The sequence below is a fragment of the Alnus glutinosa genome, chromosome 1 (assembly GCF_958979055.1).
Source record: "Alnus glutinosa chromosome 1, dhAlnGlut1.1, whole genome shotgun sequence".
In the NCBI taxonomy this organism is placed as follows: domain Eukaryota; kingdom Viridiplantae; phylum Streptophyta; class Magnoliopsida; order Fagales; family Betulaceae; genus Alnus; species Alnus glutinosa.
The window spans coordinates 38,899,952-38,956,514 of record NC_084886.1 but is presented as its reverse complement, the minus strand read 5'-3'; the positions used below and the strand labels follow the sequence as shown (position 1 = coordinate 38,956,514).

Here is a 56,563-nt window from a genome sequence, read left to right as displayed (position 1 = left end):
ACGCGTTTTAAAGCCGTGATGATTATGAACTTACAAGAACTCCACAGTTAAGCGTGCTTCTGCGAGAGTAATTTCAGGATGGGTGACCTCCTGGGAAGTCTGGTTTGGGGAGTCAAAAGCGGACAATATTATATCATTGGGGGTGGGTCGTTACACCTACTATCACATGGGTCACACCCTATGTGAATGGGGTGTATAATAAATGTGTAATGTGAGTTTTTTTTTTTTTTTTTTTTTTTTTTTTTTTTATCATTACTCCTCTCTATATTGGGTTGGTAATCAACAAATGTCAAAGAGACAAAAGTGGACCAATATATTTAGAATTTGATGTTTTACTAAGATTTATTCCAAACAAATAGTATTGTTTCCATGTTTCTGTGAAAAGTTTTGTTTAGTTGTGGGCTGAGTTGGGCCCAGGAGGGAGGATAAGAGAAGAAAATTAATCATTTCTCAAGCATCAAGACATTCTTAATTCTACACATAGGCCCACATATCAAGGATCCGGATCCTCTCCAGTTGACGGCTTGGATCTCTTTCCAAGACCAAAAATAAGCCACGCGGCGTCACTTTATATATATATATATATATATATCTATTTCTTTCCTGAAATGGGCCGGCCGGCCGTCTCTCTCTCTCTCTCTCTCTCTCTCTCTCTCTCTCTTTTGCGCCGGTGTTTCAGATGGCCGGCCATCATTACCCTGGGTTTTTCTGGAGCTGCAGATCTCATGGGTGGTGGCCGAATACTAAAAGAGTTTTTCATTAAGATAAATTTATAACAAATATTATCGTATTTGTAGAGTTTGTCATGAAGATAAACTCTGGTATCATCGCTGTGTTGACAGGTTCGTAGATATGCTTGAGTTTGAAATTGCTGCATATGTGAATAGTCCTTTCGAATTGCTTCCAGATGCAAAGAATATTCCTACCAATTCTGGGTCTGTTTCTGAGTATTTGTGGATTATTGGGTGTGGTTGTGGTTTTGGAGAGATAGAGAGACGGCCGGCCATGGAGGCTACAGATATGGCCAGCAGGGAGGAGATAACGGAGTTGGGTCTCCACGAGTTCCGCCACCGGAGATGCAGGCCGACCGGAGGGCTGGAGGAAGTCCCCACCGTGACATTGAAGGGATCATCTCCAGTTAGAGAAACACCCCAATCGAAAAGGATCGTGTTCAATTGACTGTCGTCTTCTGGTGGTGGTTTTGGTGAGTCAGGTTGGCTGTCGGCGGCGGCAGAGGTTGCTGGTGGTGAAGGTTGAACTTGGGGGAGGGAGGAGGGTTTCGGTGGAATCCAGATCGAACGGGAGAGGAATTTTTTTTTTTAGATAAATCTTTGAGAGCCACGTGGCTTATTTTTGGCCTTCAATCTCTTTAAAGAGATTCAAGCCAGGATCCACATATCAAATGATAATTTAAAAAAGTAAAAAGATGAGAGAAAAATAGGAGAAAGAAACGAATCATTTATCAGGCATCAAAACATTTTTAATTTGAGGCCATTTTCAAGAAGAGCTAAAACAATATTAAGAGACATGTAACGTTGGTAAAAGAGTCGCTACTGTTGAGACTCGTGTACAAATTTAAAATAGAATTATAGCGAAAATAAGAGAGAGAATTTACATGGTTTAGTCTATAACCTACGTCCACAAAATAAAGTCCAAATGGCTACATTATGCTTATTGACTTGATTGTTTACAATATATAGACCCCCTATTTATCGTTGAATAAGTCAACTTATACAAGTCAACTTAAATTGACTTATACTAGGAAACACAAATCAACCTAAACTAAAAAATATAAATAAATAATATTATATTCAGAATATATTCTAACGGCGACCATGGATTAAAAAAAAAAAAAATTCAACAACAACAACAAAGCCAGTATATTTTGAAGTCTAGATTTAAAGCAATGAAAACTTGTTGGGTCATGTGATGTAATATTTTTGTTTTGTGGTTGCTGTTTGGATAATTTAATCAAGAGTTGTTTCAAACGTGTAAACTTTCTATACAAAGCTCAATGACTAGGGCACAAAGGATGAAGTCATTAAAATACTAGATAATGCTGCATACTAGCTGAAGACGTTTAAATAATAAGCTCATCGCTAGTATGCAACGATGCACATGTTCTAAGTGCGTCTATGCAACACGCACGCGTGCGACGGCTAGTGCTTTGCATTGGGTGACATAATTGGCACGTGTGTACTCAAAATTCAATATAGTATAAGAGTAAGATAAATACTTATAAAGCACACAAAATACTCATAACTTTTTAATGTGGAACAAATAGTAATTGAAAAAATATAGGGAAAGTTGAAATATTAAAATTAGAGGGAAACTTAAATTTTCATAAAATAATTTTCAACAATGATAAGGGAATGTATAATGGAATGCATTTAAATAGAGAATAAAAAAGTAGTTTAATTCCCTAAATTAAAAAAAAAAAAAAAAAAAAAAAAAAAAAAAAAAATTTTAAGGAAAGCTGCTCGTAGTGCTTTTAGTTCTCCCGTGGTTTTAATCTTTTAAAAACAAACAGTGTCAAGTGTTGAACACATAACGTTTTTCCTTAAATTGATGATGATGTCGTTTGCTACTTTTTAAACTAGTCCGTTCATTTAGGGATGGAGCCAGACATTTTAATGGGAGGGGGGGCCAAATAATTTTTTTTTCTTAAGTAGGGATTGAAGTATATGTATAAAGGCAAATTTTAAGTAAATTAAACATAACCTAGTTTTGATATTTTTATTATTCCATTCAAATTAAAAATCAATAAGCAAAAGTAAAAAGAGTTTTTAGAAAAAAAAAAAAAAAAAAAAAAAGAGTAAAGAAAACCACTGTCCAAAGATTCAGAAAATAAAAAATAAAAAATGTCTCAGTTATTTTTTCCACACATTCTTAGGAAATCGAGTTTGGTTAAGCTTGTGACTCCTCAAAACTACGCATGTCTTCTTCCAATGCACTACTTTACTAAACCATTTTCGTTTACTTTGAACACAGTCTTTACAACTTTGTAAAGATCTTTCCATTGTTAGATTCTTAGGCATGTCTCTTGCTACCCGTGAAATATTAAAGGAAAAAGTTTTGACAATAGTTGAAGAGATGATAAAAGGGAAGGGGGCAAGGAAAAAAAATAAATCTTGCTAGGGGCCAATAGGCAAAAAAAAACCTTAATTTGATTCATCTAAAAAAAAAAAAAAAACCCTTAATTTATTTTTTTTTGTTTTACCTTAATTTTTTTTAATTTTTTTTTTTAATTTTTTTTTATTATTTTTTTCTCTTAAGAGTTGATGGGGGGCCATGGCCCCCACCGGCCCCCCCTCTCTCCGTCATTGCGTTCATTTTTAATGATAGATCTGTTGTGATTTTTTTAAGAGCATACAAGCTAGATCCATCAAATGACACCACTAATCCATAATAATAACTTGCCCAAGAAAAAGGATAAAAAATAAAATAAAATAAAATCTAAAAAATAAAATACAAGTGTCAAAAAAAAAAAAAGAAAAAAAAGAAAAAAAAAGTAGATATGAAGACGAGTTTGTCAAGTTTCACTTGTTGCTCGGATCAGATATGGGGAAAGAGATGTATGAGTTGACTTTATCGATACCTTTAAACAGAGGAACCCACCCCATACGGATGAATCTAAGCTCTTAAATTATTTGTTGGAATCAGAATCTTTCTAAATTATTTGTCCAATCATTATTTAAGGAGAGAGGCTAGGGAGAGAACACAAGCATTGGGGAGATTGGCTAGGCATGCAGTGGAAACAGGTGGGTTGTCCGTTACCAAGTTGGACGAACTGATTGAGCAACTTGGAAAAAAAAAAAATATGTGATCAGCGTACAAGATTCTCATTATTTTCTTTTATGGGTGAGATTTAAAGTTTGTATATCTAACGGTATAGGTATAGGTGATGTTATCGTGGACACATATTTGAAAAAAATTTAAATAATGTAATATCATATACACTGTTAGATGCATTAATTTTAGATTATAATAATAATAAATGTGATATACTATTAATTCCATTTGAAATTGAGCGGATAGTTGTATATAGTACTATATGTATTAATTGCGATGTGTTTTTCTACAAATCTTTTTCATCTTGTTTCCTTTGATTAGATTGTAAGCCATGTTACGTTATTATATTTTGTTGATGAGACACCTATACAACTGCATGAGGTTAGGGTTTCAATTTGCATGCGATTTTATTTCACTTGATGAGACACCTGTACACAGGGGTGGAGCTTGGAATCAGTTGGTGGGTGGTCAAACCTAAATAAATAAATATGTATATATAACCCTTTTATTTGTGCGCCCGCTTGAAAAATAAAAGAAAACAAATCTTAAACAAGTTAAACTTAACTTCATACTAAATCCTTTTTTTGTGTATTTATTTTGTAAGTTTCTTAAGAATTCAATCTAGACTAAATACTGAAAAAACAAAATAAATAATAAAAACATATAAAAAATTTTATCAATTAAAGACAAATACTAACAAAGCAAATTTGATTAATTGGTTATTTCTCGTATTAATAAAAATAAAAAAGGACAGTGATTTATTCCCTCCCCAATGTACAATATTTACTCCTCAATTAATTCCCTCCCCACCCATGATTTATGGTCCCACAACAGCACCACTCATCCAATTGCTCCAACAAATACAATTTATCAATTTATTAAAAAGTAGTTTTTTGAATCCCAATAGCCCATTGATTCACATTCACTCATGACTCATTTACGGAAAATGATAAGTGGGGGACAAATAACTGTCCCCCATCATCTTCTTTTGATTTTTTAAATAAAAGAAATATAAATTTGTCACATCAAATGACAAATTTTAATTTTTTTTATTTAATTTTTTTTTTCTCGTTTCTTTTCATCTTTCCTCATATAGTTTCAGGTTATAAGTCATTGTGATTGATTTTATCGTTTTTGTGGGTTCTGTCCAGGTAGAAATTTAGGCTAGCTTGTTTGTTATTAATTACTTGTTCAAATTATAATTAGTGTTAGTACATGAGCTGCTAGGTAGTTGCAACACCTTGGAAATCTACTAGTTGCAACAACAAAAAGGGACAAGCTACTATTTCATATGAAAATCTACAAATTACAACATAAAAATATATTCATCTGTCTATACAACACAAAAAAAATGACAAAACAACAAAATACATTGTAACTTCATTCCTTCCATTCCACTAATTCCATTTACCCGTACAACAGTTCATGTGGCCATATATTCTGCAAGCAAGATTTTAGATAATACAAGTCATATATTCTGCACTCGTATACGTGAAGCAAAAACAGAAAGCCTTCACTGTGAAGCAATATGGATGTCTTGTTGGAATTATTGTAAATTTGAAACTTTTTGCAAGACTTGCAATTGTGTATACATAAAACTGCATGTTTATCCGCTCATCAAAATCTCAAAATTTACTAGATTTGCTTCTACCAGATAAATCCTATGCTTCAAACACCAAAGCCTTTGATGGTCATCCTCCCTAAAACTACAAGAAAATTGAAATTGATGAACCAAAAAGATAAAGTGCACAACTGATGCACCAAAAAGACGAAAAAAGAAGAAGAAGTGGAAATAAAATGATTCTTGTAGTTTCTTTAATTTCGTCCACAAGGAAATTGCTCAAAGAGCTTCAGAAATTGTCTTGATCTCAAAAATGCAGTAGTCTTTTAAATACAATGAGAATTACAAAAATATAGTTATAGAAACAACATATTTTCTTCATTGATTGCATTCTTCCCATCCTATCACAATATTCAACATCACAACAAAATACATGGGATCAACTTGTTCAAATTATAATTAGTGTTAGTACATGAGCTGCTAGGTAGTTGCAACACCTTGAAAATCTACTAGTTGCAACAACAAAAAGGGACAAGCTACTATTTCATATGAAAATCTACAAATTACAACATAAAAAGATATTCACTTGTCTATACAACACAAAAAAATGCCAAAACAACAAAATACATTGTAACTTTTATTCCTAACATCCCACTAATTCCATTTACCCGTCATGTAGCCATATATCCTACAAAATTATGAGCAAGATTTTAGATAATTCAAGCCAACTTTTAAATCTCATTAAGATTTTTTTTTATTTATTTAAATCTCATTAGAATACTTTAATCAACCCAAATGAAAAATAAAAAATCATGAAAAACAATAAATCTAAGGTAAAATGGCCGATTAGATACACAATTAGTTTATACAAAATAGAGAAAAAAATCAAACATATCTGATTCATTCAAATATGAATACAAAAAAGAAACAAATACAGAATCCAATTCTAGAAATTTAGTGGACGGAAAACAAATACAGAAAATAGCCCAACAAATACAGTTTCAATTTTTTTACTTCTAACTAAAGAAAAAATAATGCTACTACCGAACCCACAAAATGGATTTAGAGAGTACAAAAAAATTAATAATAATTACCCAAAACCCTAGATCACAAAATGCCTAACAATTAACCACATTCTGTTGCGACTATTTCCTAATGCCTTAACTAGACGCGCCAGTCCTCTTAATTTCATACTACAAAACATTAATTTAACAAGAAGCAAGGGAAAAAAGAAGGCATTCTCAGTTTATACCAGACAAGCTGCAATTCATGTAGCTGATAAAATTCAAGAATATAAACTTTCCTAAGAAACAAATAGAAAATCTCTGCAGGAAAATTTCGAAGGACCAAAACCAAAAGAACGACTAGGAAACTTCGGAGTAATGCTATGGAGTAGCATTCTCACTGTAAAAAAAAAAAAAAAAAAAAAATGAACCAAAAAGAAAAACAGATCTAAGAAACCAGAGGCTCTTACAGCAACACATAGCAGAAAGAAAGAAAGAGGAAAAAAAAAAAAAAAAACTAATAGATCTAAAAGACCAAACAGTGAGATTTTCCGGATGGTGGGCATCAGGTGGCCGTCAGCACTGCTTCGTGGTGGCCACAGTTGAACGGTAAACAAATATAAGAAACTAGAGGCTCTTACAAGGGGAAAATAACAAAAAAAAAAAAAAAAAAAACACCAAACAAATCTAAAAGACCAAACAAGGAGATTTACCAGATGGTGGGTGTCGGGTGGGCGTCAGCACTACTTTGTGGTGGCCGGAGCTAAATGGTGGTGGCCGGAGAAAGTGGAGGGAAAAAAAATAATAATAAATGAATAACGTATAAGCCAATTAAATTAGAACAAATTAGAAGCGTTTTCTAGTAGTGAAATCCAACAACATTACAAAAGACATAGTTTTAGTGATTGTTATTATTGCTGAGATATTGATCCTCTCCGGTCCAGTTGAACTGGACAACATCCAATTAGTTCAAAACTTGACCCAAGAGTTTAGCCCACCAAAGGATAAATTCTCTCTCTCTCTCTCTTCCTGCAACAACTAACAAGACATTCACATCAGACATAAGATTCAGAGAAACATCGACAGTATGTAGTCAGATAGCCGGACAAACACATGTGAAATCACGTACATGTCATCGATCGGCGATCCAAATTTATTTGGGCATTAGGTTTATAAGAACTCTCACATTATCTAAACAAATTGTTAGTAATTTAGGTAGGTAATGATTGTTTTTTAATACATAGATGTTGGAATGAAATTAGACTCAATAGTGATAATTTGATGTCCCTGGGAAGCTAAAATGGGGGTCCCAAATGCTTTATATAAAGTTCTGAAAGTATATCAATGTTATATGTTCTAGTCCAGCTTGGACGAATAAATAGCCTGACTTTCTTTCCACCTTTGCTGGTTATAATTTTGTGGTAAAGATCAAATACTCTAGGAACACTAGTGAGGCCTGCCTAGTAGGATATCTGGATGAAAGCTCTTCAGCCACATTTGTCGTTTCATGTGGTTATTCTAAAAACGGTTGTTAGTTCAGGCCTTGAAGGGCTTTTTTTTCTTTTTTTACATTTTTCCCTTTGAATTATCATTATAATCGAGATATAATGGAGATGAGTGAAATTAAAGTTGAATTCATTCCCTCCATAAAGTTGATAGCCGATCATATGACCAATGGATTGCCCTAAAAAATTCAGAAGGCATGTAACGGCAATGAAATTAAAAAACACCTAGATGATAGTGATGTAGGACGGAATTTATTAATATTTTTGATGAAAACGAAAATATAAAAGATGTTCAAAATAATACTGAAGCAGCACCATTTAATTAGAAGCTTACCTATTCGCAGACAATGGAAGTACAAAAGGAAAGACTTGATCGTCAAGCCAAGACTTTATGTTTTCTTCTTTACTAGGACTAGATTTGCTAGTAGCTTTATTTCTTTCCTTACTAGGATTGGATTTGTTTTATTTCTTTTCCTTTTAGAATAAGTTTTACTTTTACTACTAGAATAATGTTTACTATTGCTATTATGAAAGGTTTACTTTTACTACTAGGGATACGTTTGCTTTTTCCACAAGTATTTCTCTTCTATAAATAGACTTGCTTATTATGTAAAACTCAGAATGAATTGAATTGTTATAAAATCAGAGAATTCTCTCTCAAATACTCTGCGGAGTTTTATCTTTCTTTTAGCATGCGAGCTTGTTTTATCTTTTGGGGTAGAAGACGAAGACGCTTCTCCTTGCAGAATCGAAGACGCTGTTCTTTGATTAGTTACTTTAGTCTTCCGCTACGTCAGTACTACCCCAAAAGATAAAACAAGCCCGCATGCTAAAAGAAAGATAAAACTCCGCAGAGTATTTGAGAGAGAATTCTCTGATTTTATAACAATTCAATTGATTCTGAGTTTTACATAATAAGCAAGCATATTTATAAAAGAGAAATACTTGTGGAAAAAGTAAACCTATCCCTAGTAGTAAAAGTAAACATTTCCTAATAGCAATAGTAAACCTTATTCTAGTAGTAAAAGTAAAACTTATTCTAAAAGGAAAAGAAATAAAACAAATCCAATCCTAGTAAGGAAAGAAATAAAAGTACTAGCAAATCTAGTTCTAGTAAAGAAAAAAACATAAAGTCTTGGCTTAACGATCAAGTCTTTCCTTTTGTACTTCCATTGTCTGCGAATAGGTAAGCTTCTAATTAAACGGTGCTGCTTCAGTATTATTTTGAACATCTTTTCTATTTTCGTTTTCATCGAAAATATTAATAAATTCCGTCCTACATCAAGCACCCCCACTTGAAAAAAACTCATCCTCGAGTTTTCTTTGCGATATGTCACACGCGGCTCTTCCGGAGAAAGATATTTGGAAAAATCTACATAGATAGCGTGCGGCACTTCCGGAGAAAGATATTTGGAGAAATCTACATAGATCGTGCCAAGACACGACTTTTCATTTTCGTCTCCTTCCATAATAATTTCTCCAAATATTTTTTTCTTGATGTCACTTTCAACTTGATTGTCTTCTTCAAAAGAATCACCCTTGTCATTTATTTCTGCCGTGATCGCGATGGGCTGCGCTTGTAGTGGATATTCTTCCAGTGGTATAGTAGTTGGAACCAATGGTTGTGGTTGCACATGTTGTTTCTCTAACGGCAACTCCACTTTCTTACTGTAACTAACATTCTCTTCATATACGGTTTTCTTATTCAGAGATTCATTAATATGGTTAGAAATAGGTTGAACGCAACTTACATCATTGTCACCAAAATCTTCACAGACCGGTGCTCGGTTTATGGGTGCAAGTCGTTGGTGACAAGTAGGCTTCACTCGAATTCCATCATCATTATGGACAAGATTTTCCCTATGATTACGAATAGGACCCATGTACATGCGCTCCATCATCTCTCGCATCTGGCGCATCTCTTGTCGCAACATCTGCCGGAACTCTTGCAATTCGGCTCTCCAAGGAGCCTCCCTGTCACGATCCACATCGTTATAGAAGATGTTACTGTAGTAGAAGTTGGCCATCGAATCCGGATAATGCCGGCTCAGATACCCCAAAGATTCGGCTCTCGAAAGAGCCCCTCCCCTACAAGCGGCGTTGTTGGAGAAGTTTGTCACCGTTGCGCTAATTGGCCATGATAGGATAAAGCCTGCTCTAATACCAACTGACGTAGCGGAAGACTAAGGTAACTAATTAAAGAACAGCGTCTTCGATTCTGCAAGGAGAAGCGTCTTCGTCTTCTACCCCAAAAGATAAAACAAGCCCGCATGCTAAAAGAAAGATAAAACTCCGCAAAGTATTTGAGAGAGAATTCTCTAATTTTATAACAATTCAATTGATTCTGAGTTTTACATAATAAGTAAGCATATTTATAGAAGAGAAATATTTGTGGAAAAAGTAAACCTATCCCTAGTAGTAAAAGTAAACCTTTCCTAATAGCAATAGTAAACCTTATTCTAGTAGTAAAAGTAAAACTTATTCTAAAAGGAAAATAAATAAAACAAATCCAATCCTAGTAAGGAAAGAAATAAAACTACTAGCAAATCTAGTCCTAGTAAAGAAAAAAACATAAAGTCTTGGCTTGACGATCAAGTCTTTCCTTTTGTACTTCCATTGTCTGCAAATTGGTAAGCTTCTAATTAAACGGTGCTACTTCAGTATTATTTTGAACATCTTTTCTATTTTCGTTTTCATCGAAAATATTAATAAATTCCGTCCTACATCAGATAGTTACATAGGTTAGCGGATAGTCGGAAGGATCCTAGGACATCTGGATGAGCAGACCTACGCACTTATGCCTAATGGGGACATAATTAGAGTTTTTTAAGTTTTGCTTAGAACAACTTTTTTATATACTGAAAGTACTTTTTAAGTTTTTTAACACAATTACATCAATGAACCCACTTATTTTAAAGTTACAATACTAATTATATATCTTAACCAAGCGGGCTATGCAACAGCAAATTGATCTGATCTTATTCATTCATCAATTTGAATAATTTTGTAGTACACAGATCTTATTCATTCATAGAGAATTTATACTCTTTGATCTTTTGTTGTTTACGAAAAAGGAAATAAGATACATAATTGATTTGGGGTTTCCTTATGAAATGCCTTGTTGAGAGTGCTCCGATTGTGGTTAAGGTTGGTCAGTTCATTACTTACGACGGAGATCTGCTTCCTCTACTGGAGAACTCTGCAAAGCAACAGTGCAAGAACCATTAGAGATGCAGTACCAGTGACTGTGACTTTGAATCTAAATCAAGTAATTAAACTCTTCAAATCAGCCATAATAGTCTTTGATCCATTAAAGAAACTATTATTTTTTATATATCTCTGGATTTGTATGTGGTTTCATTACTATATTTAGAGGATAGACAAAATACAGTTTCAGATTTCTAACCAGAGGAGCCCCCTCGGCAGCTCTTTCAGCCAAGTAGGCACAAGGATTGAAGAAATCTCCGTACGTCTTTGACCATTCCTCCAATCTCGAATATATGTATTTGGAACCGAGGGAATCAGCCCAGTACATGATGCCTCCTCTGATCAAATGTAACCCCAAAAGATTTAGCAAGAATTGGATGGAGTTCGGTTCAGGAAATTGCATAAAACTACTGAAAAGTTGCAAACCTGTAAGGTGGGAAACCCATGCCTATAACAGCAGCAATGTCAAGGTCTGCCGCTTTGACTGCAATACCTTCATCAAGGATTCGGCAGGCCTCATTCACCACAGGAAAGAATATCATTTCCACAATTTCCTTTTCTGGTAAGTTCTCTAGCTGTGTTCAAGTTCATTTTCAAAAAGATTAGGAGATTGGAGAGAGGAGAGAGACTTCTATATTACCACTAATACTATACTACTCTTCAGAACAGAGTTCAGAAATCAGAGAGAGAGAGAGAGAGAGAGAGAGAGAGAGAGACCTTAGGGTCAATGGTTACACCAGAAATGCTCCTTGACTTGTCAATATATTTTTCTAATTCAGGATCCGGGCTAGCTTCGATTTTCTCATCATAGACATAGAACCCTTTGCGAGTAGTCTCGCCTGAAACAGAGTGCATGGTAAACCATGAAAGACTTGAAGATCCATACTAAATTTGAATAGACTTAAATCAATAGGTTGACCACTTTGTTATAATATAATTCAAATGATTAAGTTTAGATAAGTGATAATCTAACTTGGTATCAAAGTCAGGCTACAATTCACCCTCCATTTTAGTTAAATACTTCACGTGTTAGGTCTCACTTGATAAGAATGAGTTTCAGTCCACATGTGAGGGGGATGTTAGAATAAAATTTAAATGATTAAGTCTACTATTTCTTATTAGTTTAAGCTTTTGGGATAGATAGTAATTTAATATGTCAAACTTTGTCTCCCATTTTAATTAAATATTCAATATGTCGAACCTCACTTATTGAAAGGGAGTTTCCTATCAACTTAAGAAGCTTTTTGTATAAATAGCCTATCATTTTTAACAACAAACTTATACCTGCTCTCTTTTCCTGCTGCATTAGTGGGATAAGCATTGATTTATAACTTCTCTCAGGAAAATTGTGAACAAATGGGGTGCCAGTTGCGATTGCAAAATCAAAACCAACCATGTCAGCCAATCTGCATGGACAAAACAAAACATAAAAGCCAGTTAAATGCAAGAAATTAGATCATATTAAGAAGCAACAATGAGATACAGAGACTGGGTTATGATTCTCCTATAATTAAACCTGAAAGGGACCATTGGCATTCCAAACTCAGTAATTGCCCTATCAATCTGATAGGGATCTGTGCCACGCTCGACGAGCAAAGTAGCCGCTTGTGCGTACAGGAAGAACATCCTGTTGACAGCAAAGCCTGGGCAATTTCCAACTACGATTGGAGTTTTCTTTATCTTTTCCGCAACATCCAGCAAGTCAACAATCACTTGGGGAGACGTCTGCCTAGTGCGAACAATTTCCAAAAGTGGCTGCGTCGGACTGCATGGAAAGCATAACAAAATGGTTAATTAAGCGAAACAAATTGCAGACAGAAAAACAGCAGGGAAAATATGCTCCAACAATAACGGTAAATCTAGTACTACCTAAAGAAATGAACTCCAACAATCCGATCTTGGGACTTTGTCAAATCCCCAATCAGATTCAAGTCAACTGTGGAGACGCTACTCGCAAGTATGCAATGTGGTGGGCAGTACTTTTCAAGATCGGCAAAACTTTGTTGCTTTAGAGAAACATCCTCAATAGCTGCCTGTTCCAATCATCAACAACAAATACTGAACACTTTCTTCTCCAGTTTCTGAATAAACAGCAATGACAAAAAAATCAACATGCATTGTGAACTCAACTACCTCAATCACCATGTCAACATCTTTAAAGCTTTCATAGTCAAGGACACCCTCGAGAAGTGATATGGCTTTCTCAAAGTCCTTCTCAGACATTTTCTCTTCCTTCACACTGCTTTGCAAATTGGCTGAATAAACAAAAAGAAGATTAAACAAGAACCAATTTGAATTCTGTCTCTATTAGAGTAGAAGCGCGCTATAATAATCTTAATATAGGATTCTAGCCTCACCGTACCTCTGACTCTACCAATCCCATCTTGCAAGAGCTTGTCATTTTCTTCTTTCAGGATAACTTGATAATTACCAAGAATCAATGCTGTTGCTACTTCGGACGCCATTTGTCCTCCACCAATGACACCAACCTTATTCACCCGTCTTGGCACTAAACCCATATCAGTAACCCCAGGTACCTGTTTAAAGTGATGATCAGAAGTGAATATATATATTGAAAATATATGCTCTGGCAATGACAATTTATTATTTTTCAAACCTCAGATGTTCCACTTTGAGCAAAGAGGAGGTGGACTAGACTCTTGGAAGTGTCAGAAAACAGAAGTTCCTGAAAAGCTACTGCCTCCTGCAGCCAGAGTGAGATACAGAATCAAGCAGTTGAATGGAACTGCTGTTTGAAGGGGATTAAGTAAAAGAAGAGGGAGACAGACATGCACGGACCTTCCAGAGTCCAGCGCGGGGACCGGAAACTATACCCTCTTCTATGACATCAATGCAAACGACTGGGTATCGGACATTGGGAGCCTGTTTCTTGGCCTCAGCTCTTGCAAGCTTGAGTATTTCCCTAGCTTCCCCGAGGGGCTCTATCTTGTCGGTCTTGTGAAGAGAAACAACCCATGGTCTTCTACCGTGGAAGATATCCAGGGCCCATTGACGTGCTGTGTTTACCAACTCGTCAGCTGAAACGATGGCATCCACAAGACCCAGACTTTGAGCTTCCTCCGCTTTGACTGTTTCTGACTTCTATTTAAGCAAACCCCAAGATCGAGGAGTTAGAGATGAGAGATTATTGAAATTTATGAGGAGCCAAAGCAAAAGAAAAAGACAAATTATAATCACAGCATATATACCAGCATCATATCAAGCGCCTTTGGGAGACCAACAAGACGTGGAAGCCGCTGTGTACCTGAGAGGCATGCCAGGAGCAATGAATTTCATCAACAACATTAATTTTTCACATGATCATTCTTTTCTCCATTGAACGTTGAGTTATATCAACTTATCAAGGCGTAATTAATTAAAGAGTGTGTGTCAAAAAATTATCTGCAAAATGGACACTCAAATCATATGGGCTGGAAACACCATTCGTTAATTCTGCTATATGAACATCATGCATCATCATCATCCCATTCCCAAAACATACGATTTTAAAAAATAGAGTTTAGTGTTTGTAAAATTACAGTTTGTCCTAAGAGTATATATATATAAATGTGTTTATTTATTTAAAAAAACATTTATATATTTAAATACATTGGATTTTCAGGTTAAAAAAAAAAAAAAATCAAGTACAAAATTTTTATTTTTTATTTTTTTATTTTTTTTGGGAACAACCACTACCACTACAAAGTGACCATATTGGGCCAAAATAGGATGAAATGTTTGTCTTTTTTTTTTTTTTTTTTAAGGCTAAAAGTGTCTAAATTAAGCCAAAAAAATAGAGTCAACACTCAAAATGGTCTCAAAATACCAAATTTTTTTAAAATTCAGTTACCTATGTAGATAACTTGGTACCAACGGGTAATCGGCGGTTAACCAGGTTTTCCTCCTACTTTATCTTTTAAAATCGTGCATTTAGAAAACACATTCCTTGTTTGTGATTTGAAATGTAGAATTTTTCATATTTTCAAATAATCAGCTTTTAAAAATATACTCCCAAACAAACAAAGTTTTCACACCAAAAATAAATAAATAAATAAAAGAGAGAGAAAAAGGCAAAGTCGGCATACCCCCAAATCCAGGAATCAATCCAACAGTCAGCTCAGGCGCCGCTATTTGTACAGTGGGGGTTGAGATTCTAGCATGGCATGCCTGATATAGCAAAATGATGAGAATATATATATATAATAGTAAATTAAATAAAAATGAAAAGAGATCGAAGCTAGTCCAAAAGAAATGGCAACACATGTATACCATTGAAATCTCTAAACCTCCGCCTTTAGTAAGGCCATCAATGGCAGCAACTGAAGGCTTATCCGCAGCTGAAACACAAAGGAAGCAGTCAAATACACAACATTTATCCTCTTTGAAGAAAATCCAATTATATATATATATACACACACATACACGTACCTTCGAAAATGTCAGTAATAAACTCTATAGCAATAGAGCCAGGCCTTTTTTCTGGATCAACTGGAAATACATAACTCAAACGTCACTTCAGGAAACAAGGGAATACTACTACATTTATAGCGGAGAGAAGGGTAATTTTTGGAGAAGATTCTGTCGTTAACTTGTTTCGGAATTTTTTTTTCCAAAAAAAACGAGAACAAAATTAAAATAATACTCGGATGTGAATCATGTGATATGAGAATCCAGTCTTATTCTTTTTTAGTTTACGGAAAATATATATATAAAGGCAGCATGCATACTCTTTCCCTCTTGAATTCCCTGAAGAATTGCAACATCAAAGCCACCAGAAAAATTGCCCTTTGCGCCTGCTCCAATAATTACAGAAGTTATATATATATATATATATATATATATATATATATATATATAAGAGTTTAGATTAATTCATATATATCTTTTATATATATATATATATGAGATTACACTCACCTGTAAGCACGATTGCCTTCACATCATCTCTTCGTAAGGCCTCCTCAAAGTTGTTTTTAAAACTGCCTATCACTGAGAGGAGACACACAATTAGAAAAATAATTTTGATAATAAAAGATAAAGTACAAACTAATAACAAACAAAAATTCCATTTAAACCTCAAAAATATTAATTTTCCTCTAATCACTTTTCTCTATATTTTCTTCTGGACAGAAAAAATTGGTTTGTTAAAAGTTTCACACAATTTACATATAAGATTGACATGTGTTCATTAGCACGTTTAAAAAAACATGTGCTTCTATATGTGAATTGTATGAAATTTCTTACGAAACAAGAAATTTATAAGAAATTTATAAATTTTATAAAATAATATGATAATTTATAAAATAGGAACGACACATACACGCACATATAAGAAATTTATTCCCCTTTCTCCTGAACTCAAATACTTGGGAAGAATTTTTTGTCTTTTAATTGTTCAACCCGAGCGAATGAGATATGTCAAAGCACAGTAGAATTAAGTGCGTATTTCTATTACGTACGTCTTAAAAGTTGGCCGCCTACGTCTTTTGCTGACGACAGCAAAGTCATAACAAACAATACTTTTTCATTCAAATAATTACAACTTTTTTTTTTTTTTTTTTTTTTTTTAACTTTAAATCACATTTTATTAATATTTTAAAAAAAAATTACTCTTAAAAATGTTTACCGAACCAAGCCATAAATATTTGGTAACCCCATTTTCCTCCCTCCTCTTATTTTTATTTCTCTTAAAAAAAAAGAAAAAAAAAACTTTTTTTATTTTTTATTTTTTATATGACATTAATCATTTTTTTATTCAAATAAAAAAACTCACAACCAAAACAAAACTTTTACCACCCCTGTCTCCACGTTGCATGATACCATGCATCGTTCCACTCTTCGCTACTAAAAGAGTGGTAGGTCTACTAGGTCCTTCCTACCAACTTTTCTTTGATATTATTATTATTTTTTTTTTAAGAAAAAAAAAAAAAAGAAGAAGAAGAAAAAGAAAAGAAAAGATAATTACCGAACGATGTTGTTCGGGTAGCTTTTGGCCGGCCTCAATAATTCGTTAATTTTGTTTTTATTTGAATTTACGTACATGTCAAACTGGCATGTTAGAGCATTTCAAATGGCTTATAGTGTGTTTGAATATTAAATTTTTAAAATCAGAATTATTATTTTTTTTTTTTTGTTGTAAATTTTGAGGTTTGACTTTATAGAAAAAGTTAAATAAAATATGATTTGTTTTTGAAAAAATTGAATAAAATATGATTTATTTTTTTTAAAAAAAAGTAGAATCAAAATTATATTCTGTTTCCAAAATTAATTTGCCAAACACATTTTCACCTTTAGACTAAAATGACTAATCAATTCACTAAAGAGTCCCTCCATCCACTTATGCAAATTAAATGCAAAATACATTTGCGATGGATGAAGTTGCCCTATCCACACGTGTATCTCATTTTTTTTCTTTTTTTCATTTTTCTCCCTTTTTTTTTTTCTTTTCTTTTTTTTCGCTTCCTGTCCCCTGCATCTCTGTCTCACCAAAAGTCATCAGCATGAAGAACACATGCAAATGTTGACGGTCAAACCAAGAACACTCACAACAACAATAAAAAGGTTATATATATAAAATAAAAGATATGGATAAGTGGGATTAAGAAAGATCGAGTACCATCAAAGGAGAGGGAATTAATCGGAGGGTTGATGAAGGTTATGAGAGCCACCCCATCAGCTCCAACCTCCATGAACGTTCTTCCTTCAGCTCCGCTACTCATTCTCTGTCTCTCTGCTATATCTCTCTCTCGATCTGCTATATATATATCTCTCTCGATCTGCTATATATATCTCTCTCTCGATCTGCTATATATATCTCTCTCTCTCTCAATGGGCGATGACTACTAATTAACTTAATCGTTCGATCAACACTGCCACCCGTTGGGGTTATTTATAATATTAGTGAAGGAGAATATTTGCACGACTGACTCCAGATAGTGACGTATCCTTTCAGATAGCATTTATGGAAGGCAGCGGGTAATGAGCCAATGGAAAAAATCGCAATTCTCTGCATAATTGCATTTGACAAAATATCCACAAACAGCCTATGGAAATCTCCAACAACAATAGAATATTTGCACGACTGACTCCAGATAGTGACGTATCCTTTCAGATAGCCAATGGTAAAAATCGCAATTCTCTGCTCTCTCTGATTGGTCAGTCATCAACGTCAAACCTTAATTAACTTTCACATATTCAAACTCACAAATTAAAACTAAGACCAATACAATAATTTTTAGCGAAAAATAATAATGTTTCAAAGTCAACTGAAGACTGGCCGAATATATAGGATACCGGATAAGCTCATCGGACACTTCATCAGAAATTGTTAATATAATCCAATTGATTTTGGAAAAGTTCAACGCTTACCAAATTTTTATTCTAATTAAGAATTAGTTTTTAACCGATGTGTCATCGTTCTATGAGATGGAAACATATTTATCAAAATTATAAATCACGAGTAATTATGACATATTACTTGAAAACTATAGGAAGAAAATTTGGCAAGTATAGCATTTTTTATCATTGACTTTAACCAAACTTAAATCGGCAACAGAAAAACGGACCAATCTTTAATTTCATTTTCTACATACGTTTTATATATATATATATATATATATATTTTGAAAAGAAATCCTTGTCTCATTAAATGCCAATATTACAATAGTTCTTTTGGATACAAACTGATAAAGAACTAGAAAAAGAGTCAATCCACAGTTGGTGAAGAGACATAGAAACAGTAAGGTTAGCAACTTCATGGGCCACACTATTACCACCTCTACGAACAAAAAAAATAATAATCATATAAGTCAAAGTCAGTGAATTTAGAAATAATATTGCAGACCACTCCCCCATATACATCAGATGAAACATCACATTTTTTTCAATGCCTCCACAATCACCATAGAATCACCATTCAGCGTAAATAACTGATGACCCAGCCTCCTCACAAACTCAACTCATTTTCTTGCCGTCATTGCTTCAGCAAAAGCTGAATCCAAAATATAAGCCACTGTCAAACACATAACACCACAGACTCCACCCAAATGATCACAGGCAACCAACCCAATTCCGATAAGCTTCTTCCTTCGATCCACAGCCACATCCCAATTGATTTTGATCCCATTACACAGAGGTGGATACCAGTTAACATTAATCTCACCATTTTCCATTGACAAATGATTGTTGTACAACTCTTGTACAATTCCAAAAACATTTTTTTTTTCCAACTAATCATTTGATCTATTTTCCTACACTTGAATCTTACATATCCAATGATTGATTTTTTTTTTTTTTTAAAAAAAAATGTTCGAGTTGATAATTTTGAAAAAAAAAAAAATGTTACATACTCATCTTCTTCAAGAAGAGAGATTGAGCGTTGGCTGAAACTGTAACACGGTAGCACTTTTTTCTGCTCGTGCTTAGAAAGCACAGTAGACTTCTGACCTCTCGGGCTCTCCCTTTCATATGATGCCTTCATTTTTGGACCAAGATCATTTGGAATAATTTAATGTTATTGCATTTAGACATGTGTTATTTGCAAACATATTTATCACATTATATTATTTATTTAAACTTTTTATATAAATGGCGTGATATCATTTATTAAGCTCACTCTAAAATTGTTCTATATTATTTGAAGATCTTTTAAGCATAAACGCTAAAAGCTAAAAAGGAAAAAGAAGAAAGGACTGAGCGTTGTATAAGTGATCAATTAATAACAAGGGAATCAGACCAATTGAAGGGTTGTGATGGAGCTAAGAGTGAACGCGAAGAGGAAATATATAGGAGAGCTTAATCCTCCAAAACCTAAAATTGAAGATGGATATGAAGGTAAGGGGGAAAGTGATAAGAGAAATGCAATATACATTTTCACATTCTCAAATCTCAAATGCACATTATTTGACGTAGCACTAAAAATTATTATTAAATTTTAAATAAATCACTATTGATTTTTGATTCTATTGGTAATTTTTAACAACAAAAAAATGGTAATTTAAGACCAATGTATCCGGTCAATTAAAGAATTACGAGCTCAATTATCATACTCATGATTTGAAGCTAGTTGCAGTAGTCTTTGCACAAAAAATGACATTATTTTTACGGGAAGAAATGTGAAGTTTACACTACCCTAAGAGTCTCAAGGATTTCTTCCCACAAAAAAAGAGATCAACAGGAGACGGATAATAACTCAAATTAATCAAAGATTGCAACTGCTTCATTAATTATTACCTAACAGAGCAACCCTCGTTGTAAAAATAAGAACAAAACTATCATTTTACATTTCTTTAGATAATTTTTTTCTTAATTTTACATATACAAAATAAATATATATATGGTCAACATCCAAATTAGATATGAAATATTCCAGGAAAAAATTGAAGAGAGAGATATCTAAAAGAGGGAGGAGAAATTCAATTTGTTCAAAAGCTCTGAATATTTTTTCGACTTCTGTAAAATTTTGACCATCTCGTGCTTGAAGAGAAATTCAAATTTCAATTTGTTCAAAAGCTCTGAATTTTATTTTCTTTGTTTTAATTTGGTATTGCTTCTCAATAGCCATGTTATTTCGTCTTAGTCTTATTTTGATTTCCCTAGTTTAATGTATTGTTTCCAATCCAACGTATTAGATTGGGTCTTAATTGACTCACCCGACTGGCCGGGCATGCATGGTCAATGGTCAGTATGATCAATTCATATATATCTTAGCGGGCGCATTGACTCACCTAACCAAGTGTTGGTTATCTCCAATCTTATCACCAGCCAGTCACTTTCTCTCGTCCTAGTTTTTATTATCCATAATATATAAGATCAAAATAGTAGGTGATGGTACGTACACTACAAAAATTGGTGAAATTTGCCACGTGCAGTTCGGCACGTGTACGGACACTATACACGTGTCGAACAGGTTGCCACGTAGTTTCGCCACGCGTGCGACTCGTGTCAGATGTAGAAGTCACTAACTACACATTTTGACACGTGTATTGAAATACACGTGTCCAGTTAGAAACGTGTATTGACTGTCAGACACGTGTCTAACTGTCTATTTTGAGTTTTTTAAAAAAAAAAAATTCCAAATTGTATTTTTTATTTACTTAAATTTTTTATTTAATTCTTTTATTGTATTTTTAAATTAAATTAAAAATACAATTAAAGAATTAAATAAAAAATTTAATTAAATAAAAAATACAATTTGGAATTTTTTTTCATTTAGTTTTGGTTATTGTCTTTTTAAATTTGTTTGGGTTAATTAATTTTTTTTTTTTTTAATTTTCTTATTTCCAACCACAAATAACGCAATATTTATTTAACCCAAAAATATCACAAAATCAAATTATACAAACCAATAATTAATAACCTATTTGTTAACTATGCAAATCTTTACAAACAAAAAATAATTACACAAAATATCTACAAATCCGAAGGGCATCCCTGCGAAACACGAGGTACCGTCCCCGGCGTGTTATCGCCAACCGGCGATTGCTGCGCAAGGGATGGTGTAGCGGGCGAAAGTGTAGTGACAGGGGAGTGCTGGCTCAGCCGTCGTCCAACAGGTGACAACGTACCAACCGTTGTCGCATTACCTACAAATAATATAGACAATTAAAGTATATAATATTACTTGCAAAATTAAAGGGGTAATGAAAACAAATTGAAATTAATTTTGTCCTATACACAATATAAATCATACCTGCAGATGCACTACTTACAGACGACGTACTATCTACGTGTGCAGGTGAAGATTGAGCACCAAGACATGGTTGTGATACTCCCATGGAGGACATGAAGACCTCGAACTGTCGCATGCGCTGCTCTATAGCGTCGAACTGTTGTATGCGCTGCTCCAACGCGTCATTCCTCTTTCGCTCAGCCCATAGCTCCGCTTGGATTTCTTCCATCTTCCGGGCGTGTTCGGCCCAATCCCGAGACGTGCCCTCAGATGGTCCCCCCTACGAGCGAGGCCTGTATGAGAAACATGTCCCCCGAACAGGTGTAACGTTCGATCCAACCTGCCGAACCCTCCCCGCATACTCAGGCCTCCCAACCGCCTGTTCATACGCGTCGTTTGGTGCCCAACGCACCGTGTCTGTTGAGACGCTATGCGTGGCAGCTGGATCACTGGATAAACTCTGCGTCATCCTCTCCTATACGTCGTCAACATGAAAAACTCATATACTGAATAATGACATATCACACATAATTTAGAAATATTAGTAAATTAGATCAGTAGCATACGCATAGGACCCGTGTACGTTCATTCAAGTAAGTGCCGTCCTTCCTTGTGTGGGTCTTCACGAACGACGCAGCGCGAGTGGGGGGCGTACCAGATGTACATGTCTGTGAAATATATAACAAACAGAGAACGAGAAAATAGTGTAAAGAAAAAGAAAAACAATTAGCAACAAATATTAAAAACATAAACATATATTTTTTCATACCTCCTCGTGATTAAATCTGGCATAACTTTTCGATCCCGTACAATGGAGAAGGTCATTCTGCTCTCGCTGTGATGTCCCGATTATTATTGGGCAAAATTGGGAATAAAATTTATAGGGATAGACAGTTATACTTAACTAGACGACTAGAAAATACAGTAGGACGCGCAGATAATGTTTTATGGACCAAAGATTAGATTATAAAAGGAGAAAAAATGTGAGAATGTAGGAGAAATTGAATAAATGCAAAAGGGGATTAAATAAATAAAATTAATGTGGCGCGTCCGGACGGCTCAACAGGCTCGTCCAGACGGTACCTTATCACCACGTGGCGGACGCTCATTCCACGCGCGTCCGGACGTCTACTTTATAGGGTCCAGACTGTCCGCAACGAGCGATACATGTTTCTCTTAAACGACGTGCGTCCGGACGTCTACTTTATAGGGTTTGGACGGTCCGCAACGAGCGGCGCACGTCTTCTTAAATGATGCGCGTCCGGACGGTGACTCATGCCTGTCCGGACGATCTGTTTGAAATGGCACACGTCCGAACGACTGGAGATGGCCGTCCGGACGGGAACCAATTTAAAAGGGGCAGTACGCCCGTTTCCTTCATTATCAACTGTTTCCTTCACTATTTCTTCACGGTTTTTCACTCAAAAACTGTGATATCTTGAAATCCAACCGTTCAATTTTAGATTCGACTTCGATAACGTAATCCTTGAAGCCCGATCTACGTTCTGACCAAACGTTTTGTGGTAAATAGTTAAACTCGTATCGTTTAGAGGTTTTTGTTAAATTTTATAGAAATGAGTTTAACTTGGTATTTTCTTTAGGTTTGGTGTGGTTTGGAGTTGCTAGGAGCACCCCGAGCATTTGGTCACTGCTTGGTGAGTTTGTGGTAAGTTTCTCATAGACAATAGTTTTAGGTATTTTATTAAAGTGATATATTATTGTGGATAACCCTAAGTTAGGCTTATGGGTTAACAATGTGGGGATTAATAAAATACTTAGGGACGTTAGAGCTGTATGGGTAAATTAGTAAAGAAATGGCTTTTGAGCGATTCAAACGCCACCAGGTGTAATTGCTAGTTGTAATACTAATTAATGCAATGTATTGTGTTCTAGCAGCACATTGCGGTTGAGCTTAGTGTTGTCTGGATAGTTCGGAGTACAGGCGATCCAAGGTGGGTATTCCACTCACTGAGAAAAATATATATTTTTATATGTATTGGATTGATAAAAATATATATATTGTTTATGAATCCGAACCAACCATATGATGAAATGTATATGCTTTGAGATGATTTGTTTAGTTTCGATTATATTTAAACTATATCAATGATGTTAAAGAGATAGTGCAAGAGTGAAAAGTATTGAATAGATTTAAAGTGTTAAGTTCTGCGGTTGAGATTTAAATTATGCAAATTGTTTGAGAACATGTCATGTTGAAACTGTTTAGATTTTATAAAGAAACTAAGTTTTGAATGATTTCAAAGTGTTGGATAAAATGCTGGATTTGTTTAGTTTTAAAAGGACGTGATTTAACAACTGCATGATTTCAGCGTGAAATATATACTGGTCAAGCACAGAACATTGAGCATGTAGTATAGAGCATACATACCCCACCAGTGACAGTATCAGCAACAGTAACAGTATCAGAAGGGTAATAGGATCAGCAGCACAATGAGTTATAATGAGCCATGGTCATGCATGTCATGTATAGCATTGTTTTGTGAGAGATGTTTTTATGTTATGAGTAGCTTTTACTAGACGTGTTGATATGCATAAGTGTCTTAAATGGAAAGCGCTTATGTATATTTCTATCGGATGGTCATATGTGTTAATAGCATGCATTGAACTTGAAAGTACATGGATACATGATTGCCCAGGGGCAAGTAATGGCATGTCTATGGGTAGAAAGGTTGACTGTATTTGTTCTTCAGGAAAGACGTGTTAGCATGATTGAGTTTAACTCTAGTGCTCTCACGATCTACTGGCGTCAAGGCACGAAGCTGAAATACGATTAGAGATGGTGTTGCGAGTGTTTTATTGACGGATGTTATCCTAGCACGGAAGAGTAAGATGCCATGTTCTTTGCTTAATACCTATGTGTATACGTGATATCTGTGATGGAGTGATCGTGTGCACATATGTCTGAGCGACCGTTGAAAAGTATTATTATAGACAGGTCTATATGTAGAAACTTCCAAGGAGGGACGTCTGGAATTTCTAAATATGTTCACAACTATATAGTATGTTTTAAATGTTTTTTTGAATAGTCGGTGTTTGCTACATTAGCTATTGGTAAATTGTGGCTAATATAGTGCTCGCACGACTAAAAATAAAAGAAAAGTTGGGTTCTTTACGAAAACTCAGTCAGTCTTATACCACTGAGGTCTCAGTATGTTTTATGCTAAGGCGGTGAACTCGTCATTTCACCTATGTGGATGTGGAAACCACCACAACCGTGTAGATGATGTTCCTGTGATTGCAGGCACTCCTGAGGCGGACGATGATCCGGTAGCACACTACCTGGGTTACTACGATTGATGCACGTAGCGACGATCGTAGTGAGGTAGGACTATGATGTCCTTATTTTTGGGTATTTTTGTGTATGGCTTGATGTGTGGGTCACCCCATATTTTGTATCAGCCATACTTTTGTAGTTACATGTATTAAACTTTAAACATATAGATTGTATTATGGCTCGCATATGTTTAGACAACTAGTGTGTTTATAGTTATGCTTTCCCGCTTTATTGATGTTATCATAAAGTCTTCCGCTGTAGATGTAACTCTATATATTAGGTGCATGTTATGGGCATGTGCCTATGTTGGCTGAGTGACATATAGTCGTGCCACTGCGATGACTCATTTTACGCTTTGTAAAAAAAAAAAAAAAAAAAAAACTGGTTGTCACACCCGCAGCCTCTTCATCCATTCAGAGGTCGCCTACGTATTGAACATGAAAGTAAAAATGTAAGCATTAGCAACCTTAAAGTAGTAATAAAATTAAATGAACTGTTATTAAAAAACCACAACATTTTTTTGTCATACAATTAAAGACCTACATACCCTTTTATGCTCAGTGCACCAATCGCTCAGCAGGAACTCTACATCTGCTGCGTCATACTTCGCAAAAAAATTATCCGGCACTCTCGCACGGATAATCTCAGGCGTGTCACCGTCTCAAATATCTAGCTTGGTTTTGAACTTTGACTTCCACGAGCGGTGCTTACGGCCAATATCATTCCACGCTTCCTGTTGTGCCATGCGCTTGTCTATTGATACAGGTAGATAGAACTCCTCCTGCACATTCAATTTAAGCATTATAGGTTTAAAAACTTCAAGAAAAACTTAATCTTAAGTTTAATTCAAATAAATAAATAAATTAGATTCATAAACATACCATCAGCGCGTCCCACATAGCCTGTTTAATCTGCTTATCTACCTTCGCTCATTCGTCCCACATATGAATGTAGGACCCGCTCCTGATAAGTATGCCCTCAGCCCATCTAAAATGATTGCAGGCTCGTCCTACAGGTTGTAGAGCAGCATTGTACTGCAACACAACCTTCTTCCCCCTCGGGAGCACCCAGTTTCTCTCTGGGTCCCTAATCACCTCATAATATATGGTTCCATCTGGGTTATACCCTAATAAAAAAAATATACAACATTTAATTGGTTAACAATAAAAACATAATTATATCAACAAATTGTAAATTCAAATTATTTTTCTTTCAAACTTAATATTTATTTTTGGTAACATAATATGAGTTTTAAGGATGTCTAAATATGTACTTACCCATCAACCGAATCTGGTCAATCTGTATGTGCTGGGTCGCTGCGTCGCTTGCGACCTCCTCGCCAACCCCTCCCGCTGATGGAGGCTGCTGATCATCATCTGAAAGCATATCCTGGGGGCTATCGGGGGCCAACTGATCGGTACCCAACATCGCAACGTCCTCCTCATGGAGAATCTGGCTCCCCCCCAGATTTGGCATTTGACTCTCACTGAAAAGTGGTACTTGACTCTCTCCAGATATCGGCCCCTGGCTCTCCTCAGATAAAGGCACCTAGCTCTCTCCAAGCCCCAGGCCCTGACTCGCTGCCGATGCTAACCTCTGTATCAACCCCATAATCTGGCCCTACATCGCTGCCTGTGCTGGCATCTGTCCCAACCCCACAGCCAGCATCTGCATCTCCCCAGTCTGTGGCAGAGGAAACCTATCATCCTGTGTCTCACTATCAGATCCACATGGCATAGGTCCAGTATATGTATACGGAAAGTACGGCGCATAACCATGTGGCCCCATCCCCTCTCGTACCCACCATTGAGCCACGTTACCTGGTGGGGTGAACCCTATATGAGATAATGTCGGTAGCTCCGAATATGGAGAACTGGAACATCCAGCTGTGCTGGTCTGCCCGTGATCTGACGTGGGCACGGCCACTGTACCCAGTAACAATGGTCTATAAGCGGCATCTGGGTGGTGTGACCACGGCGCAGTATATAATGCAGTCGAATTTGTGCCCGATATGCACAAGGAAGGGGTCTCTGGTCCATCGATAGCTGCAAACAAATGTAGACAAATTAATTAAAATTTGTATTTTATATATTATTAATGAATATGCAAATTATACAATGAAATTTATGCAAATAAAAAAAAAAGTGTATTGAGTTCAAGCGAATTGTACCAACAATAAATATATCAATCATTGTATTACGGGAGCTTCAATCGGATCAATGTCGGGCCTGTCATACTCGAATTCATCATTTGTATCGGGTAGGTCATCAGTGGCTAGTAGAGCAGTACGCACTCATGATAGGTTGTACCTGCCTCATTACTCCCTTCCCCCTGCCCAACGTCGTACACGTTGCGCGGTTTGGTCCTAACTACACAAACCCAATTTGGGTTGCTTCCATCTTCGACGTAGAATACTTGATCTACCTGAGATGTAAGCACGTACAGCTCGTCCTTCATCAGTTCTTCCCTGTGGACGAGGTGATTGAAGTTGACAAACACTAGGCCATACTCGTCTATTCTGAATCCTTTGTCCATCGTGGGGTCTGCCCAATTGCACTTAAATAGGACGTACGAAGTCCTGTCATAGTACTCAACCTCAATTATATTGGTTAATTGCCCGTAGTACGTTTCGCCTTCAACAGTTGGAACACATACGCCGCTGTTCTGGAACACATCATGGGCAAGCGTGCGGAACAATTTTCCATTTACCACATACCTGTTGTACTTGACTGCTGTCTCCTTTAGCCCTCTACAACACATAACCAATTTGTGGCCTAATTCCTCCCTACGTTGATCGTCTAGGCCATCGACCTATGTTATAATTTAAATTATTAAAGATCACATTGGTTAATTACACTGAACACGCATAAATTTTGCCAATTTCAAAATTACCACTATTTCCTTACATATGCACGGTACCATTCGCAGAACTGCTCATGATGTAGTGCTTCAATAAGAGCCTCTGTAATATGACCCCTAGTGCATGATCGCCTAAGCGCGTCTTTGTGCATCCTACATTCAGCGTATACAATTATGTAATAATTGTTATTAATAATTTTATTCGAATTCTGTTAAATATATAAACACTACTTACATTCGCAAATTGTGAAACTCTTCTGAGTTGAACACAATATAACGATGAATATGGTGCATTGTCAACCGGTTCAGGGTAACTCACGTGCCCGCCCCCTTGGATCCATCAGGATTTCTCTGAGGTCTGTTGTGGAATGTTGGTGCGTTATCCAGATACCTTGAACAGAACGTTACCAACTCGATCGCTATGTACCCCTCTGCAATGCACCCCTCAAGAGCCGTTTTATTGCGCATAGTAGACTTGAAACTCCCAAGACTCCTGGTGTACACACATACACGACATTTTCTTTGTCGTCAATTAGGGAAATTAAATCAAAATATATATGTATATATTACACGAAATTTTACCTCTCTACCGGGTACATCCACCTATACTGCATGGGTCCGCCGAGTCTACACTCGCGCACAAGATGCACGACCAAGTGGACCATACTGGTAAAAAACCCTGGAGGAAATACCTGTTCTAGCTTGCACAAAGTGATACAGACGTCACCCTGCAGTTGGTCCATCTCTTCTTGTGATAGCTTGGTTGAGCATATGCCTCTAAAAAATGCAGAAATCTCCACAAGAGGTCTAACAACTTTATCTGGCAATGACTGACGCAATGCAATTGGGAGAAGCTATTGCATCAGAATGTGGCTATCATGGCTCTTCAACCCAGAAATTGTACGGTCCTTGAGTCGAATACACCGTGAAATGTTCGAGGCGTATCCGTCCGGGACCCTCACATTTCGAAGAACCTTCAGAAAATTTTCTTTGTCCTCCCTAGACATCGTGTGACAGGCAACGGGAATATACGTCTTACCATTTGCGGCTGTGAACGGATGCAACTTAGGTCTCAACCCCATTTCTTGCAAGTCCAGCCGAGCTGCCAGGTTGTCCTTTGTTTTCCCTTTGATATCCAAAATAATGCCAAGTATATTATTCATGACATTTTTTTCTATGTGCATAACATCAAGATTGTGCCGAAGCAAATTGTCTTTCCAATACAGCAATCTGAAAAAAAATACTTTTCTTCTTCTACATAACATCATCGGAACTCCCTACACCCTTCTTCCTCTTCTTCCGTTTCTTCTTCTTACCCGCGTTCTCATCCCCAAACGGGACTCCGTCTAACTGTTGGAGGATCTCGTCTCCGCATGGCACATTTGGTGCCCTGTCAAATTCTTCAGTACCGTCAAATGTTCTTCTGTTCATCCGCCACAGATGTTCATTTGGCAAGTATCTTTTGTGCCCCATATAGCAAAATTTACACCCGTTCTTTAAATGTTTAGAACGTGTCGATTGCATACAGCAAGTACATGCCTTCACACCCCTGTTAGGCCAACCAGATAAATTTACATATGCTGGCAAGTCGTTTATTGTCCACATCAACTGGGATCGCATATTAAAATTTTCCTTCTTCGAAGCATCGAATGTTCGTACCCCTACATTCCACAGTTCCATCAACTCATCAATCAATGGCTGAAGGTAAACATCAATATCCATACCTGGTGATCTCGGTCCAGGGATAACCAATGACAGGATGAACGACGTCTGTTTCATGCACATCCAAGGTGGAAAATTGTATCGCACAAGCATTACGGGCCATGTGCTGTGGGATGTGCTCATGTTCCCAAAATGATTAAATCCATCTGCTGTCAAACCAAGCCGGACGTTCCTACTGTCTGCCATAAAATCTGGATGTAAAATGTCAAACGATCTCCATGCCTCACCGTCGGCCGGGTGCCTCAATACGCCATCCCTAGTGCGGCCTTCTGCATGCCATCTCATATGGGGCACAGTATGCTCAGACATGAATAACCTCTATAACCGTAGGATGAGTGGAAACCAACTCAACATTTTAACCGAGCATTTTTTCCTCGCTGATATGACCTCACCATCCTCATCTATATGTGTATCAGCCCTCCACTTAAATTCTCCGCATACGGTACATGAATCTAATTCTTTATTGTCTTTCCAGAATAACATACAGTCATTACGGCACGCCAAAATCTTCTAATACCCTAGACCCATGAAACTTAGGAACTTCTTCGCCTCATACGTATTAACTGGCAATGTTTCATCGCAAGGAGACAACAGCTGATTGATAAACTCGAGAATGTCTGAAAAAATTTTGTTACTAATATCTTCAACGCACTTCAAATTGTACATGTGTACAGTAGCACTCAATTTACTATGCCTGGTACCAGGGTACCAGGGTGAAGTGGCTTCTCGGCAGTCTTTAACAACTCTTGGTACTTCAATGCGTCCCCGCAAGAGGTTCCTTCGTCAACTTGTTGCGAATCCGTACTGACGGCTTCAGCAACATCGTGCATGCCGAAGGCGTCATGCAACATGGCGTGAATGTCATCATCCTGTTCCAGGGCCACACCCCTCTGTTCTGTGAATTCACCATGTTCAGGATAGTTGCCGGTAGCGGCATCTGTGCCACTGTGATGACTCGAACACTGACCACGAATAGCGGACCCGGTCGTTGTCTCACCGTGCATATACCACAAATTGTATCCTGGATTCATCCCCCTACCTCCTGTCAAGTGGGCAAGAACGTAATCTAGAGTGTAACGCTGGTTATTTCGACAATACTTGCATGGGCAGTAAATTTTGCCATCGAAGGCCGTACAGTTACTAACGACAAATGCCACAAACGCCACAAACGCCCTACACCCGTCATTATACTGTGTCGTACCCCTGCGTGCTGACATCCAAGACTTGTCCATATTTCTCTGTATAGGGTTAAGAGACCGAGACAAATCATACTTCTTACAGTATAAACTTGTAAAAAAAGGAAGAACATGGGTTACAATTTTACGTTTATGGTTTTAGGGTTTACGGTTTAGGGTTATGGTTTCTGTAATATTTTTTTTTTAAAGGGTTTAAGGTTTATGGTTAGGGTTTTATTTTTTTCTTAAGGGTTTAGGTGCTATTTTTTAACTTATATGTTTTGAAGGATTTAGGGTTTTTTTTTTATTAAGGGTTTAGGGTTAGGGTTTACGTGTTTCTTTTTTTAAGGGTTTAGGGTTAGGATTTTTGTTTGTGTTTTAAGGGTTTAGGTGTTATTTTTTAACTTATATGTTTTGAAGGATTTAGGTTTTTTTTTTTATTAAGGGTTTAGGGTTAGGGTTTACGTGTTTCTTTTTTTAAGGGTTTAGGGTTAGGATTTTTGTTTGTGTTTTAAGGGTTTAGGTGTTATTTTTTAACTTATATTTTTTGAAGGATTTAGGGTTTTTTTTTTATTAAGGGTTTAGGGTTAGGGTTTACGTGTTTCTTGTTTTAAGGGTTTAGGGTTAGGGTTTAGGATTGTTGTTTTTAAGGGTTTAGGGTTAGGGTTAGGGATTAGGGATTTTGTATTTAGTGTTTAGGGTTTAGGGTTAGGGTTTTAGTTTTTTCTTAAGGGTTTACGTGTTTGATTTTTGTTTTTTAAGGGTTTAGGGTTTAAGGTAAGGGTTTTAGTTTTTCCTTAAGGGTTTAGGGTTTTTGTATTTTTTTTTAGGGTTTAGGGTTTAAGGTTAGGGTTTTAGTTTTTCCTTAAGGGTTTAGGGTTTTTGTATTTTTTTTTTTAGGGTTTATAGTTTTTTGGTTTTTTTTGTAGGGTTTAGGGTTTAAGGTTTAGGATTTTTTTGGTTTTTTTTTAGTGTTTAGGGTTTAGGGTTAGGGTTTTAGTTTTTCCTTATAGGTTTAGGGTTTTTGTATTTTTTTTTTTTTAGGGTTTATAGTTTTTGGGGTTTTTTTGTAGGGTTTAGGATTTTTTTGGTTTTTTTTTAGTGTTTAGGGTTTAGGGTTAGGGTTTTAGTTTTTCCTTATAGGTTTAGGGTTTTTGTATTTTTTTTAGGGTTTATAGTTTTTGGGTTTTTTTTGTAGGGTTTAGGATTTTTTTGGTTTTTTTTTAGTGTTTAGGGTTTAGGGTTAGGGTTTTTTTCTTTTTCTTTTTCTTTTTTTCCTTATAGGTTTAGGGTTTTTGTATTTTTTTAGGGTTTACAGTTTACGGTTTAAGGTTTAAGGTTTAGGGTTAGGGTTTAGTTTTTTTCCTTACAGGTTTAGGGTTTTTGTATTTTTTTAGGGTTTACAGTTTAAGGTTTAGGGTTAGGGTTTAGTTTTTTTCTTAAAGGTTTAGAGTTTTTGTTTTGTTTTTAGGGTTAGGGTTTTAGTTTTTTCTTAAGGGTTTAGAGTTTTTGTCTTTTTTTTAGGGTTAGGGTTTTTGTTTTGTTTTAAGGGTTTAAGGTTCATTTTAAAAAAAACAAAAACTAATATGGGTTTAGGGTGTTTTTTTTTTTTTAAAAAAAGGGTTTATTGTTACGTGTTTAGGGTTTAGGGCTTAGGGTTAGGGTTTTACGGTTATGAATTTAGTGTTTAGGGTTAGGGTGTTAGGGTTTTTTTAAAAAAAAAAAGGGTTTAGGGTTAGGGTTAGAGTTTTTGTTTTGTTATAGGGTTTGAGCTTTAGGGTTAGGATTTTGCTTTTTGTAGAGGGTTTAGGATTTAGGGCTTATGGTTAGGGTGTTTGTTTTTTTTAAGGGTTTAGGGTTAAGGTTTTTGTTTTTGTTTTTTTTTTAAAGGGTTTTTGTTCATTAATTATTTATTTTAATTTTGGTTGAAATTCTCGGAAACGGTCATTTATTGTTCGAAAATTGTTTTTGTAAGAAAATACCAAAAAGGATTCCTTCAATTTTATTGTTCTCTCTATAACCAAAAATGTTGAAATAGTACGATATACTTGTTTCAATTTTATTTTAAACAATTCCATAATTTTATTTTTAAAAAGTGATTTTGTATATGAGGACCATTTTTATGAGTCATTTTTCCATATTTCGGTTTTTTAGAATTCCCAAAAACCATAATATGATAATTGCCGAAAATGATAATAACAACACAAATTTGTAAATGGAAAAATATATCACCAAAAAACATACAATTGTACGCATGCATATTTCCCATGCATAATAACCAACCACAGCAAAACCAAAAAAATGACACAACAATATATAAAGGACAAATATATAAACAAATACAGTAAAATGTATGAAATTTATTAATAGCCAAAAAATGAAGGAAACAAATTTTGAAAATTACTCACAATCCTGTACTCTATGATGTAATATATATGGTTCTTGTATTTTTTGTACCTGCATTTTTTGGGAGGAACAAATTAATACTAACAGAAAAAATAAAAACCACAAAAAATACAAAAAACAAACATTATCTGGCAGAGAGAGAGAGAGAGACATAGAGATACATAGAGAGAGAGGCAGAGAGAGATAGGGAGAGAGCGAGAGATATATATATATATATATATATATAGAGAGAGAGAGAGAGAGATAGGGAGAGAGCGAGCGCGCGCGAGAGAGAGAGAGAGAGAGAGAGAGAGAGATACAGAGAGAGAGGCAGAGAGAGATAGGGAGAGATACACAGAGAGAGAAAGAGAGAGAGAGAGAGAGATAGAGAGGGAGAGAGAGATAAAGAGAGAAAGGTAGAGAGAGGGAGAGATGGAGTGAGATATTAGAGAGAGAGAGAGAGAGGTGGAGAGAGGGCGTCTCACCGGCGGGAAGGGCGGACGCGCGGTGGCCGGGAGCTGGCTGGTGCGGTTGTGACGGAGAGAGAGAGAAAAATCATAAATGGGTAGCTTCCTCGGAAATATATATATATATATATATATATATATATATATATATATATATATATATATATATATATATATATATATTTTATAAAATATTATATTATTTGAATTTTAAATATTTTATATATATATATTGGCCAGGTGGCACGCGGGAGAACTCCCGCGCAGCTGTCCTGGCCAAACAATTGGGCACGTGTACTGAGTACACGTGTCCAATCAGGGACGTGGCATTATGCCACGTCTCCAATGGGCGACGTGTATTTAAAATACACGTCTCCCATTGTAAAAATTGTATTTAATAAAAAAAATATTATAATTATATATATATATATATATTTATATAATTTAACCATCAGAACAAAAATACAAACCCATGCAGTCCTAAATGTATGTACCGTACATATAGCTAAACCCTAAGCGCTAAAACTAAACCGTAAACTATAAATTAAAACTAAACCCTAACCCTAAAATTAAACTCTAACACTAAGTATATATACTATATATACTATATTAAACCCTAAATAAAAACTAAAACCTAACCATAAAATTAAACTCTAACCCTAAGTGCATATACTATATATAGCTATAAACCATAATCCTAAGGGTACGTACTATATATAGTCATAAACCTTAAACCTAATACTAAAAGTATATACTATATATATATATATATATAGCTATAAACCATAACCCTAAGTGTATGTACTATATATATAGCTATAAATCATAATCCTAAATATATGTACTATATATATCGGAACAATCTAATTATCATCAATCTATGATTTAATGTATATATTTAAAAGTGTACAATAATGACACGTGAAAAATATATTGACATTATTATTCATAAAATGTAAAATCAATTAAATTATAACCCATAGCCCTAAGTGTATATATTATATATACCTATAAACCCTAAAACCCTAACCCTAAGTGTATATACTATATATAGCGATAAACCCTAACCCTAAGTATATATACTATATATAGTTATAAACCCTAACCATAAGTGTATATACTATATATAGCCATAAACCCTAACCCTAAGTGTATGTACTATATATATAGTTATAAACCATAACCCTAAGTATATGTACTATATATAGCCATAAACCCTAACCCTAAGTGTATATGGCTATATATATATATATATATATCATTTTTATTCTATTTTATTTTTGCGAATTTAATATGGTATTTATAAAACCCACATATAGTACATAAATTCAATGATCGATTTACACATCTCTTGTACAAACATGGATAAGAGATGTGTAAGAAAATGAAATTAAACATTTCTCTTAAACATTTAGCTTTTTCATTTTTAATTTTTTAATTGTTTGAGGAGATTCTCTCTTTAACTTGATTGGATAAAATTCGACTTAAACGCCGTAAAAAAACTATAAGATATACGCTATAGTTTTATTCATTTTTCTTCTTTGTTTAGATTTAATATCACAATCTTTCTCATACAAAATTAGAGTAAATATACTGTAGTGTTTGTACACTATATATATATATCGATAAACCCTAACCCTAAGTATATATACTATATATAGCTATAAATCCTAACCCTAAATGTATATACTATATATAGCCATAAACCCTAACCCTAAGTGTATGTACTATATATATAGCTATAAACCTAATTAAGTGTATATACTATATATAGCTATAAACCCTAAGTGTAAATATTATATATAGTTCCTAAACCGTTTACATGCATGCATATCTATATATATAGTGTTAATTATAGGTTTTTTAACTTTGTTATGTTTAAATTTTATTTTTTTTTTTTGTTTCTAAACGTAGATGGTGTACAAAACTAAACCCTAATTTGAACTATTTGGTTTAATTATATATATATATAGCACCAAATTTGGTTTAATTATGCATATAGTACAATATGTAAATTAGGTTAGGGTTTACGTACATATCAGTATACCATATATATATAAATAAGGAACCTAAAAAACATAAACTCCAAGTATAGAATTTACATATAGCATATAACTTTAAAACCTAACCTTATGTGTATATGCTATGTACACCATAATTTCACAAATTTACATAGTTAATAAGATAAGGTGTTTTTTTTTTTTTTTTAAAAAAAAAAATGAACACAAAACAATTTTTTTTTCTTAATATATATTTGGAAAAAAAATAACAGTTTGACACGTGTAATAATACACGTGTCCAATTGGACACGTTTATTATATACACGTGTCCAATTGGACGCGTGTATTTAATACACGTGTCCAATTGGACACGTGTATTATTACACGCGTCTATCTGGACACGTGTATTAATACATGTGTCCAGATAGACACGTGTATTAAATACACGTGTCCAAGTGGGGTGTTTATACAACTAGCCACGATGTCAAAAAGACACATGGCTAATTGGACGCGTGTCTACAGTAACCGGTACTGTAGACACGCGACCAGTTGTAATGTTTTTTGTAGTGGTAGATCGAGTCGGATAAAAATAAATAAAATAAATGTACGTAGGTGATATATGTAATTAAATTGGTGTAGGTTGAAGTTTCATTTTCAAAAGATGATGTAAATGATAATTGTGCACACATTAGATATATATATCTTTATAATTAATCGGAAGATAATACAAAAACACCAATTATACATAAATTACACACTCTCCACTCACATGAGGTGAGACCTACTATCACATGGGTCACACCCTATGTGAATGGGGTGTATAATAAATTTGTAATGTGAGTTTTTTTATTTATTTATTTTTTTTTATCATTACTCCTCTCTATATTGGGTTGGTAATCAACAAATGTCAAAGGGACAAAAGTGGACCAATATATTTAGAATTTGATGTTTTGCTAAGATTTATTCCAAACAAATAGTACTGTTTCCATGTTTATGTGAAAAGTTTTGTTTAGTTGTGGGCCGAGTTGGGCCTAGGAGGGAGGATAAGAGAAAAGAATTAATCATTTCTCAGGCATCGAGACATTCTTAATTCTACGCAAAGGCCCACATATCAAGGATCTGGATCCTCTCCAGTTGACGGGACCAAAAATAAGCCACGTGGCGTCACTTTTATTTGTGCACCCGCTTGAAAAATAAAAGAAAACAAATCTTAAACAAGTTAAAACTTAACTTCATACTAAATCCTTTTTTTGTGTATTTATTTTGTAAGTTTCTTAAGAATTCAATCTAGACTAAATACTGAAAAAACAAAATAAATAATAAAACATATAAAAAATTTTATCAATCAAAGACAAATACTAACAAAGCAAATTTAATTAATTGGCTATTTCTCATATTAATCACATAATCACATTTGAAATTTTGAATAATTTAATTCCTAATTTTTTTTTTAAAAAAAAAAAAGGAGAAAAGAAAAAAAAAGGTCAGTGATTTATTCCCTCCCCAATGTACAATATTTACTCCTCAATTAATTCCCTCCCCACCCATGATTTATGGTCCCACAATAGCACCACTCATCCAATTGCTCCAACAAATACAATTTATCAATTTATTAAAAAGTAGTTTTTTTGAATCCCAATAGCCCATTGATTCACATTCACTCATGACTCATTTACGGAAAATGATAAGCGGGGGACAAACAACTGTCCCATCATCTTCTTTTGATTTTTTAAATAAAAGAAATATAAATTTGTCACATCAAAGGACAAATTTTAATTTTTCTTATTTAATTTTTTGATTCTTTTTTTTTTTTTTTTTTTTTTTTTTTTTTTTTTTTTCTGTTCTCCTTTCTATTCATCTTCCTCATATAGTTTCAGGTTATAAGTCATTGTGATTGATTTTATCGTTTTGGTGGGTTCTGTCCAGGTAGAAATTTAGGCTTGTTTGTTATTAATTACTTGTTCAAATTATAATTAGTGTTAGTACATGAGTTGCTAAGTAGTTGCAACACCTTGGAAATCTACTAGTTGCAACAATGAAAAGGGACAAGCTACTGTTTCATATGAAAATCTACAAATTACAACATAAAAATATATTCATCTGCCTGTACAACACCAAAAAAATGACAAAACAACAAAATACATTGTAACTTTCATTCCTTCCATTCCACTAATTTCATTTACCCGTACAATAGTTCGTGTGGCCATATATTCTGCAAGCAAGATTTTAGATAATACAAGCCATATATTCTGTACTCGTATACGTGAAGCAAAAATAGAAAGCCTTCACTGTGAAGCAATATGGATGTCTTGTTGGAATGATTGTAAATTTGAAACTTTTTGCAAGACTTGCAATAGTGTATACATAAAACTGCATGTTTATCCGGTCATCAAAATCTCAAAATTTACTAGATTTGCTTCTACCAGATAAATCCTGTGCTTCGAACACCATAGCCTTTTATGGTCATCCTCCCTATAACTACAAGAAAATTGAAATTGATGAACCAAAAAGATAAAGTGCACAACTGATGCACCAAAAAGACGAGAAAAAAAAAGTGCAAATAAAATGATTCTTGTAGTTTCTTTAATTTCATCCACAAGGAAATTGCTCAAAGAGCTTCAGAAATTGTCTTGATCTCAAAAATGCAGTAATCTTTTAAATACAATGAGAATTACAAAAATATAGTTATAGAAACAACATATTTTCTTCATTGATTATATTCTTCCCATCCTATCACAATATTCAACATCACAACAAAATACATGGGATCAACTTGTTCAAATTATAATTAGTGTTAGTACATGAGCTGCTAGGTAGTTGCAAAACCTTGAAAATCTACTAGTTGCAACAACAAAAAGGGACAAGCTACTATTTCATATGAAAATCTACAAATTACAACATAAAAAGATATTCACTTGTCTATACAACACAAAAAAAATGCCAAAACAACAAAATACATTGTAACTTTTATTCCTACCATCCCACTAATTCCATTTACCTGTCATGTAGCCATATATCCTACAAAATTTTGAGCAAGATTTTAGATAATTCAAGCCAAATTTTAAATCTCATTAAGATTTTATTTATTTATTTAAATCTCATTAGAATACTTTAATCATCCCAAATGAAAAATAAAAAATCATGATAAACAATAAATCTAAGGTAAAATGGCCGATTAGATACACAATTAGTTTATACAAAATAGAGAAAAAAAAAATCAAACATATCTGATTCATTCAAATATGAATACAAAAAAGAAACAAATACAAAATCCAATTCTAGAAATTTAGTGGACGGAAAACAAATACAGAAAATAGCCCAACAAATACAGTTTCAATTTTTTTACTTCTAACTAAAGAAAAAATAATGCTACTACCGAACCCACAAAATGGATTTAGAGAGTACAAAAAAATTAATAATAATTACCCAAAAGCCTAGATCACAAAATGCCTAACAATTAACCACATTCTGTTGCCACTATTTCCTAATGCCTTAACTAGACGCGCCAGTCCTCTTAATTGCATACTATAAAACATCAATTTAACAAGAAGCAAAGGAAAAAAGAAGGCATTCTCAATTTATACCAGACAAGCTGCAATTCAAGTAGCTGATAAAATTCAAGAATAGAAACTTTCCTAATTAAGAAACAAATAGAAAATCTCTGCAGGAAAATTTCGAAGGACCAAAACCAAAAGAACGACTAGGAAACTTCGGAGTAATGCTATGGAGTAGCATTCTCTCCGTAAAAAAAAAAAAAAAAAAAAAAAAAAAAAAAAAAAAAAAAAAAAAAAAAAAAAAAAAAAAAACACAGATCTAAGAAACTAGAGGCTCTTACAGCAACACATAGCAGAAAGAAAGAAAGAGGAGAAAAAGAAAAAAGAAAAAAAGAAAGGATAAAAAAACAAAACAAATATAAGAAACCAGAGGCTCTTACAGGGGGAAAAATAGCAAAAAAAAAAACCTAATAGATCTAAAAGACCAAACAGTGAGATTTACCGGATGGTGGGCATCAGGTGGCCGTCAACACTGCTTCGTGGTGGCCGGAGCTGAACGGTAAACAAATATAAGAAACTAGAGGCTCTTACAGGGGGAAAATAACAAAAAAAAAAAAAAAAAAAATCTAAACAAATCTAAAAGACCAAACAAGGAGAATTACCGGATGGTGGGTGTCGGGTGGGCGTCAGCACTACTTTGTGGTGGCCGGAGCTAAATGGTGGTGGCCGGAGAAAGTGGAGGGAAAAAAATTTGGGGGAGGGAGTGAAAGAGGGAAACTGAAAATGATATGCATAGCACACACTTTTTTTTTTTTTTTTTTTTTTAATAAAAGGTGGTTAACTTGAGTTTGGTTAACCACTGAAAATGCGCATAGTGTGCGGACATAATGCTACTCCATAGCATTACTCATTCACTTCTAATTTCTTAGTTTCTAGGACCTTCTCAGCTTCTGCCTTTAATATTTTTTGTCTCCCCAACTCATTGTCAATGTACAACGGCACAAGTGCTTCAAGCGAATCAAGCCTTCACAAAATCACAATCACAATCTTTAGTTTCACTCCTCCCATCCTCCATCTCCTCATCTCCTCTTATCTTCCTCTCTTCTCTAGTTTTCTCTACACTCTCTTCTTCTTCTTTTTGTTCATAGAAAAGCCCCAAGTTTTAAAGCAAAAATTCACAGTGTGACAGACAACAGTGCTGATGGACCAGTGGTGCGTGGACTGTGGACGGTCGACACCCGACGGTGTTTCCTCCAAAGTTGTTCTTGTCAAATCTCAATCTCAGTTCTCTGAGTTCTCTCGAGCCTTTTGAGGGAAATTTGAGTTAATAAAAAGTAAATTTTGCCTCTTTTTTTTTCTTGTGCAATGTATTTTTTGATTTTTTGATTGACATTGCTAGGTTGGGTTGCCGTGTTGAAGAGGGTTTGCTATTTTGCTATTGCTATTTTTTTTTTTTCCTTTGAAATCTACTGCGTCATTTTTTATTTTTTTTCAGTTGTGTGTTGCCATGGACTTGTAGGGTGGGGGTGGCTTATTCTATTTGTAGTTAGAGTAGAGTTTTTTAAGGGGGGTGGGGGGGCTGATTCTATTTGTAGTTAGAGTGAGTTTTTTTAAGAGGGGGAGGGGGGGGGGGGGGGGGGGGGGGGGGGGGGTTGATTCTATTTTTGCAGGGGCCAATGCTTAACCTAAAAAAAAAAAAAAAAAATCCCCGCCCTCCTCCTCCAACAACATGCGTGCCTCTGCCCCTGCCTGTACAAATGCATTAGGTTAGTGTTTCAATTTGCATGTGATTTTATTTCACAGTTTTGATGGTTTGTGAATATTCTTAAATGATATGATATTATGTAGACTAATATATACACAATATAAAATTTTAACCATAAAATAATTCATCTCTATGATGTACATGGTATTACGTCCGTATACTTGGTGTTATAACTTATGTCACTATAAATATGGGATTTTCCCTCATAAATTTAGATAGAATATATTTTATATATATATTAAAAAAGAGTGACCGAATAAAAAAGAAGAAAAGACACATTGCTGGATTTCAATTTTATTACAATAGATTTAGAACATTTTCTCTTTCCTCTTTTTCATTTTTACTAAAACAAAAAATTAAAAATAGTAACAAACAACTTTCAACTCAAAACACTTAAAATTGCTTTCACATTTATGTCACATCAAAACACTTATTTTCAACCAAAAAAAAAAAAATCCTTAAAACCGTTATCAAACATCTCCTTAACAATTTTTTTTTCTTTTTTTTTTTCTTGCATGTTGGCATGAATGTGGTATAAATGAATGTATAGCATCACAAAGGGATACATGTCTTCACATAGATAGGACTATAATTAAACCGAGTGGAGCTAAGTATTAAATATTTAATATTAGTTCGTTTAATTTTGCTTTGAATATAAACTGAGCTTGAATTTATCACTAAGCTAGATTATATGTTCAAACTTAATTTGTTATTCAAGAGCTACTCAATTAACTTATTTTTTATATATATATATATATAAAGTAAATATTGTCATTTCTTCATTTTGTCATAAAATCTATGCTTATTGATCATTAGTTAATAATTATTGAGATTTTATCGTTGGATTTAATTAAATAATCAGTTCTTTTATTTATAAACTTATATAAGGTAACTTTATCAATCTTGTATAATCTCATATATAAATTTTTTATCGTGAAATTGATTAATAACATTATATTTTACAACTTTATGTATAATTTTAAGCAATCCAATCTTGAGTTTGTATATACATGTTTTATATTATAAGGATTAAATTTATATCTAATTTGAAAAATACAATTTAGCCTCCCAAACTACAACTATTTTTTCGGATGGCTCCTCAAACAACCAAGGCTTGTACTTTGACCCCCTACACTACCAAGACATTTGAAAAAGGCTAATTTTTGTGAAATATCTTCATAATACTCCTGCCACATGTTATTTTTCAATTACCAAAAAAAATTCAAAAAAAAAAATTTTAATTAAAAAATTTTAGTATTTTTTTTTTAAAAGAAAATAAAGTAAAATTTTATTTATTATTATTTTTTTAAAAAAAAAGATGGGTGTTTGGGGTGGCGTTATTTTCCAACCACGACTCAATCTTCCCGACACCCCTCCGGTCATCGTCTATTTGCAACGCCATAATTAATGACCAATTTTATAGTGCGGCTCGGTGAGTTCTGATTCGCAATCAGCAGCTCGCTGATCTCGGCTAGTCTCAATATCGCTCCACTCTAAAAAATATCATTCACCTAAGAAAAAAGCTTGTGATCCTTGAGCCCTAGGTAGCTATTGGCCAACGTTTTGAATGCCAAAAAATCACAAATAGGAAAATTGATATGAACATCGACGAACAAGTTCACAACCATTGATTTCTCTGTCAGAAACCGATTGAGGTCTTCCACAACGATGATAGACTTGCTCATCATTTGTAACAAAACAAAATTCAGATTGGAATCATTCATAACCTTTGAAAAGCAGAAAGATGGGAGAAGAACAAGAGAAAGAAACGAATCATTTCGCAGGCATCAAAACATTTTTAATTTGAGGCCAATTGGAAGAAGAGCTAAATAAATATTAAGAGACATGTACTATTGGTAAAACAGTCGCTACTATTGAGATTTGTGTATATATCTAAAATAGAATAATAGCGAAAACGAGAAATAGAAAAGAGACAGAATTAACGTGGTTTAATTTATGACCTATGTCCACAGGGTAAAGCCCAAAGGGCTACATTGTGCTCATTGACTTGATTGTTTATACATAGGCCTCCTATTTATAGTTGAATAAGTCGACCTATACAAGTAAACCTAAATCGACTTATACTAGGAACCACAAATCAACTTAGACTAAAAAAAAATATAAATTAATAATATTATATTCAGAATATATTTGGAATATATTCTAACGGCTACCATGGATTGCAAGACCACACAAAAAAAAAAAAAAAAAAAAAAAAAGAGAAAAAAATCAATATATTTTGAAGTCCAGATTTAAAGCAATGGAAACTTGCTGGATCATGTGATGTAATATTTTGGTTTTGTGGTTGTTGTTTGGATAATTCAATCAAGAACTGTTTCGCCCGGGGGGAGGCTCCATACCTCCCTCCTCCAGATGGTGATACCTCCTAGCCCTTTTAGAGCTATAGAGTATTTTTTGTCCCTCAATGGTGTGTACTAGTGGAGGTTAGGTCTTTTCCAGCCTTTAGGGCTGTGGAGATTTGTGTTTATGTTTTTTTGGTTTCTTTTCTTTTTGTTCTGACAGGAAGGTTCTCTTCGAGACGTCCAGCAGGGAGACGCTGCTCTGGTTTGTGTCGTCGGCGGAGGGCTTGGTCAGATTTTCTTCTTCATCTCTATTTTTTTAAGCCAGATCTACCCTCTTTCATCGGCTTCTGTGAAACACGCGCCTTTCAGTCACTTTCACCGTCGTATTCCAGTCTTGCTGTCACTTGCATTGGCCATGCGGGTCATTTGTGACCGGCGTGTGACCATCATGCGCTAGGGATCCTTTTCTCCTTGGGCGCCCATGATGGCCACGCTCTGTCTTTTCTAGCCGTGCAACGATGGTGCCCGGGGATATGGGGACCAATCTGCTGCAAGGTGACTCCGGGGACCGCGCGTGTCCTACACGAGCACTTTTCCGACGAAGACAGTCCCCCTTGCCGCCGGCTTGGGTTGAGTTTTTCTGTCTGTTGTGTTTGTGTATTCCCTTTATTTCTCCAGTCACAATCTGTCTTTGTATTACTTAATTTTTACTGGAATATCTATTGGCTTGTAGCTAGATCGACCATCTTTTGTTAGAGAGTGCGTTATTGTAAAGAGAGGCTTAAATATTGTTCTTGTGAGGTTTGTGTTCTGCCTAGGCAACTGTTTTTTATGCCAGATCCTTTTGGCACTACCAAAAAAATGGGATTTCTGGACCCTTTTTTTATAAACGGTTTTTTAAATCGTCTATAAAAAAAAATTTATAGTCGTTTTTTTTAAACCGTCAGGAAAAAAAAATTTCGGTCAATTTAATTTAACAGTTATTAAAAATGCAGACGGTTTGAATAAAACCGTCTGGAATTTTATAAAATTCCAGACGATTTTATTTCGTAAAATTCCAAACGGTTTTATTTCGAACCGTCTATAAATATATAGACGGTTATAAAAAAAACTGTCTGTAATTAGACGGTTTGATATAACTGTCTATAAATACATCGACGGTTGTTAAAAACCGTTTGGAATTTTCTAATTCCAGACTGTTTTTTAACAACCATCTATAAATACATCGGCGGTTGTAAAAAAACTGTCTTGAATTTTCTCATTCCGGACGGTTTTTTAACAACCGTCCATAACCTAATTTTCTAAAAGGAGTAATTAAATCCCTCACACCGGTTGATATCGATCCCCTGCTTCTAGCTCTCTCTCTCCCTCTCTTTCTCTCACTTGGCCGGCAGCTGTTTATCGACCCATTCTCCAGCGCTTCCCCTTTCTCTCTCTCTCTCTCTCTCTCTAGCTCAGGATCCGTTGGCTGGCTCTTTCTCTAGCTCGTACTTCTTCCAGCCTCTATCTCTGTCAGATTGAGAAGACGCTGGCCCGCCCTCACCTTCTCCGATGACACCCGATGTGTCCCTGCAGCTAGTAGCCCCAGGAGCCACACCCCCGATCGACGCCCAATGCATGTAAAGGTAAGTGCTTCAAGTTTTTTTTAATTATTATTATTATTATTATTATTATTTTATAAGTTTGTGCTTTTCTGATTTGCTAGTGCTGATGGGTGTTATAGAAAGATGTAGGATACAAGTACTGAGGATTTATGATACATTTAACATATAAAGGGTTTTTGTATCATCTCTTGCTTGACCTGGAGTCAACGAATCTGAGCTAGCACATGCCCAAATTTATCAATGTGGTTGCCTTATCTTTTGATTTGAGTTGTTTTGTTGTATCTTGCCCCTTGTCTCTGAGGTGGGTTGGTCGGTTGGGGGGTCGTGAATGCCTTTCTACATTGGAAAAAGCTTGGTTGTGCACAAGTTGTCTACTTTCTAGGTTTGTAATGCAAGATAGACAGAGGAGCATAGCCACAGACAGGTTCATCAACGTGGCTGCCTTATCTTTTTCTTTTTCTTTTTGTAAGTGGCTGCCTTATCTTTTGATTTGCGTTGGTTGGTTTGTGAATGCCTTTTTATATTGGAAAAAGCTTGGGGCACAACAAACTGTTCACAACCTATTCACACAAGTTGTCTACTTTCTAGGTTTGTAATGCAAGATAGACAGAGGAGCATAGCCACAAACAGGTGGATCAACATGGCTGCCTTATCTTTTGATTTGCGTTGTTTTGTTTTATCCTGCCACTTGTCTCTGAGGTGGGTTGGGGGGTGTTCGTGAATGCCTTTCTACTTTCTAGGTTTGTAATGCAAGATAGACAAAGGAGCATAGACACAGACAGATGGGGACGACATAACATCTTGAAGTAAAAAATAATGATGGAGTTTGGTAAATATTTGTTCATTTTGTTAGGAAGTTCGCCTTTCCCTACAGTCCCATTCACCGACCATGAATCGCCCGAGCAATCCAGGGCTTAAATTGTTATGAAATCCACCTTTCATGACAAGGGCGCTTGCCTACCAAGAATGATCCAAGAAGCCCGAGTGTCAGATGCAACATTGACAGACAGAAGGTAATAATTGTAAGGCTGACAATAGGACACAATTAGGTGGCTGAGCACCAGGAAATCCGGGATTCACTGAAAGCCCATGCTTCACCAGCGATGAGTCAGCCTGTCAGTCACTATTGGGAGTGTATCAGAACACTGCTCATGCCAGAAGAAGTGATGTCCCTTAAAATCTGGATTAACCTTACCTAGCCATAATTACAATGGCCTATAAATAGCAAGACCCGGGTATTGAGTTTTTTTCGGACTCTCATACTCTCACTCTCTCTCTCTCTCTCTCTCTCTCTCTCTCTCTCTCTCTCTCTCTCTCTCTCTCTCTCTCTCTCTCTCTCTCTCTCTAATACGACTGTCTAACTTGGGCGTCGGAGGAGAATCGCTGGGGAAACCCATAGTGTGTTCTTGTCATTTTGTAGGTCACTCGGAAGCGTTTACTAGGAGCAGTCTCCACGTCACCGGTCAGAATCTCCATCAACAGTTTCGCGCCGTCTGTGGGAACGTTTGTCGTTCTTGCGAAATATATATGTGCATCCGGCATGGTGACCACGAGATCAAAAGCATTGAGAGGCCCGTGGGGGAATCGGGCGAGGAAGCACCCTGAGAGAGGGGAAACCACCTCCAAATCCTCCCCCACATTGGAAATCCTCAATGAGAGGATAGCTCAGATGGAAAAGGAAATGCATGAGTTGGAGGAAAAGAATGCAGCGACGTCAAGCGAAGGATTCACACTAGGCAACTCTGCAACCTAATGAAAAAGGAGAGCGGGGTGATGAAGCACAAGCCAGAAGTCAAGGAGGTCGGGAAGAAGAGAAGAAGAATCATGATACTGTAGATCAAAGGCCTCAAAGGTGCAGAGCATCGAAAAGGGTGGATAAGAAGCTCAAGGAGATCATCGAGAAGCTGGAACAGAGGTGTGACTTGTTATCAGTAACAGCGCAGCACCAGCATAAAGGGAGTATGTCGAAAGCTGGGGATTTATTCCAAAAAAAGGTTTCCCCATTCACTGACAGAGTGGCTTTATTACGCCTCCCCTAGAAATTTAAAGTCCCAAACATCAAAACTTACACCGGGCAGGAGGACCCGGTTGAGCACTTGGATAATTATTGCGCTCACCTCGAGTTGCAAGGAACCCCGGATGAGGTGGCATGCCGGGCTTTCCCACTAACTCTATCGGGGAATGCCAGGGACTGATATAGGAGGCTTCCCCCGAAGTCTATCCAAAATTTTGATGAATTCGGAAAAATGTTCCTGACACAGTTCATGGCGGGAATTGTGAGGAGGAAACCGGCAGGGACTTTGATGTCAATACAACAAGGGAGAGATGAGTCACTTAAAGAATTCCTCTAGCGGTTCAATCAAGTGAGACTTACCACAGAAAGTCCCACTGAAGAGTTTGTTCATTCGGCCCTCCATCAGGGGATCAGGAAAGACGGGCCATTGATGGCCGACCTAGCTCGGAAGCAGACGCGCTACCTCCACGAGTTCATGGAAAGGGCAGATGAGTTTATCAATTAGGAAGAAACACTTCGGGCTTTACTCGGGAAAGGGGTCACCCAGACCTCTAATTCGGGGGAAAATTCAAAGAAGAAGGAGTTCCACAAGAGGCAAAATGTAGCAGAGTCGGGGATCAAGAAGAAGTTCCATGAATATAACTGGACCCCCCTCAATGCACCCATCGAGGAAGTCTTAGCAGCGATTAAAATGGATCCCATGTATGAGAAGCCATCGGAAATAGTTGGGACTCCTCATCCAAGGTCGGTTCATTGCTATTGCGCTTTCCACGAGTCGAAGGGGCATTGCACAGAGACTTGTAGGTCCTTGCGAGCCTTGATTGAAAAATTCATTGAGAACTGGAAGTTAGTCCATTTCTTGGCAAGTCAGCGGGGCCAGCAAGGGTTTGGCCAGAACCCTCAACCCGAAGAACAGAGGAGCCAGCCCCTGAGGTATCGGGAAGAACCCAGGGAAAGGATGGAGCGTCCCCGGGAATGCGATAGGGAGCCTAGTAACCGAACGACCGATCGGGATAGGTGAGAAAGAAGTAGGAGTCAAGCACGACAGCCTGGTCGGGAGAACTTCCTTGAAATTCATACGATATCTTGTGGCTTTGAAGTTTATTCTGTCCAGAGACCGCCAAAAATGAGGAAGTACGAGGATCAAATCATCGGCTTCTCGAACGAGGATTTCGTCGGGGTCTCACTCCCACACTCGGATGCTTTGGTGGTGACTTTAGCTATCGCCAACCATAATATACACAGAGTTCTTGTCGACACCGGAAGTTCCGCCGACATAATATACAAGTCAGCTTTCGAGTTGATGAGCATAGATCAAGGTAAGGTGGTCCGGACAATGGGTCCCCTAGTCGGCTTTTTTGGAGAGCAGGTCCTCCCGATGGGAGCTATTGAGCTCCCAGTCATGGCGGGAACCAGCCCCCGGAAGAAGACAATTAAGGTGAAATTCCTAGTTGTGGATGGGCGGTCGGCTTACAACGTCATACTGGGAAGGCCAGCTTTGAATGACCTGGGGGCCATAACCTCAACCCGACATCTGTGCATGAAATTCCTGACTGACTTAGGAGTCAGAGTAGTCGAAGGAGACCAGAATTCGAAATTGGAGGTCTAGGAAGAAGAATAAAGATTGGCTCCCAACTTTCTGAAGAGTTAAAAGATGAGCTGGTTATGTTCCTCAAAAGTAATAGCGATGTATTTGAGTGGAATCATGAAGACATGCCCCTTGATAATCGTACATAGACTCAACATAGACCCCGGTTCTAGACCAATCAAACAGAGAATGAGAACTTTTGCGCCCGAGAGAAACCAGACGATTGCCGCAGAAGTGTCGAAGTTGTTAGCAGCAGAGTTCATCCAGGAAGTTGACTATCCCGAGTGGCTTGCAAACGTTGTATTGGTGAAGAAGTCTAATAATAAATGGAGAATGTGCATAGATTTCACCGACTTGAACAAGGCTTGCCCAAAAGACAGCTCCCCACTACCCCGCATAGATCTTCTTGTCGATTCAACTTCTGGGCACCAACTTCTAAGCTTCATGGATGCGTTCTCGGGCTACAATCAAATACAAATGGCCGAGGTTGATCAGGAGAAGACTTCATTCATTGCCGATCGAGGTCTATATTGTTACAAGGTGATGCCGTTCGGGTTGAAGAACGCGAGCGCTACGTATCAGAGGTTGGTAAACAAGATGTTTGAGAAATAGATGGGGCGGAATGTGGAAGTGTACGTTGACGACATGCTAGTTAAAAATGTGCAGGCCCCGGATCACGTCTCTGATTTAAAAGAAACGTTTGATACGATAAGACACTATGAGATGAAGTTGAACCCGAGTAAGTGCACTTTTGGGGTCTCATCCGAAAAATTCTTGGGCTACTTAGTATCCCAGAAGGGCATAGAGGAGAATCCTGAAAAGGTACGTGCAATATTGGAGATGCAACCGCCGAGAACCACGAAACAACTGCAGCAGCTGACTGGAAGGACAGCGGCCTTGAACCGATTCATTTCGAGGTCTACCAACAAATGTCTCCCTTTCTTTAAGATCTTGAAAAAAGCATTTGAATGGGATTCAAAGTGTGAAGAGGCCTTCAGAAATTTGAAAGAATATTTGACCAATGGAGGGGAAATTCTCTATCTGTACCTGGTAGTATCGTCTTCGGCTGTTTCCTCGGCTCTGTTCTGAGAAGATGCTGGCATCCAGAAACCGGTATACTTCACTAGCAGAGCACTTCGCGGAGCTGAGGAAAGATATCCAAGGATAGAGAAATTGGCCTTTGCTCTGATAGTATCAGCCCGGAAGTTGAGGCCGTACTTTCAAGCACATGCTATCCGAGTGTTAACTGAATACCCCTTGAAGAAGGTTTTCCAAAAACCGGACCTGTCGGGTAGGCTTGTCAATTGGGTTGTGGAGCTTAGGCAGTTTGATATAGAGTTTCACCCACGAACGACAATTAAAGGACAAGTTATGGCCGACTTCTTCCTTGAATTCTGCAATGTTCCCGAGTCCCGAGATCCCGGCTGGGCTCAAATGTGGGTCGTTTATGTGGACAGATCCTCTCAGTGCCAGCGAAGTGGTGTCGGGGTCGTGCTCCTGAGTCCGCAAAGGTAGAGATTTCAATAAGCCATCAAATTGGATTTTGTCACAACAAATAACGAGGCTGAATATGAAGCCGTCCTGGAGGGGTTAACGATGGCCCAGGAAGTAGGAGCCCTCGATGTCAAAATTCAGAGTGATTCACAGGTAGTTGTGGGCTAGATCTCGGGTGAATATGCAACGCAAGGAGACCGACTAACCAAGTACTTGGAGAAAGTGCATAGCCTTCAGTCTTGCTTCAGAAGTGTGACTATCCCAAAAATTCCACGGGAAAAGAATGGTCAAGCGGACGCGCTGGCTAGAGCAGGGTCGGTAACGGAACAAGAGATTATCAAGATGAAGCGGCAAGTACTGGTTCAATCCAGCCCCTCAATAGCAAGAATTCAAGGTTCAATGCAGATAACCCAGGAAAAGGAGCCGGAGGTGATCAAATACCTAAAAAGTGGGGAGTTAGCTAGAGATAAAAGTCAATCGCATAAGGTAAGGCTACAGTTGTCACGCTATACGTTGATTGACGATGTGTTATACAAAAGGGGATACTCGAATCCGATGTTAAAGTGCCTCTCGGCTCTAGAAACGCGCTATGTCCTGAGGGAAATTCATGAAGAAGTCTGCGGGAATCATTCGGGAGGAAGAATGCTAGCCCACAAAGCAGTAAGGGCCGGATATTACTGGCCAACGATGACAAGAGACTCGGTTGAATTCGACCGAAGCTGCGATAAGTGTCAGCAGTTCGCACGAATTATGAAAAACCCGCCTGAAAGATTGACTTCGGTCTTGTCACCCTGGTCATTTTCAAAATGCCCCGTGGACTTGGTTGGTCTGATGCCGCCCGGGAAAGGGAAAAATAGGTTCTTGGTGGTAGTTGTGGACTATTTCACGAAGTGGGCAGAAGTGGAAGCGCTAGCAACCATGACCGCCAGCAATGTCATTAACTTCCTCTGGAGATCGGTCATTTGTCGTTTCGGAATCCCCTATGCCTTCGTCACGAATAATGGCGCCCAATTCGACGGGAAACCTATTCACAGCTGGTGCGCTGAGCTTGGCATCCGAAACCATTACTCTACCCCGATGTACCCCAAGTCAAATGGACAGGTAGAGGCGACCAACAAGACCTTGCTGGGAACCTTGAAGAAGAAATTGGATCGGAAAAAGGGGCTATGGGTTGAATATGTTCCAAAAGTTTTATGGTCATATCGGACAACAGCAAGAACCCCGACCGGGGAAACCCCGTTCTCGTTGTCATACGTAACCGAGGCGATAATACCGGTCGAGATTGGTTCCTCGAGCTGCAGAGCCTCGCAGTATGACCCAATTCATAATAACGAAAGAATCAGCTTGTGTCTTGATTTGTTGCAAGAAAGGAGAGACGACGCGCAAGCAATGGGCGAGGCTTACCGAACCCGGGTGGCTAGGTACTATAACAAGACGGTTAACCCTAGGAAATTTCGAGTCGAAGATTGGGTACTCAGAAAACTTAACGTGATGACCAGAGATTCCGCTGAAGGGAAGTTTAATGCCAAATGGGAAGGACCATACCGAGTGGTTAAATGCCATGATAAGGGAGCCTATCGCTTGGAGTCCTGGGAAGGCAAGTCAATCCCAAGAGCATGGAATGCAAAGCACTTGAAGAAATACTACATGTAATTCTGAAATTTCCCATTTGTAAGCCCATGCAGTTTGAATAAAGTGGCGGAAGTTGCAAAGAAAACCAGCATAAATTTTTTTTACTTATCCTCCTTCGGATAAGGGGGGTAAGTCGCAAATTTTTTCGGTTACCCTCACTCGGATAGGGGGTAAATCGGCATAAAATTTTACTTATCCTCCTTTGGATAAAGGGGGGTAATTCGCAAATTTTTTTGGTTACCCTCACTCGGATAGGGGGTAACTCGGTATAAAATTTTACTTATCCTCCTTCGGATAAGGGGGGTAAGTCGCAATTTTTTCGGTTAGCCTCACTCGGATAGGTGGGTAACTCGGCATAAAATTTTACTTATCCTCCTTCGAATAAGGGGGGTAAGTCACAAATTTTTTCGGTTATCCTCACTCGGATAGGGGCTAACTTGGTATAAAATTTTACTTATCCTCCTTCGGATAAGGGGGGTAAGTCGCAATTTTTTCAGTTACCCTCACTCGGATAAGGGGAGTAACTCTTATACTCATTCGGATAAAGGGGTAAGGGATAATCAATCACGCAATAAGGATAAGGTGTAATCAGTCATGAAAAGTTTAATTTACATCACGGTTAGTGTTTACATTATGCAAAAAGGCCTAGCGGCAAACAAAAACTGATAGTTTTCCTTGTTAAAAAAAAAAAAAAAAGAAAGCCCCCGAAGGCATACAAAGGTCTATTCGTTGTCGGGCTACTCGCCTTCTAGAGGGTCGTCTTCGATACGCTCTCCGTCGGACCTATCCTCAGGATTTGGAGCGTCTTTACTCCAGTCGAGAATGTCGGGAACATATTCGATTCTGAGATCCAAAAGTTTTGAGTAGCACGAACTAGGAAGTGACAGGAAGTTGGAACTCATATTCTCGAAGGATATCTTCAACCGATCGGAGCGGAGGACTAAAGCTCGAAAGTTCTCGAACCCTATATGAAAGCCAAAAGCCCAAGCTTTAGTGCGACACCACGGGACAAAGGATAGTTGCTCAGAGAGTCTCCTGACTTTAGCTTTGTAATAACGATACTTCCTCTGAATCCTTTGGTATCGGCCTTCCGCTTCCTCTAGCTTTTCAAGAGTTGACTCCCTCTCGGAGATAGCTTGGTCTCTGTCAGTCTCGGTAAGGTTCTTTTCGAACACGGCCTTCTCCAGAGCAGACGAAACTTTGTCCTTCTCAACCGAGACCCGATCCTTATCGATCAGGGCCTACTCCTTTTCGGCAAAAGCCGTGTCCCTTTCAGCGGATAGTTGATTCTTCTCAACAACTAGTGCGTCTTTAGCAAGGATCACTGAATTGAGATCTGCCATGAGAGTTAACTTCTCGTCTCTCAAGGAACCCAGCTCGGCCGACAAGCGCTCTGCTTCTTTACGAGCTCTATCTGATTTGGCTGTTAGTTGCACTCGTTCGGCATGAGGCGGTCCCTGACCTGATGTAGTTTCGGAGACTCGGGCCCTGGACTCAAGAGCCTGATGCCTTTCCTTCAAATCGGACAACTCTTGGGTCGGGTGGGCAATGACCTCGTCTTGAGACACCACGGTATGCTCAAGGCGATTGATTTCAGGACGGAGGATAGTCTCGATGTTGGGATTCACATGCATGTACTCCAAAAAGTTAGACCAGGCAGCGACTGCTCGAAGGGAATCCTGAAACGGAGAAAACGATTAACAAACAAGAGTAGGAAAAGAAAGCAAGTACTAGTAGAAGGTAAAAGAAAAATACCACGATTTGGAATTCAACGATGTCTTGGGCGAATTTGAAAGGCGTAGTTCTACCGACATCCTCAAAAAGCCCGTCGGGGAGAACAGACGCTAAGGCTTCCAAAGGGTCACCGACTAAATGAACACCCAGGAAGTTGAATGAATGAGAGGCACCGGAAGGACCGGCCTCGGAAGTACCCGGAAAAGAGGTTCCTCCTAAAGGGGTCTCGTCGGGCACCGAGGTACCCGGGTCCACGGTTGTACGTTGCTCGGGCTCCTCACCTTGGAGGTCCTCTTTGGATCCCAGGGTAGGGCTCCTCAAGAGAACTTCAGGAGAAACCAACCTAGACGCTTCGGTGAACTCCTCCTCATGTGCTTGAGGAAGGCGGGTGTGTGGGAAAAGAGTTGCTCCCCTCCCGAGTCTCATTAGAAGCATTCGGAGGACAGAGAGGCTCACCCCGCAACGTAAACTCGGGGGGTCCAAAGGTCTGGGCGGCAAGAGATATCTCGTTGAGCAAGAAATCGTCCCCCTCTTCGACGGAAGGCCTTTTTGAGGCTTTGCCTTTTTCGAGTCCACTGGCCTTGCGTTTAGTACCCACACCTTTGCGAAGACGGGTCGTGCCGGGGAGGATGGTCTGCTGCGCCTCGAACCCGAGAGCACCTCCTTGGTCCGGAACCCTTGGCAGCGCTGCCTCCCTCGGAGCCTCGATAGCCAAGCCCCCTCCTGAGAGTTGGCATTTGGTCTGCCTGCTTAGGGGGACTCCGGAATGCCCATCTCGATCACAATTCCCCCTTCTCTCGGAATAAGGGGGCCTCGGGTTCTTGGACGACTCTCAAGTCGGGAACTGCTCTGCGCGCCTGAGATTCGGAGCTACCGGGTATACTGCTTGGGTGTCAGGCCGAGGGATTTCCTTCCTCGGAATGTCCCTGGGAGTACCGCCGACTTCAGAAGCCTAAAAGAAAGGCTTCTTGGCTCTCGAACTCTCTCTCTGAACCCAAGATGGAAGAGTAGCTGCCGGGGCCTTGGCCTTCGTAGCCTTGGGTTTCCCGGCCTTAGTAAGTGGAACTTTATCCATGGGGATTTTTTAGCCGAAGTGGTTGTTTAACGATTTGCTAGTAACAATCACATCAAAATCATTTTCCACCTTGTGATGGTTGTTGCAGAAGTCGACCATGCGAGTCACTTCTACTTGTTCTGCATCTGAGATGTAGGGAGGGTTAGTCAAGTCACCATCCAAGGCCCTCCATTCCCGAGAAATTCTCTGGGATTCAGGAAGCTTCGCAGATTTGGGGCATTCCTACTCCCCCGAGACTCTGAACACTTGCCTCTCCCATTCCTTATTGTTCGAGTAAACGGGCTTCAAGAAAATAAATGAGGGACTTTGTCGGTTCTTAGCTTCACAACCCCGTCGGAGTCCATCGTTGGTCGGTATACATTGAGAAATTGCGGGATCGACATCCTTGTCCCGACTACGCTTCTCCAAAGGATGAACGAGGCAAACAGATACCTCCAGGAGTTGGGGAATATCTGGCTCGGAGCAACCCTTAAATGAAGCAGAATGTCCCGAGCAATATCAGGGAAGGGGAGCCGTAACCCCACCATGAACATCCTTTCAAACAAAGAAACATCGCCAACCCTGATGTGTAACGAAGACGGATCTTGAAAGTGAAGACGAACTGAATTGTCGATGCCGTAGTTTATGCGTAAGACCCATTCGTTTTTCATAGACAGAAGGGAGACATATCGATTCTCGAGGGGGATCAGTGTCAGAGGGTTGTTCCCGAAAGCGATCTCTTCGTCTTCCCCAACCACATTTTCTTCTGCCTTGTGGATGGGTTCGGTCAAGGAGCCGGCGTTATCCTTGGAAGCCATCTTGAGAAGGAGAGAATGAAGAGATAAGCGGAGGCGTTAAAAGAAAAGCGAAATGGCAGGGAAAAGATGAGAAAGTGAAAAGTAAAGAAAAAGAGAGTGAGGAAGGGTATTTATAGATCTCACAGCGACTGGATGTTACCGGTAGTTACAACCGGGAATCCGGACGGGCCGTCTTGGTTAAAATAGTCTCCATGACTGGAAGACGGATCGACTCGGTTAGCAGGCGTGATGCGAGCATTAAAGAGACAGCAATAATTACCGCACCTGGTGCGGCAGTCGAGGCATCAGGGGCATTTATTGCCAATGTTGGGGCGGCTAACATTAGAATTTGAAATTCAAAATTTCGAAACTCCCCAGCTGCGAAAAAAAAAAAAAAGAAAAAAAGAAGAAGAAAAGGGAGTCGCCTACTGCCTTTCCCGACAAGTACAATCCAGTCTAGCGGGATTTCTCGGTGTCGAGAATGGCTGCTCGGGCAAACGCTAGGAATCAAAGCTATACTTTGAAGATCCGGCTGAATGATAGCTCCAAAGATCCGGTGGTTAACAAGCATACGAGTATAGATGATTCAAGTATTATAGGGAACAGAGGACAACAAAAAAAAAATTCTTTAGTCTCACATACAAGACAAAAGAATTAGGGGGTAAATGTTGGGAAGTCTGCCTTTCCCTACAGTCCCATTCACCGACCATGAATCGCCCGAGCAATCCAGGGCTTAAATTGTTGGGAAATCCACCTTTCCTGACAGGGCGCTTGCCAACCAAGAATGATCCGAGCAGCCCGAGTGTCAAATGCAACATTGACCAACAGAAGGTAATAATTGTAAGGCTAACAAAGGGACACAATTAGGTGACTGAGCACCAGGAAATTCGGGATTCACTGAAAGCCCATGCCTCACCAGCGATGAGTCAGCCTGTCAGTCACTATTGTGAGTGTACCTAAACACTACTCATGCCAGAAGAAGTGATGTCCTTTAAAAGCCGGATTAACCTTACCTAGCCATAATTACAATGGCCTATAAATAGCAAGACCCGGGTATTGAGTTTTTTTCGGACTCTCATACTCTCATTCTCTCATTCTCTCTCTCTCTCTCTCTCTCTCTCTCTCTCTCTCTCTCTCTCTCTCTCTCTCTCTCTCTCTCTCTCTCTAATACGACTGTCTAACTTGGGCGTCAGAGGAGAACCGTTGGGGAAACCCATAACGTGTTCTTGTCATTTTGTAGGTCACTCGGAAGCGTTTACTAGGAGCATTCTCCACGTCACCACCCGGAATCTCCATCAACACATTTTGAGTCTAAAACTGGTGAACACATCTTACCATGTCTGCAGAGGTTGAGTTTTCTTTTGGAAAAATGTTCCAATAGTTAAAAAGTTATCAAATCACTCCTTTAAGGTTCATATGTACATATATATATGTATATTATTC

At 37.4% G+C, this 56,563-nt stretch overlaps 2 protein-coding genes across 2 annotated transcripts; one reads left to right on the top strand and one right to left on the bottom strand.

Moving 5' to 3' along the window:
• Positions 1-10,815: 10,815 nt before the first annotated feature.
• On the bottom strand, positions 10,816-17,895 carry LOC133880679 (glyoxysomal fatty acid beta-oxidation multifunctional protein MFP-a-like). The gene is made up of 18 exons (XM_062319670.1): positions 17,686-17,895; positions 15,987-16,058; positions 15,797-15,862; positions 15,498-15,557; positions 15,339-15,406; positions 15,155-15,236; positions 14,279-14,334; positions 13,869-14,171; positions 13,687-13,773; positions 13,432-13,606; positions 13,203-13,324; positions 12,939-13,102; positions 12,586-12,834; positions 12,354-12,475; positions 11,787-11,908; positions 11,496-11,644; positions 11,269-11,407; positions 10,816-11,061 (listed from the first exon to the last, which is right to left on the bottom strand). The coding sequence occupies exons 1-18, from the start codon at positions 17,786-17,788 to the stop codon at positions 11,023-11,025; spliced, it is 2,178 nt and encodes a 725-aa protein (XP_062175654.1). The 5' UTR covers positions 17,789-17,895; the 3' UTR covers positions 10,816-11,022.
• A 29,617-nt stretch (positions 17,896-47,512) lies between these two features.
• On the top strand, positions 47,513-48,430 carry LOC133859894 (uncharacterized). Its single transcript, XM_062295473.1, has 2 exons — positions 47,513-47,813; positions 47,922-48,430. Exons 1-2 carry the CDS (start codon positions 47,513-47,515, stop codon positions 48,428-48,430), a joined length of 810 nt encoding a protein of 269 aa, XP_062151457.1.
• Positions 48,431-56,563: the final 8,133 nt, after the last annotated feature.

Excerpts from the sequence above, each read along its gene's own strand:
- LOC133880679 (XM_062319670.1), bottom strand. The coding sequence starts at position 17,788 with ATGAGTAGCGGAGCTGAAGGAAGAACGTTCATGGAGGTTGGAGCTGAT. Across the intron at positions 13,103-13,202 it reads ATGTTGACATGGTGATTGAG|GCAGCTATTGAGGATGTTTC; the intron begins GTAGTTGAGTTC and ends TGATTGGAACAG. Across the intron at positions 11,645-11,786 it reads GTGTAACCATTGACCCTAAG|CTAGAGAACTTACCAGAAAA; the intron begins GTCTCTCTCTCT and ends ACTTGAACACAG.
- LOC133859894 (XM_062295473.1), top strand. The coding sequence starts at position 47,513 with ATGGATCCCATGTATGAGAAGCCATCGGAAATAGTTGGGACTCCTCAT. Across the intron at positions 47,814-47,921 it reads GGAATGCGATAGGGAGCCTA|TTTATTCTGTCCAGAGACCG; the intron begins GTAACCGAACGA and ends GTGGCTTTGAAG.